At 44.3% G+C, this 72,089-nt stretch overlaps 1 protein-coding gene across 1 annotated transcript; it reads right to left on the reverse strand.

Annotated features, from left to right (window-relative positions):
* Positions 1-856: 856 nt before the first annotated feature.
* acvr2ab (activin A receptor type 2Ab) lies at positions 857-44,707 on the reverse strand. Its single transcript, XM_041965844.1, has 11 exons — positions 43,766-44,707; positions 25,557-25,764; positions 24,094-24,227; positions 22,370-22,524; positions 9,530-9,673; positions 9,111-9,254; positions 6,217-6,362; positions 5,978-6,092; positions 5,296-5,434; positions 5,059-5,189; positions 857-4,924 (listed from the first exon to the last, which is right to left on the reverse strand). The coding sequence occupies exons 1-11, from the start codon at positions 43,818-43,820 to the stop codon at positions 4,730-4,732; spliced, it is 1,566 nt and encodes a 521-aa protein (XP_041821778.1). The 5' UTR covers positions 43,821-44,707; the 3' UTR covers positions 857-4,729.
* Positions 44,708-72,089: the final 27,382 nt, after the last annotated feature.

A 72,089-nucleotide genomic window follows, 5' to 3' on the forward strand; every position in this document is an offset into this window, starting at 1 on the left:
ATGTTCTCATGTCTGTACAGAGCCTAGACTGCTTAAAATAGTGGGGGCAACAAGACACAAATGTTTCACTGGTAGTTTATATGCACAGCAATGTGAGGCGCTGGGCTGGAGGAGGCCGAGACAGAAAGCCGCAAAGCCGGCGCGCTGAGAGAAGCCATTCATACACCTTTGAATCGGCGTTCGGGGCACGCGTGGCCCACGGCTGAGTCCGACCAGGCTCGACCTGAGGGGAAGTACGATTGTGTCGCCGGGATTGTCTCGTTAACCGAGCGTCGAGGCGTTCAAAGACAAACAGGACAAACTGAAGACGGAGGAGCCGGTGTCGAGCGTTGTATTGGAAATTTTCGGCGCTGCATTGAGGTTTGAGGACGGGCCGAAGCAACAGGAAGATAAGGATGACGTTTTTTGTTGGGGCTGTTTAAGGTTCAAATCCTCTTTGGGAGCTTCCCGATTAACCACCAGCCATCATTTCTGTTCTTCTTCCGCGTGGTCCGCCTGCTGATTCACTGCATCTTCAGCAGGCGACCGCAAACACCAAGGTGTATGAATGGCTCTCCGCCGGTTTTACTCGTTTCCACGGCGACAGGGCACAATCACACGAAACCAGCCAAACGCAAAGCCCTCTAAAGGTACACAGGGCCGGGCTCAATCCATCAAAGTACACACAATACTGGAATCCAGGAGTCTGAAGAACATTCATTCTCGGTCGTTTGTCCATAGACTGAATAGAAAGAAGCATGTTACACTTTATATCTTTTCTTTTTGAATTAATGAAAGTATTTCCTGAATTACAACCGAACACCCACCCCAACGCAACCCCCCCCCCCCCTCCCCCAATGACAACCAGAAACCGTGCCAACTCTTACAACTTTATTCCGAGTTGCACCTGAGCTCTGATCCCCGAAACCTCAGGCCTGTAAATTAAAAAATAAATACAACATATATCAATATGCAAGGTCACGGATTAAAAAAAAAAATTAAAATGCTACAAGTTATTTGTGTGTGTGTGTTTTCTGAAAGTCGCTCCTGCAGCTGATCCTACAGAAGCGTAGGGTAGTTTGCGGCACTGGTTGCATATAACTCGCGAGAACTTAGAAAAGCATAGTACTGAATCCCTGAATGGTATCTGTTGGTTTGGGTCGGTTTCTCAGGCGCAGTTTAAACTCAAGCTCCGCCGCGCTCCACCACCATCAACCGGACGCTGGCACGTTACGTCTTTTGTTTTGTGTTTTTGCTGTGGCTGGTAGGTCCGTCGACTCCGCCGGCCACTTTGGCAGGTAACCAACTGACATGAGGCAGTTTTTAAAATTCACTTGGCTGCTGAAATACTGGTACGTTTTGCATTTGAGGGCACAGAGGTGGGGAGAAAAAGGGGCAATACTGCCAGTCAGCACGTGTGGAGGATCCGGTTCCTGTTTCAGCGTTCGTACAATCACGGAAAAGTTCCACAGAACGAGATACTGCATCATGGTAAAGATGAGGAAACTTCTTTTCTCGCCTTATTTTGCCTTTGCCTCTTATCTCAAACTTGAAAACTAGAAACAATCCCTCAAACTGGAACCAGTTCAAGAACTACTCGAAGAATTTGAATCTTTTTCGACTGGAGGAACCTGGTTAGGATTTTGGTTTATTTGCCGTTCTTTCTACCCCGAAGAAATCCCTGCGAGTGAGGTAGTGCTTATTGAAGGGCTGCTGGGGTTTGCAGTACTGATCGTCCCTGACTGTGTGAGCTTCATGAGGACCCTCGATGATGGCTGTTTTTGAATAGCAGTTAAACAGCAGCAGCAAAAGGAAGCGATATCGATGCAAATATCGTACTCGTGCTACAGTGAGGAAATAACAAGATGATGGCTTCTACTTCCGTCAGGGGTTGTTGCAGTGCTCGTATCATGTGCTGAAATAAACCCTCAAACTTGTCGGACTCCTGCTGTCTCTCCCTGATCTTCACTGTTTTAAAGGTGCAGCAGGAGCATTAATACAAACACGCTCGGCGTCTGAACTCTGAAGGTCCTTTTGTTGGTTAATGTGAAGCTAAATTGGCCGTACGAAGAAGAAACGAGTTATAACATGCAGAATGGTCGGGGTACAGATAAGCGCTCACAAGAAATATGGCGCCCAGTTTTAGACCTGATTGCTCGCTGTGCAGAAACGACTGTTTTATTATTTTACTTGGCCCTTATTTCCTTGAGCGCTTAAAATGAAGTATCATCATATATTGCCCTGAATGTGAAATGGTACGGCAGAAAGAAGTTTCTTCATGTTTTTTAGTATTTCCGACCGCAAAGCTCGATCCTGAAACGCCTGATTTTAAACTGCGTCCTGTGAAACCGTCCCAAAGCTTGAGGAGAGACTGCAGGTCTGCCGGCACCAGTGTTCAATGTCCCTCAGAGGAAATAAAGACTCAAAGGTGTCACTGTTGCCTTCACAACAATGACAGATACATCCGTTTTGCCTGACATCTACAAGAGTAACTAACATGGACACGTAGAGATGGCACCAGGATGAAAGAGGAAGAGGGAATCCTCGTCTCCGCTCGTCTAACTGCAGCTAGCCGCGCGACCGTTTGGTTGGTTTCAGCGGGGCGGCAAAACCATCCACGCACCTGACACCTGACACTCGGTTATAACTGAGAGCAGCTCGTGTCTAATTCTGGAGACACGAGACACGCTGCCTGTCCAATCAGCTGTCCAGAACCAGACGGGGCCGGACTCGGACTCAGAGACTGAGGAGCAGAGCCGGCGCTCCTGCATCAGGAGGTGGTCCAGGCACCTGATCAGGGTGCCTTCCTTTGGAGGTTCTCCAGGCAGAAGACCCAGGGGCCCACCCAGAGCTCGCAGGAGGGATTATATATCTCACCAGCCTGGGAAGGCTGCAGGAACCCCCAGGAGGAGCTGGAAATGTTGCTTAGCCTGCTGCTACCCGGCCCACACTGGCAAACTAACTAGCTCTCAAGGTTCAGGCCAGACCAGATGGTTTGGATCTACAGGGACTTAACTGCTAACTTCCTGACCAGGTCTGACCACGGGCTAACCCCTCACAAGCCGAGATGAGGAAAGAGAGAGAGAAGAAGAAGAAGAAGAAGCGTTAAGAATCAGCGAGAGAGGAGGTATTCCAGTCCGAGACAGGTGAGGATGAGGAGGAGGAGGAGGCAGAGGATGTGAGGAGGTGGTGAGTAGCAAAGATTCCTGAGGTGTATCAAAAGAGAGCAGAAAACTCTTGATAGTAATCCAAAAAAGATGTGTGCAATCAAATCAAAAGCAAGCTGGCTCAGCTAAATACAGGTATAATTCCAAAGTAGGGCTGGGTACCCCTCCTCAAAACTTCAAATCCGATCCCCCCACACACCCATGACCCACTTCGCTCGTCTGCTTTTCCTCAATAGAATCAGGCCGCACGTAACTGATGTCACAAAATGATAAGAAGAAGAAGAAGAATCTGCGTTTTCATACCAACGCCAAACATCAGAGGCATCACGAGTCGGTACCCAGCGCTAATCCAGAGAGATAATAACACACAAACTGTATATCCAGATCTCACGGCCAAAATTAGGCTTGTCAGCGACAGATATTATTACACCGGTGACAACTGACACGGCAAACCAAAACGGAAAAATCACTTTAAACGACAACTTCATCATGGGGGTACGCTTTTTTTTTTTTTTCCTACGATCAGAAGAAAATCTCAAAGAGAGAAAAAAATAATCAAACTAACAAAAAGGAGAAAGTCGTTATTCAGTCACAAATCAAAGAGGAGCAGAACTAAACGTGGGAGTGAGAAATGGCAGGAAAGAAGGGGAGAAACACTTGTGTTCACGGCGTGCGCGGCCACGCACGCCGAGGCTCTGCCGACCACGTGAACCCACGAGCGGCGCGGCCGACAGCGGAGCGCCTGAACGTCGAGAGCCGAGCTCGTGGAAAGTGTGAGCGATGACTGTGAGCAGGGAGAGGGACTAATTTAAACTGTGTCCGTCTGAAGTGAGGTATACCTGGTTGAAGGAGGTTTATGGTTTTTATCGTCATAATGCTTGAAAATGGACCCCCCTCCCCCCCTCGCCCCTTTAAAATAAGCTTGATTACCAAGTTGTCTGGGTCCATAATACACTACGTACAGCAGCATTACACTATAAACATTCAGAAGCCGTTGCTTATTGGCAGAACGATAGTCGTTTCTTCAAAAAACGCACACGAGAAAACAGCAAATGTATCCCGAGCCAGGTGCTCGTCTTTTTTCTTTCTTTTTTTTGTTTTTTACACTAAAATGCGCTGAGAGTTCGGTGAAACTCCTCCGCCGGGCCTCCTCTCTCCGTAGAAAACCGAGCGGACCAGGTCGCCCTCCTGTGTGAGTGTATGCGTATAAAAACAACACATGGTAAAAGTGTTCGTCCTGGCGCGTCGGCGCTCTCACGCTCGTCGGCGTCGTTTCGGCGTCGCTCGCTCGGGATGAGAGAGTCTCGGCCGTTGAAGTGTTAAAATCCTCAGGCACGCATATCAAAATGAGGTGGGTATCAACTGATGTGGTGAGGTGGGCGCAGGGTGTTTCCTGAACGCGAGTAGCGGCCCGCACTTAAAACAACAAAACGGAAAAAAAACAACAAACAAACCAAAGAAACGGAAAAAAGAGAAGAAGAAAGAAAAAAAAAACACTACGCCAACCAACCAGGGTCGGCCGCTCATCCCCTCGTGTTGATCCGTGTTTCTGCTAGCTCATCCGCTGTCGGTTGATTGGCCGATCATAAGCTGGACTCCTTGGGCGGGAGGTCCACGTTGGTCACCATGGTGACGACCGTGACGATCTCCTCGGGGCCGATGACGGGGGCCTGGCGCTGCATCTGGCCGATGCGCTCCTCGACGCAGCCGGCGGACAGGCGGGCCTCGGCCTCGTGGTCCCAGCAGTCCTCGACGGTTTCGCACAGCATGGCCAGACCCTGAGAGAGAGCGGCAGGTCAGTGACACCTTCCCCGATGAGTTCAGGGCAACTCACATGGTCTGTAATTTCCAAACACGCTCAAAACTAGAAAAACATTGCAGTTAAAATCAGCTTTAGCTTTCCGCCGCTCACCGTGTGTTTCTGCCAGCAGTCTCGCAGGCAGGGCCTCAGTTTCTTATGAACGACGACCTCCTGCATGTCCTCCAGAGACGGATGCTGACCCACCTCCTCCTCAAAGGGGAGCATGTACTCATCCACCGGCCCTGTTGATGCACGCACACGTCCCGAATTACACTTAACGTGGAGTACGGTAACAGAGAACACGACAAAACGGATTTCAGCGTTCTTGTGTCGGTGCGTCAGACTCACCGTCGGCGGCGGTGCACCGCGCCGCGAGCTCCCAGAGGACGAGGCCGAAGGCGTACATGTCGATACGCAGGAAGGAGTCGCGCTGGAAGTTGATGGCTCCCTCCAGGACTTCGGGAGCCATGTAGCGCCGCGTTCCCACCTACAGGTTCAAAGGGAAAAGCTCAAGAGCATGCAGAAGAGCAGCGAGGAAGAAGAAAGCCGTGACACAGCTGACAGACGGGCTGATGCGGCAAAAAGTGACACGTGTCAACGCTGTTGCCTCGTTGGCAGATACGTCAAAGCAAAACAGCGAATCAGTTCAAATGACGCACGACTTTTCATAACCACTAAAAATATTCAAAGTTGGGCTCCGCTGAAACAAAACAGATGAGATTAAACGTGTCACACCTGTGAACTGATAAAGTGGGAGTGGCCTACATCTGTTATCACCTACAGGTGCTTCAAATTATTTAGCAAGATTTCCAGGACCTTCAGGGTCTGTGCAGGAACAGAACAAGTCCTCATTGCTGAGAGTGTTGGCCCACGCTGCCACCCACAGGCGCTGTCGGGTATTTTCACAAATCAATATTGATAATGGTGACTCAGTAATGTTGCCTAAGTACACAGGTCTCTACGGAGCTCCAGTCAAACCCACTGAAACATTAAAAGCACCACGATTACAACCACTAACGTCTGACTGTACCTGTCCATGTGTGTCCCCTGCTGATTTTCCTGCTTCAAACTGGAGGGCAAGACCAAAGTCAGCTATGCAGGCTGTCAGGTTGTTCTTCAGCAGCACATTCTTACTCTTAATGTCCCTGAAACACAGAAAGAAACGAGGAAAACACCATCAGTCAAACAGAGCGCAGAACTCCTGCAGGTCAACGCGACGCTCCCGTCGCCATAAAAGCGGCTCAATTCGCAGATGTTTTGACAGCGCACCTGTGGGCGATGGAGGGCTTGTGTCCGTCCTTGTGTCCCGGGATGTCTTCGTGGAGGTAGGCCAGGCCGCGGGCGGCCGTCTGAGCGATGTGGCACAGCTCGTTCCACGACACCACGTTGGCCTTCAGGTAGTCTGTCAGCGAGCCCTGTGGGGTGGCGGCGAGAGAAAAGAGGCAGCTGAGACCCAGGCCCATTTTCCTTTGACACATTCTTGTCACACACGTTGCTTATTAGCATATATATTAGTTTATGAGTCATCATAAAGCACTTATTAATGCCTGATACTCTGAGTTAACGGTCTAGTAGTTGTAAAGTATGAACATGCAGAATAAGGCATTAACAAGTGCTTTATAAAGACTAAAAATGCTGCTAGTTAATGGTGAATATGTGTAACTTAATGCAAACCTTGGCAGGTTTTAAACTCAATCAGCCAGATATGAATTTATGGATCCATAGAATAAACAGATTTATGAGCAGAAGCATCCATGTTGGCAAGAAAACCCTGTCTGAATTAAATATGTCTGACATTTTTCTTAAATATACTTAAACATGTGTTTATTTTCAGTGAATTTACCAGATCAACACAATGTAGAAACGAGGGTGACATCGAGGAAGTGACTCCACAATAATAACAGTGCTGGATTTCACAAAAGAAATAAAAGGACTTGGAGAAATCCAACTTTTCTTTTGATTGTATGATTCAGAGTTGAAACCTGGGAGGTGATTCTGGAGCCTGGTGATAAATGAAATTTACTACCGCCCGGGTGTCCTCCTAAAGCCACAGTGCAGTCCTCTGGTCACCCTCTGTCACCGAGCCAACATCCTGCACATTTATTGTTGGTGGTGAATAACACGGCTGATAAATGTTATTCATTTATCTACTCGCTGTTGTGGTGTTTGATCATTGTTCTTTAATCTCCATTTATCAGAGGCAGGTTTGCTGAGCACGCAGGTCCTTTATCAGCACAGACCTGCTTAAATTTCCAGAAAGTTTTTCTGCTATTTTACTTTGCAGAGACGCATCTTTCATCGGCCGACAGCTGCCGAGAAATTCTTTGCATGCGAGGTGAGCATCTTTCTATCCTGGTCACACCTGGAGATGTGCTAAATACTGCAGTACACATAGAACTGCTCCAAAGAATACATTTATAGCAGAGAGTTCAACCCTGATGTTTCGAGCTGCATCTGTTTTTATTCCTTATCCTCAATACATGTCTTTGTTCTTACATAATGAATGTCAATATGATACAAGGTCATTTATGGCAAGAGCAAAGGCAGATGTAGTTAGAGGAGTGACCACTAGAGGGCAGGCAGCTCTAACAGATGCAGAAACCAATTCAATCTGATCAGTTCAGGTGTCCTGTTTTTGGGATTAATGCTTTCTAGCATGTGTGTGTGTGTGTGTGTGGATACCTGGCTTTGTTTAGTGTTTTTTAATGTCGTCTTAATTCCTGTAAAATTGCGCAGTACCTGCTCAAAAGACAGCCATCGACAGCTATTAATATCTATGCATCATCCAAGATGTGAACCAATTCAAATATGGGGAGTTTTGGAGGTGCTCGTATCCTTCACAGCAAGCCACTTCATGCTACAGCCACTGCAAACCTCAGCGCAATAAACTGCTCAGATGCATCAAACATGGAGGCATAAATCAGCTGTCAAGGAGACGCTGAACCCTGCAATCACGGCTCCAGCTGCGTTACGTAAGCTGAGCTTCAGTCCAAACTGACTTTGACACCTGCTCTCAAAAACTGGCAGGAAGGAAGAGATTTTTGTAGGTTAAAGTTTAACTTATGTATCCTCTAAAGGCTTCTGCTTACAAAATAATTACAGTGCGTGCTTGACAGGGCACTAAACTGTGTTTCGGATGTATAACTGGTGGTATGACCTTTCCGGAAACACAAATTCCTTCAGTGTTGTTTCTGCTTGGAGAGCTTCTACAAATCAAGAGCAGCAGAGCTAAGTGTTACCAAGAGTTGTATTGTCGCGTTAAAGCCTCGCCGCCACACCCACAACCTTTAATTTTTCAACCTTTCTACACGCAGGGAAGGTTTCTTGAACACAGTGATTCAAATCCTTCGCTGGGAAATTCAAGCAAGTGGAGCGTATGAGAGTCGCTCCCCACCTCGCTGGTAATGACCCTCTGAACACTGAGGCACTTAAAAGCTCCAAATGCTCCAAAGGCTGTGGCTGAGAGGGTGATTGAAGCACACCGGGGCTCACAAGTCCACCTTCTCTGGGTAAACAAGCCTTAAAACAGAAAAAACCCCAGCATGAAGTATATTCTAATTATGGATTGGCTAAGGCACCAAACAGAATCAATACAATGTGGAGGTTTTTCCGCATGTTTTACCCTTTTTTTCCAGTGTTTAGCTGCCAGTTCTAGAAGCTTTCACAATAAACATGAGACAATATACCACAAAACAACCTGGTTAGCAGGAGAAACCAGGCGGGAAATCAGAGAGTCTGCTCTGCAGTAAACTGGAAAACAGGCGTTTAACATGCAGCTGGTCTGGAATCAGATTCCTCCAGTAGCATTTTTATCATTTTGGACGCGTGAAACTTTATTCTTACGATGTGAATGTGTTAGAATTTTGCAAATAACTGCTGATTTGTTTCAGTCGTGGTCTCAGTTAGACATGACTTCATACTTAGCCTGTCTAACGTCTCTGTCAGCTACAGGAAGCTAAAGCTAAAGCTATCTTACCTTAGTTTAGGTAATCAGGTTTAAAGCAATAACTTCATTTTATCAGAGGATTAGCTTTGCACATGCGCTGTTTAGGTAAGGAGCATGCAAGAGGAGTCAAAAACAATGAGTGCGAGTTATAAAACAAAGAATGAATCAATATATGAAGCAGTTTGCTGGTGGTTTGCGTCCACCGCGGACAGCATACCTTGTCGTGGTAGGCGGTGATGAGCCACAGCTCCAGGTCCAGGTTGTTGTTCCTCTTCTCCACGCCGATAAAGTGGAGGATGTTGTCGTGCTTCATGCCGCTCACGCTGTAGATCTCATACTCGTTCTGCCAGGATAGTTTGTCCTAGATGAGAGCAGAGGGACGGATACAGATGTTATTTCTGTTCTCGAGCCACCCAATTAACAAAAGCATCAAATAACGCTCGTGGAAGAAGTGCAAGGTGGTGACAAGCAGCGTTAGGAATGATGAAATATCACACATAGGTGCAGGAAAAAAGACTGCTTGTGTGTTTTTCAGCTTTCTGTTCGTCTTTGTTTAACTGTTAGAACACTTTAAAACTCATCGACAGGCTTCACGAACAGGGTCACAAGTCAACAAAGCGTCCTGGATTATAATACCTGGATCGGGAAGATCTTAACAGCCACGTATTCGCTGAGCAGCTGGGCCTTCCACACGCAGCCAAAGCGCCCCCTGGCTTTCACCTCGATCAGCTGCAGCGGCTTGTGTCCCAAAACGGGGGACGGGGGCGAGGGCCCGGGATCCTGTGGAGAGAGGGCAGAGGGGGAAAAAAGAGGAAGAAAGAGACAGAGAGGAGGGTGTTATTCTTTATTCTTGGCTTTTACTGAAGGTGACCGGGCTCTTTGGCTCTGCAACAACGTGCCTGAGGAGCTTAGGCCAGCTGAATCACTATCATCTTCACATCTTAAATCACATCTTACAAATTACATTTATAGACTCCAGTTTATGTGATGATGCTCTCCTGTAATTCTTTTTGCCAACATGCTGTTTTTTGCCTCTTTGTTGTGGTGCCTCATTGCCTTTTTTTGACTTGCTTTACTTATTTTATGGGTCTGCTGTCTGCTTTATTTGATTGTTAAAGCACAGTCTGGTCTAGGAAGTGCTGCATGTTTACATTTAGTATTATTATTATTATTATTACTGTGAAGTTTTTCAGGCAATGAGGACACAGCGTAGCATGCCAGGTTTGGATTAATTCATTTTGAATTCAATTAAACCCCTCAGGGCTGCACTTGCTTGGGTTTACAGAAGCGGGACTGTAACTGGAGGGTTGCCAGTTTGAATCCAATGAGCTGCAGGGGAAAAGTGGGCGGGGAAAGATCTAAAAACCCCAAGTGCCACGAATGACATGAATGAATCGGAAGCAGGGCTGATGAAGATGGTTGATGAACATCGCGTCGAACTCTGGCGGGTCAAACCTCATGCGTGCGTCTGCGTGTTCATGCTAATCCCGTATAAACAAAAGCGAAAGGAAGGAAGCCAAGTGTTCCAAATATAAAGTAGGTTAAACACAGCTGGTGATCGGGATTAAGCTGATCACTTTCACATGTGACTTCACAGAGAAGGACAGAGGGCGAGCGAGGATAGAGAGGCACACAGAGAGAGAGGTTAAAAAGAAGCATGCAACGTGGGAGTCACATTTCCAAAAGGATAAAAGGTGGAGGAGAGAGTCTAGCACATGACTGATGGCCTTTGATGAAAGCAGATACGCTGCTGCAAAACCTCGACTTTACTTCTACACCTCTGTGTAGAGGTGTCAGTAAAAAGAAACACCCGCCCGCCCCCCCGCAACACCGCCGATGTTCATGTTTTTACTTGAACTGAAGGCTTACAAGTCGCTCGATAAGCTGGAGCAAGTTTGAAAACCCCCGAGGCCCACAGGATCCACTCAGGCACCATGACAACATATGAAAAGCGCCTGTCAATCCGAGGCTGTTTTTCCAACTTCTCATAAAATCCCTCCTTTTTTTGTTACGAGGTCCGGTGCCGATACGGGCGGCACGACGAGACCACTCGCACCGAGGAGTTCGGTGCACGTCAGCACACACGGGTCGAGGTTTTGGCACCCAACCGCTCTCAAAGACAAATATTGGCGCTCTCCAAGTCTTCCCACTGTGAAAAATGAGCTAAAGCGGCGCTACAGGGCCAAGCCAAAACGCATTTAACTGCACGGGTAGTAAAACAGGGAGAAGTGGCTTCGGCTTTTACCGCCTGTCCTGACAAGATTATTGTAGCTACAGAAGCAAACTGTATATCATTCAGCAGCATTTATGGGGTTGATTTTTATCGATTTGATATGTTGCGCCCGGTCATGAACTTTGGCATTCAGTGCAGGCAGCTCTGTTCGGCTGAGGACGGAGACGTGTCGCAGGTGCAGAGAGGTTTTGTCATTCCTTCCTCAAATCTGTGTTTATCCTTTAGCGTGATTACACTCTACAAAATCAGGTTCAATAAGTTCCTATTTACAGTTGCGTGCAAAAGTTTGGTCAGAATGATCTGTTACTGTGAGAAGTTCAGTGAGTAGAAGATGGACTGATCTCCAAAACTTGTAAAGTTAAAGTTTAATATTTTAAGCAAGATCTGTGTATTATTTTTGCTTGGTACAATTTTTAAGGGGGAAACCACTGAAATCTGACAAGCCTGATGCCTTTTGGAAACAAGTCCCGTGGACTGATGAAGTTACAGCAGAACCTTTTGGCCACAATGATCAGTTATGTTCAGGATTTCATGAGAAAGAACAGCCCTCCAACTGTCAAGCATGGAGGTGGGTGGATCAGGCTTTGGGCTCGTGTTGCAGCCAGTGGACGGGGAGCATTTCACTGGTGGAGGGACGAATGGATTCGGTTTAATATGAACAATTCTGCAATCAATCACATCAATCAACATCTGTAAAAAAAGCTGAAGATGAAAAGAGGATGGCTTCTACAACAGGATCATCATCCTAAACACACCTCAAAATCCACTATGGACTACCTCAAGAGGATCAGGCTGATGGTTTTGCTGTGGTCCTCGCAGTCCCCCGACTTAAATACATAGAAAATCTGTGAACAGACCTCAAAAGGACAGCGCATGCAAGACAGCCCAAGAATTTCACAGAACTAGGAGCCTTTCGCAGGAAGAAAGAGCGAAAAATCCCCCAAACAAAAACTGAAAGGCTCTCAGCTGGCTACAAAAAGCCTTTACAAGCCGTGGTACTTGCCAGAGGGGTTGTAACTGAGTACTGACCATGCAGAATGCCCAAACGCTCGCCTCTGGCCCTTTTTGGTTATTTTCAAAGTGTAAAAGACAGAAAAATTAAAAGGCAATCTTGCTTAAAATATCAAAGAAAGGTATCATCTTTAGCTTTAAGCTGTTTGGATCCAGTCATTGATAACTCGCTTGGCTTTTTACAGGAACAGGAATTTTGACCAACACTTGCCACATGCCACTGAATGCCGTCGAGTATAACACGATTAGCTGCTGTCCCAGAGAGAAAACAACAGGATTTTGATGTAAAAATATGGGAATGTGAAACAAAATGAACCTAGCTTGGCATTTATTCCTGGAGAGGCGCCTTCTCTGACCTTTGCATAAATAACGATGATCAAAATCATCTCAATAAGAATTGAAACTGTCTTGAAATAAATAGGTGAGAGGCAAAATACAGACAAGGCCCAGACTAATTCATGTTAAATAATAACGCAGCCTGTTACAGGTAAGTTGTACAGTAAGTTCTGGTGCAGCAGAGGACGCCCCAGCCGACAAATAATACTCTCCAAACATAAGCTTGTTTGGTACAGACCCCCAGAAAAGATCAGATTAACAGAGTTTTTCTTTATTTTTAGTGAAAATGAAATGCAAAAACTACCATTCAAATGTCACAATATCAATCCAGGAAATCAACGAGTTAAACGTGTTAGACTTCACAAAATGCAATATTTGCATTATGCTGTTGAGTTGGAACCAGTCCTCCTGCAGGTTCACAATGAGATCCATGATGATCCAGGATTCTGGGTATCGTCCACACCGGACCGGAGTTTGGCCGTGCACTTCTGCAGATCTTCGTGAGCCTTCTGGAGCTGCAGAATCAGCTGACAGATATCGCTCTCGTCGGTCTGTGAAGCCTTTGCGCTCTGACTGGCAGCACAAACCGTCCTCACGTTTGCAGCTGCGTTTGTGCTTTGCTTCTTCAGCTTCTGCACTGCCATGTCCATTTTTTATAATCAGAGCTGCAGCTTTGTTCGTCCATCAGGTCATGGCACGCCTTCTCCAGCTGCGTCGTCAGTGTTGTGATCTTCTCCTCTGCAGCTTCGAGTCTGCAGTCAGACATGCACTGCTCCATGTTCGCGTCTTCCAGCTGTTCTCTTAGAGGAGCGTTTTCTCTCCTCAGCTGTGTCAGTTCGTCCTGGACAACAGACTGGACCTGACCACCGAAGTCTTTGCTGTTGCTGTTTGTGGCCTCCAGTTCTTTCTTGTGCTGATCCTCCATATTTCTTCTCTGCTTTGGTTTTTGTTCTGTTTGAAGACCTTTATCTAACGTGGCAGTGAAGCTACTGACCTCGTTCCTCGTGTGTAATCACGCGTTTCATATTTTGCATTGATTATTACATCCAAATATATTATTCTGCTGTACATTTAATTTAACCATCAGTGCCAAATATTTCAGTATAAAAATGATAATCAGATACGAGGCACAGGCTAAGAGCTGTACTAGTGCCAGTGATCTGTTTTTACCTCCTCTGTTTTTACAGTGTATTTGCAGCAAATTGCTCGTTCCAGTTAACGTGCACCAGGCGCAGCCCCTTAATCCTGAGTGAGGTTTCACTGAGGCTTCATCTCGCCAGGTTTCATGTTATGTGCTCGCGGCCCCTTTGGACCAATCAGCGCCCACTGAGGAAGTACTGGCAATTTGGGGCATGGTTTGTGTATGACGACAGCGAGAAGCGACTGTTCATTCCAAAACAATGATGGCAGCTCCTAGAAAGGTTAGCATCGATGCTGCTATAGAATCACTCCCATCAGAAATGGAGAGTGTTTCTTCATTGAAAGAAGTGCAAGTGACACCTTTTCTCAATTTTAGCTTGCTAGCACACTTTCCTAAGATGGGATACACAGTAACCACCATACCTGCTATTAATTAACATTAACACTTTAGCACTATCATTGTGAGCATGCAAAGCATTAGCATTAGCTCAAAGCACAGCTGTCCTTCAGGACTGTACTGCAATTGGTTTGGGTATATCCAGGTAAGCCAATCAGAGGTTGAGCAGGGTGGGTCATGCCTTTGCCATCCTGGGAAAAAAATATCATACTGTACACTGAGCTGCTGGCTTGTTTGTAGACTCTTAGCCTTGTTAATACCTAATTTATATAGTATTATTTGCTCCTGAAATGACCAAATTGCTCCCCAGGGATGATGAAGTTTCATCCGGTCTAATCCGTTACTGAACTGAGGTTGTAGTAGTGCAAAATACTGTAGTACAGCGGCACATGTCTGCCTATTTAACATGAAGCTTTGTAAGAATAAAGTTGTTTTTGGTGAAAATGTCGAGCTGGGTGCCTCTTTCACTCACCGCCTGGTAGTGCAAGGGGTAATAGAGGATTGGAGTGGGAGCTGGTGTGTTTACTTAAAGCTTTTCCCCTCTAACACAGAGCTGCGAGGCAGACCTGCTGTCTCTACACACTGCTTTCTCACTGAATGCCAGCCAAATGACGGGGAAAATTACCCACGATGGTGCTGAGGTTGGATTACAGAGCGGCCCAAACAGTCCCAAGTTGGCACCTCGAAAAACATCTTCAAGAACACATTGTACGAATGCATAGTTTCACAGAAATGTTTCTCTGCATCTGTTTTTCGATGCTCTTTTGTATATATGAGAATGTAGTCTGTGGAGGTTTCAGTGAGGACGATTAGTTGAATTAAAAACCTGCTGGTGCTTATATTTTACTTCTTTTATTTCGTCCTGATATCGTGTTTCAACTAGCGTTTAGGCAGTTAACCATCCACGCAGCAAACAAGTTAGCGCTCTCTTTTCTTTCTTTGTGTCTGCATTGTTTCTGGAAACTCTTGTCTGCCTTCCGGGCTTTCGCCCTGACGAGGCAGCCGGCCCCGGGCCCGGCCTCCCTCGAGAGTCACCGGATCCCTTGTCCGATCGCAGGGCGCCGTGGCCTCAAACGGGGGCGCATTACACTTAGTCAGCAGACCACAGGAAACAGGAAAACAGAATCTGCTGCTTCACGCCGTTCTTCCAACCCTCAACCATCTCCCATGGCCTAATCGGGTTACACCTTCATCTATTACATCAGAACAGATCCTTAAGGTCTGGTTTGGTCTGTCCCTAACCCTGACCCTCGGTTTAGGTGTGGACAAGTACGCATTGACGTACAATGGGCAGTGAGTCTCTAATTAAGCCTCTAAAACGTCTTTGGTCATTCTGGGTCCATCTTAAGGTCATATTTTGCTGCTGATAAGACCAGGAACCTTGTGGTCATATCAAAACCAAAAAGTGGTTGACATGACCCAGAAGCCAGAGTCTGGGTTTTATAAAGTGAGCTACCTCCTCTTTTTTACATGAGGATTTTCAGTGATGTCTGCAGCCATATTTCTATTCCACTGTGATAAATTTTGAGCCAAAGTACATTTGCGAAGGCTTATGCTCCTCTTGTACTTAAGTAATTTACACTCTGACTTGAAAAATGTTCCAGGTAAGTGGCAATTCTCCTACTTATGCAAAATGCATCTGCACTCGTCCTCAGCCTGCTTTCAAGATGGAAAAGCAGGCTGCAGTTTTAGTTTCAAACACGTCTGCTCCGTCTCTCAGCACGGGAATCATGGTGAGCCATAGGTCTAGCAGATACCGTTCTGGAAACTGGGTCACATCACACACAATACGTTACATAAACATTACAGGTGGACATTCATACAAAAAAAAAGGGGCTGCATTCGGAGCCATTTCGGCTACTTTCCACCATGCACAATACATTTTCAGCAGGGAGCACAAAAGAAATCCATCCATGCAATAAAACCCAGGCAAAAAAAAAAAACAACAGACAGAAATGTGCTGCGAACCGAGTAAACAAGACGCTGTCGAAAAAGCAAAGAGAAGAACAAAATGGTGGTCTGGGATTGAGGTGGAGAATTCACACCAAGCTCTGAACCCAAAAAAAAAGGGTGGGGGGTGGGGGGAACTAATAGTGTTTCAACTTCAATTGAACTGCTCTTACCTCCACCATAATGTGAAAGGCGTGCTTGTTGAAAAGGAACATAAGAAGCAAACAGAGAAATTATTTTCTGTCAGTTAGTGGATGAAATAGAGGCAGATAAAAGGTGGAAGATGATGGCTCGTCCTTGAGAAACCTTTTGTTCCCCCTTGTACTCCAGACCAGGGCTTCCAACGCTGTGGTTTGGGACACATGAAGGGCCACAGTTCTGTATGTGGTGTTAATAAGCATGGCAGCAGAGGCAAAATGGCACATTTTAGGAACTTAAATGACGCTCTTCAGCAGAGCTACTGAAAATGGACTGAACAATGTATAGAAGACATAAAAGAAGTGTTCCTCGATCACAGTGGAACCACATAAACGTAAATGCAACAGCGCCCGGACGACAGATGCATGAAACTGCTCCAACGTACCCGCAAAAGACACAGAAATGTCGGGTTAAGAAAGTGAATGCAAGCCCCTCAGGTGAGGAGACTGACAGGTCGAACAGGAGCGGGCTGGGTAACGCTTCGCCTTTCGAGAATTGAGAAGATTTTCTTGACACCAATGCCATTATTGATTCTGCTGATCGGTGCGAGTCTGTATTGATTCCTGCTCAGTTTATCAGTAGGCCTATACAGGTTTTCAGCGTCGATGCAACTTCTCGTCTCGCAGTCTGAACGCAGTGCAGGTACGGAGTAGAAAAAGGCCTGCATGTGCACTCTCAGGTGTGCAAAAGCTCCACTGTTTGATCGCTGCTGGCTGTAACAACATCTGTCTGTCATCGTCTAAAAGGGATGAAACGAGAGAATATTTGCACAGCATTCGCTATCATTTAGGTTTGCTTAGGCAAAGAAAAAAAATCTGCTACGTCTGCCTGTTTAGCACGAATGCTATGATAACACAGGATCTTTACCCTCTGCTCAGTCGGGAAGCGGTGCGTAGAGAGTCAAACACATGGCATTCTGGGAAGTTAAGGCCATGTTGCACAGAAAGATGTTTCAGCATATGGCTGGTGTTTCATGGACAGCACAACGAGCACTGTTGTCATCTTTCTTCTTGAAATGAACTCACACTTTGGAGCGTTTCTTCCTCTCCAGCGTGACTCTGTCCAGCAGCACAGACACACCAGTTTGATGTCGCTGTTCTACAATGGCCAACTGCCGGCCTCGATTAAAGGAACCAATAAACTCTGGACGATTTGGAACTATAACAGAAGACAACAGAAACTCCAATTTTAAAACACAAGGAGCCACACAAGAACTTTGGCTGGATAAAATAATGTAATTAGGAACTTAAGAAGTGGTTCTGGCAAATTTTGGTCAAATTTCATACACACATGGAAGACAAATGAGGAAAGCAAATAAAAATGCCAAAAAAACAACCCCAAACAAAAAAAGAAGGTCTTTCTCAACCTGCTCATTGTTCCTCTATAATGCATAGATTTCAGTTCACACATAAGATAATTATATAATTAATAATGTCTTTAAAATCATTTTGGATCAAAGCACTGGAAAAGGCTTGGTTTTGGGGACTCTTTGGATATCTGGAGTCCACCGAAACCTTCGGACTTCTTAGGAAAGCTGGACCCAGACAAACAAGATGTAAGTAGCTCCATAATAAAGCAACTGATGAGATTTTGGTCAGAATCAATTGCGAGACGGACAGAGATAAGAAAATAAGGTCCGGGTCGAAAAATGGCCAGACTTATGTTTAAGTGCTCCAGGCCTCTCAGTGTGAAAGCTGCAGGTCGGTGTACTCAGACAGAATCAATGCCAGTTTGCCTCCACTTTGCACTGTGGTGTGAATAATGGAGGCTTGGTGGCAAATATGCAGTCCATGATGGACCACAATTATAACATAATGACAGTGTGCAATAAAGCTACTTTGCTGCAAATAATTGTCTGCTTTTTCACACTGGATTTAATCTTTTTAAAAGGGTTGCAGAGTCCATAAGTCTAATTATGTGTGCAAAAAAACATCAAACGTGCATTTTTTTTGAGTGACAAATCCACCTTCTTTTGTACGAACTCCACCCAACACCCCCACCTCCAGCCTGGCCCAGTGTAATGCTGACAACTGTATGTGAAAGTACAGCAGGAGCTGTTTTCGTATAATTAGAGAACAGAGCCGTGATAATGAATCCATTAATGATCATTAAGTGGGAACAATTACTTTTGCATCATGAAGACTGCATGTTTCATTACCTTGCAAAGAAAATAGCAGAAACTTGATGCATTTTCTCATTTAATGACGATAAACTGCTCTGCAGGGAAAGATGTGACCGAATTCGATGGAGAAAATGTGCAGAAATGCATTAAATCAAACACCATGAGAGCGTTTGGGGTGACCGTTTTCTGTGCATATGATTGTCTCTGTGTTTCTAAATCTAAATCTGTGATTATGCACCTATTCATCTTTAAGTTGTTTGAATTTCACAGTCCTTTAGCCTGTGATCCGAATGCTAATTTTCCACGATGTGCAACATTATCTTCAGATGCTGCACCATGAACATGAAAAACAACTAATATTAAGACGTTCAAGGTTCAGTGCCACAGCATCCACAAGAAATGAATAAAAAGTCAAAGTAGAAGCAAAGGAAATGTGAAATGTCACCGTCTATATGTTCGGTCTTTTTCTCTGGCTCTGCTCAGACTGGAGCTGCTTGTTTATGATATAATATAATCAAATTCCAACTCTCTTAATTAGAGATTTAGATTAAATGTGCGCAGTGTGATGCAGCGCTCTGCCCAGTTTAAAAGATGCAGCTCTGTAGTTGGCACATGGATGTTAGGGAACAGGGGAAAAAAAAAGGTGTCTCACTACCAACACCTCTGATGAACAACTATAATGACTCCCCGTACACACAGGGCGCTTTAAAATCTAACTAGCAACAGTTGTGGGCAATTTGTTACTGTCGCATTAAAAATACATGACTAAGTACAGTGCATTATGCTCTGATGAATGCAGTATACTACAGAAACATGATGAAGCACAAAAGAGAGACCAGACTACCGGTGCTTTTTTTGGACTCAATCTATAAAATATCTTCTGTTTTTGAAGTTGCAGAAAGTCGATATGACACATAACGAGAGTTTTTCATGCATCTGATGTAAAAAAAAAAAAAAGAAAAAAAAGAGACAAATTATTCAAATTTCATTAGTTTAAGTGTTCGAGCAGCGTTAACACGGTGAATTACAAATGAAAACAAAAAAAAGCCGTCCACAATTTGTTAAGTGCCTTTGGACAACAGTTGCATAGAGAGTGACTTAAGGAAAAGTCTGCATTTTGTGAAACACGCTAATTTGTTTTCATGCCGAGAGCTGGATGAGGATCGATACCGCTCTCATGTCAGCGCCGTAACGATGGGATTACTTCTGATTTCACGCCACAAGGCATTTTTAAACAGTAGCGTCTTTAGCTCTTTTACACCGAACACAAAAACCCACTGACACCCACCAACATCTGGTGTTCAGTGGGAAAGGGTACAAGTGGCAATCACACCTGGGTCACATGACTCTGCAGGAGTCACAGGTATTTATCCGCTCCAGCTCATGGAAACATGACACCCGGGTGGAAGAATGACGCTCATTTTTTACCCTTTTCCAGTGCCATGCTATGACGCCTGCGATTTGTTCTTTGTATCGTGCAAGACGCAACACTGGCGAGACGGCGACATGAGAGAGCTTCAACTGGTTCGTTCAGTCGCCATTGAGTTTGAAAGAGAGGCTGAAGTAGTAAAAGAATAAAAAAAGCAACCAGCGTAACGTTGTCTCCATGCTGCTCTCTATTGTTGCCCGTTTTCCAGCACAGTCGTCATGCTGAATGTGGAGAAACACAAGGCCGACTTGTCTACCGGCAATGCAAAAAGAGTCAATGGACTATTTTTAGCAGGTTTACCGGCGTTTAAAAAACCCAAATATACACACTAACTTTGGTGTTAAAGTGGTGTTATTGACCAGAAAAAGTCCTTAATTGCCTTCTAAAATCTATGTGATTTCACGAGGCAGGTGTTTGCACAGCCTTATTCAGTCACCTGCGGTGGAAGACACAGGGGTTGGATGTGTTTTTACTCTCGACAGTGCAAGAATCGCTCGGAGCTGTCCTCGACGACTTTGCAGGAGTGAGCTGTTTGAGTGATTGTCGGAGTCACCTCTGCTTTTTTTTTTTTTAACACAGCCTGTGGTGCAACACAAAAACACATTCTTCAACAACAACAACAACAAAAAGAGGAAGAAGATAGAAATAATCCCCTCCCGCTGCACCCATATCTCTCCTCTTGAGTGGCTTCCTCCATCTTCTGTATTGAAAAACCCGGTTTAATCAATTAGAAAACAAGCTATGGACGCCAGAGCAATTTGATGTGTATCAGATTGTGATTGCATCTGCGTCTGTGTTTGTTTTAGCCTCCTTAAAGCAGCAGGCGAGTGGGGCTTGCTGCATCACCTCCTTCCAGAAAAGCATAGGAGCTGACTTTTAAACACATTCCTGCAGGAGTGACCTCGTTTCCTCCTCTTGTCCATGTATATCCACTCATTCATGCATTAATACACTTCTACACACACACATACACATCTGGCATGACTTCCCCTCTCTCTCTATTTTCTGAATATTTTTGCTGTTTGTTTTGTCCCCACTGAGTCATCACTAGTTGCACGATCCACTCGTCTTTGGTCGCGATCTTGTTTTGTTTTATGTTGTTTATTTATTCATTTGTCTGTTTCCAGGTAGGACGTTTCAGAAGCCTCTCAGCAGCGTTGTTTTTCCACGGCACATTAGCGTTCGTCTGCTGATTGTATTGTGTCACTGTCTTTTTATCTCTTCCCTGCTATGCTTTAGCACTGTGCAAATACAATAACTAAGTTGAGAGAATAGCATGTCTCTCTTCACTCCCTCCCCCGCACTCCCCACCCACCCACCACCACCATCACCATCCTCTGAGGCAGAGCTGCAAGCGTCTCTGTGTTTAGTTTTGTTTGCCTATATAAAGCCTCATCAATAATGCAGAGGCCCCTGACTCCTCTTCCATACGGTGGAGGCTCTGCATGGGTTTTCTTTTTCCCCTGCTGCCGAGCAGCAGAGAATATAGCTCTGCTGCTGTCGGGTTAAAACCGCCGCTGAATAATAAAAAAATAAATGAAGAGGAATTTGGAAAAAACAGCCTTATTTTCAGTCCAACAAGAAAGGAAATTTGGAAAATGTTTAAAGGGTTTACAGAGGTGATGAAACTGTCCCATTCAAGTGGAGACATGAAAATGATCAAAAGCGTAGATACGAGCAGCAGTGGAAAACGCATGTCAGAGTAGGGAAAGAAGAAATGACGGTGAATAAGTGAGGAATAATGAAAGGTGAAAGAGTGCGCGATCAAATGTGGGTCAAAACTCTTTTTTGCCAACAATTATTTTAACTGGAGCAGCAGAATATGCACTTAAAACTTAAAGATTTAAGCACTTTTGTATGATTAAAAGCCAATCTGACACGATGTGAACCATCCCAATTAAAGTCATCTTCAGACACTGGTGCATTAAAAGCAAGTCTGAGAACTGTGAGCTCAGAAAGAGACTTGTGGAAAAAGGAAAGGACAGAACCAGGGCTCCTCTTACCCTTCACTACAACTCTGAAAGAAGAAACTGAAAAAGCAATTATCCCAATGTAAACTCTGCGCGCTGTGTGTCTGTTCTGGCTGACCGTAGCTCTGTCCCTCTGCTGCACGGCGGCAGGAAAGGCCAAGGCTGCTTCATCCCACTAGATGAGTGGTGAAGTTGAAGGTTGGTTAAATAGAGAAGGCAGAGCAGAGAGCACAGTGTTTTTACTGTTTCGTGCTGCGGACTTCAGACAATACGACAGCCTTCTTTTTACTGGAGCGACTAATGAGCATCAACCCATGTGAGAAAGAGATCAACAAAATTGACCAGAGAGGAGTCAGATATTTTCTGTAATAAATTATTTAAGATTTTTAAGCAGCCTGCCATACCAGTAGTCTGCATGCTGTGTTTTACTGGGCTAACCTTTAGTTATGAGTGATTTGCCACCCAGGAACTGATGCATTTTACATTTCCCCTTTGTTTGCAATTAACAGATGAAGTGGGACATCATGGCTGAACAGACAAAAAGAGGAACTAACTGCATCAACAGCAACTTCAAAGAAAGAGGACACCGCAGTCTAACAGCCACACGCTTTGATTGACAGGTGACCTCTGGAGATGCACGGCAGTGATAGGCCGAGGAGTTTTCATTTTCTCACCCCGGTGAGGACTTACATGTGTGGGGACGAGGGCAGCTGGGTAGGCCAGTTTGTGATGCCTCCACATCCAGAAAGAGAAGAGGACGACGGCGGCCAGGCCTATGATGGGAACCAGGGAGTACAGCAGAGTGCTGAAGAGCTGGGGCTTCTGGGAAAATGGGTTGGAGGTGGCTGTGGGGAGGGAGAGAGAGAGAGAGAGGATGGTGGAAAGAGGAAGAGAAACAAACAAGATATGGCTTATAATTGGCGCATTTTATCTTCGTAGAATCAACTATAAAGCAATGAAATCAAAAATTATGGACATTGTCAAGGATAAAACAGAAAGAACACAGGATGCCTGATTGGCCTGACATTATGCTACATCATCTCTAAATGCAGCACTAACCCTGCTTACAGCTTACTGCCACTGTGCTTAGGGATCATATCAATGCACGCACATACAAACACCCACACCCACACCCACACGCAGCAGGATTAGCAAATCCATCTCGTGACATAACGTAATCCGCCTGCCAAAAATAACAGAGCTCTGAACTGTGTCCGACCCCTGCGAGAGTCGCCGGGTGACGCCTGCTGGCTCAGCCTGTCCTACCATCACAAGGTGTGACAGCCTGATTCGGCAGCGCTGTCAAAGCGCCGGCGCTCGGACGCAGAACGCCGCTGCCGTCCTCGGGGTGAGGGCGGGGGTTGAAAAGGGAGGAAAGAACGGGCAGGGGCCGGTGGGGCTGCACCAGCTGCATCACGGGACTCTCAGGGCGTTTGTCAAAGAGATTGTGAAAAGTTTTTCTCTACAGGGTGTCTGCAGGTTTCAGAGAGTCAGATTTAATGGAATACGAAGGGACAGACTGGCCTGTTGGACAATTTAGCTTAGCTGAGTGATGAGTGCAAGGACACCAGAATTGCCATTGGTTGGTCAATGAGCACAAACTGGAACGTGCATTTTATCTGAAACAGTCATACCTGCAGATGAGTTTTGCTACTCCCTCTGTAAAACACCCATTATTGTAAATTCTGTGGTAAATGACTCCTTCGCTAATTGTCTCTGCTGTCAGTTTATTTTACTCTTCTCAGTATACTCATCTGTCTTTTAGTGTTGTCTATCTGTTGCTTGATTTTGGGTTCTCCTGCAGCTTTTATGTTCGACAGCAAGCACCTTGATAACTCCTATAGATGCTCTGGGCCTATATTACGCTATCATAAAGCTAACGCATTAGCAAGCATAAATATACTGATATCCAGGGCTTCACCTGACACTTCATAGTGGTTGACAATGAAAAGTCCAGAGGTGAATTTCACTGCTGACATATTTTTTATCTCTCATGAGAGGATTCACTCTTTCTAACTGCGACATTTAGCTCATTTTGTTCAGGTGAGAACGTTTCAACTCTGGCTGCACCAAGTGAAGCGCATGTTTTCTCATGTCTCGTGTGACTTTTATTATCCTCAAATATTTTTAAAAGGCCGCAACACCTGGAAAGTCAGTCGCTGGCAAATATCCAGAGCACGAGTACCTTACATCACACACTTGGTGGAGGACTATCTCTCCAAAGTAAAAGCCTGGATTATATGTCAGTGTTACATGTGTGTATACATCTAACTTCAGAAATATCTAATTTTTAGTGTTTTTGTTCGTAACTCCTGGTTCACCTGTGCTTGAGGCGTGGTTGCAACACAAATAAAGCAACAACTGACTGTCATTTTCAGTGCAATATAGCTGTGTGTACGCTGGACTGTACATACTGTAGGCGGTTGAATGGTGCTGGTCGCTCTGCGGGGGCGCCTCAGGGGCGTACAGGAACCTCTCGTTGCACATGTTGCCCTCACAGCAGCAGAAGAAAACGTCGGGACTCTCCTTCCTCTCCACACACTCATTACTGCAGAGGACACGGAGGTGGGAATTAGAAACACGAAACACAAATCTCTCCTCTCTTTGCACACCGCAGAGGACATGCGAGCGATTGAATTTTCATGTGCGACTGACGGCGCGCGCACAAACATCATCTGCATGCGCTCACACACTCGCACTCGCTGCAGAAGACATGATGTTTTCTAAAAAGCATTAACACACTTGGACCGTGCACGCACTCGCGAACACACACTCCTCTCCCTTCCTCTCTGCTGCAGAAGATGTGAAAGAAAAACATTTATAAAATAGCTCCTACGCACGCCAATACACTCGCATGCAAACAAACACGCATGTACGCTCACAATCACACACACACACACACTCACTCTCTCTTTCACACTCGCACAGTCATCAGATAAAAGCCAAAGGAAGTGGCAGCCGCCCTCGACTTGCTCTGGCCTCTCCAGGGAGGCGAGGCGGCGCCGTCTGAGCAGAGGTACCCAAACTGTGCGGGCTGCAGAATCTACAGCAACTTTATCGCTCGGGAATCAAAGGAAAACACAAGCAGAACTGGCTCAAACCAGCATCTGATGCCAGGCTGATGTTCCAGCAAGGAAGAAACTATAATAACACCATCTATTAATATCTGTTTACTGTTCTGGGCTTGGACGCGTACATCAGGCTGAGTTCATTTTCAGCGGAGATTCACAGCGTTGTTTACATTTCCGTGGCCTGTGGTAATTAAAAATGTAGCCTTATGCAGGTCATTCAGAAGGGGGAAGAGCACAGAGGGACAAAAAACTGTGCTCCAGGTATTTTTAAGTTCAAGCCTTTGTCCTGTTTGAGAAGTGTGCTGCTGTTTTCTGTCAAATGAATGCACAGCCTTTTAGGAAGGACTTGAACCATAATTAAAACTTTAGTGCAAAAATGTTAATTTGCTTGTGCTCGAGGACTGGATGAATACGCTGGTGAAGGCTGCCTTTTAAATCACACATTCTCCACAAGGGTTATTCAGCTGGCTTTTAATCACAATTTTCTACCTACAGTATGTGAAAAGGAGGTCACAAATGTCCCATGAAATCAAGATTTGATATGCTTTCATCGTCACTGAGGGCCAAATGTAAGACTTTTCAGGGACTTTTACATGCTGCCTGGAATTTAATGTAAAAAGCAACTGAAAAATATACATAAAAACAATGAAACAAGGCAAAGAAGGCTTTAAACTGCAAGGAAGCAGCAAATAGGATGCAGCATTTTTTGGGCTGCATTGAGAACCCCATTGATAGCCTGACTCTGGTGGGCTTTATTTCCAGCTGTTATTTGCTAAAGCCTGTATTTTCTGCCGCTTCCTGCCTACCTGTCGTAGCAGTTGACGTCGTCCAACCAGCAGCCTTGCTTGACGACCTCCACGGTGCCGGAGACGTTCTTCCACGTGGCGAAGCAGTGCCGGCGTTTGTCTTTCTCGCCATAGCAGGGCTCGATGCCGCTGCGGTTGGTGCGCTCCTTCTCCCAGCTGGAGTTGTAGTAGGCGCACTCCTGCGTCTCCGAGCGTCCCAGGATGGCGCCTGGAGAGGACGAGGAAGACATTATTTAATTTTTCTTTGAATGTGAAGGAGCGTCATTGTTCAGACATGGCTGGCTTTTCCTGGGGGAGACAAGGGTTAGAAATAACAATTACTCTATCACACATTTTGGCAGCTAAACCCTCAAAAGTGCATGAAAGCAGCTTTTGAATTGTGGGGTTTACAAGCCTCTGTGGCTGCGAGATGACAAAGTGATTTTGCTCCACTGTCATTGACAAAGAATATAATTTAGTTTAGTATCAATAGCTGGTGGAAGGACATGTCTTTACAGCCTCAAAATATGAAATACTGTGACGTCGTAAAACATTTAGAAATAATAAAATTCACTCGTGTGGTACTTTTGTCAAGTTCCTGAGTGCTTTAGGGTCAATACACCAATGAAGAATGAAATCTTTTCTCAGATGAACAATAAAAACCAGCCAGCCATGACAGAAAATGAGGTTATAGAGCAAAGCAGAGAAACCGAACCCCTGCTCAGAAAGCACAAGCGAAGTGAACCAATTGACTTCCCTCCCCCGCCAAAATAAAGGCGACTCTGATTTCCTGCGGATGAACGCAGGCAGCAGCTTTTCGCAAACCGATATCCAGGGGAAAATACTGCATGACAGCTTGTCAGTTTAGCGTTGCTGCTGCCGCCTCTCATCACCTGTCAGGGAGTTAGTCCAGTTTAGACTGCTGACAAGACTGAAGATAGTCAGCCTCTGTTTGCTGGCTTCCTGGCGCTGCGGTTCAGACACACAGGAAACCAGGATTGCTTCCTATGAATCATTGTGCTCCTGCTCCTCAAGGTGCAATAAGTAGGTTTTTACTGTTCTAACATGTCAATGTTGACTCTCAGCCATCTGGATGCATTGTCTAGTGAAACCGCATCTCAAACCTCTTTTATTCTAGCATTCATCAAAGTGTTACTTTTCCCTTTTCACTTTTCTGCAGGAAATCACACTAAAAAGACGTCTCACTCCTCGTTATTGTGAATATACTTAGCTTGACTTAGCTTGCTTGTGTGAGAAACAGATGTGCGTGTGCATGTGTGTCAAATGGTTATGAACTTCCTCAGGCAGCAGATATTATCATGCATCCTGTCTGCTTTACGTAAAGTGAATATGTAAATGGGACAGGATGCCTTTTTCTTTGAGTCCAGAGGGGTTTGTGCTCTGTAATGTGTGTCCATTGGGATCTTTTTGGGGTCTGAAGTGCTAAAATTTGTTTTTTTGCTGGAGCTCAATGCTGTATTTTGAGCTATAATGTGTGATTACTGAGGTTTAGGGCCTGTCAGATTAAAATACTTGAACAAACCCTCTTGAGCAGAGGTATCAGGACTGTTAACAGAACTTTTTATTGTTGTTTACTCTAAACTCCCTTTTTTTTAATTCTTCCAGCCATCAAGGATTTGTACTCTTGACCTTCACTGCTTTTATTTATTGTCGCCTTTATTGTCTCATAAACGCTGCAGGACAAATCAAGAATAATGCTCCAATCTGTGTGATCATTATCCACTCTCCTCTGCCAAAGAAATAACGTCACAGTGGAGACATGTCCTGTCTCTTTTGACCGTGTCTCCAGTCACAGCAGCTCCAGAAATTAGGGCTTAGCTTCTGTAATGGAGGTTACCTTTGGGAAGATCATGTATTTTTCAATAAAACGGCAGCTTTAGTAAAGCCAGTTAATGCCAACCCTGGACCTGGACGCACCGCATGTCTCTTTTCAACAGCGCTAACAGCTGCAGATGGAGGAGAGAGGACAGTGGCGACTTCGCGGAGAGGCGAGGTCACCCGGCCTCTTAGCGCCGCTGACGGCATTTTCTCTCGTCAAATCCATTTCCCACGAAGCCCTCAACTATTTCACAGCAACAGGTGCAACTGCGAGCTGTTGCCTGTGTGATTGAGAGCAAATGGCCGAAGCGAAAAGAGAGAGAAGAGAAAAACAGCCTTGGCTGATGAATGAGTGGCGCCCCAGCAAGCGTACAGCATGTTGAAAATGTAGGAATTATCGGTGCATTTGTGTATTTACACAGAAACACGTGTATGTAGGGAAAAAAAAAAAACAATGTATGGACTAAATTGCATGTAGACACGGAAGCAAAGATAAACAGAAATAAATACACACAAGGGTGTATGATATCTGCATGTGGAAAAAATGTGAGTTTGCCCAAACGTGCATATGAGCATATATAACACCGGAGGGGAGATGAGATGTGGTTTGTGTGGTTTTAAATTCGCTCCCTCCTACAGACTCCTTTAAAACGCCTTTAATGCAAACAAATCACTTCCTTGTTTCTTAATCATACACTTAATAAAACACATATTAAACTGCACCGACGGCACCAAATTAAGGCAAAAAGAGTGTGAAAGAGAAATTTGTGAGTTCAATTCGCTGCTTGAGCTGGCAAGGAAAAGGAAAATTAACTCTTTTTTTTTTTTCATTACAAACTCCTGCCAAGACACCTTTGAGCAAGACGCTCAAATCTGCAGCAGGGATTAGGTGTGAAGAGGAGTCGTGGTGGTCCACATGAAATGCAACTAACAAATAAAACACCCAGAAGAAAATAAGGAAATATCCCATATCCCATCATGCCTTTGGGGTGCTGTTCCTCTTCGGTACAGCTCCAACCACATCTGGAGCTTTAGAAAACAAAGATATTTTGCTGTGACTGGTGACAAATGATAATATTTCCCAGCCACAGATCACCTTACGGCAACAAAAGATAAGAAACAGGCTTTTTCCTTGGAAGACCCCGTCCTCATCTAACCTACTCATCGTGCTACACCGCGATGTGTGCTACGACTTTGTCTAAAAGTGGCGAGCAAAAAAGCCTGGCTGTGTTTGCTAAGTTTATCCACTCCATCTCCATCAGGCCCTCCAGCAGTTTGAGCAGCCATTGTACGGCGCCTGGTTTCTCGTCTTCCTGGATGGGGATGAATGCATCGTTCCCTTCGCTGGCACTCGCGGGAGCTAAAGGCGATAATTATGGAGAGGTATGCGGAGGTAAAGCGGAAGGTTAGCTCATTAGCCACTTCTGGTGTAACAGCATTAGCCATGCTAGTGCTGATCCCCGTGGACGTTCCTTCGAGGCGCTTGGCATACGCATTTCCATTTTACTCCGAGTGATTTACAATGAGTGCGGCAGAAGGATGAGCCCGACTTCCTGTATCAACTTCATTACAAGCAACTCATAATAACGAGTGTACAGGAGCAGGTGGAACAAACACTGTATATTTGTGTTGTTAGAGATAAAGCTGAAAAAAAAAATATCGGGACATAAGTATTCAATAATCTCAATTTTTCAGAATTTAGTTGGTGTCTATAACGTTAAAAAACTTTTTATGAGATTTCAGGTTATTGAAGGTCACTATAAAAGTGACCAAGCCATGCATTCAAAGTAATATTTGACAAAAAATAAGCATCAAATACTCACATCTGAGAAGCCGAAACCAGCAAATGTTTTGTATTTTTGCTTGAAAAATAACTAAAATCAATGAATTTTTGGTTCAAATAGCGTGACAGATCATTGCAGCTCTAGTTACAGACTTGCGTGGCTGCGCTAACAGTAAAGATGACTTGGTTTCTACCACCACATTTATGATGCCACCATCCCTTGAGCAAAGCACTGAATTAGCCTGTTGTTTTAAGCTCTGCAGAGGCCAAAACTGAGCTCCTCCCTCTTAAGTCAAAGGCTTGTAAATTACATGCACCGAGATGAACTTAACCTTGTATAAACCGACAGTAAAATGATGCACTCCTAAATATAACAGTCCTCAAATTTAAAAGGCAAGACAAAAAGCCTGCGGTGTTTTGTTCTTCTTGCCAATGCAAGCTGCGACACTTCGACAGCTCCATTGATAACGCCTCCATTCAGGTATTACGCTGCGTGAGAAGGAGCTGCAAGCCATGTGAACTGCAAATACAGTGCTCTGTAAAATACAGCCGTTAAGAGCTCAAATCAATCACGTCTCTGAAATGAGGTGACAGCACGGGCCGGCCGCCTATAGGGCCAGGGTGCCAAAGGTGGGCAAGAGCTGCCCGGCAGTATGGCGGATATAAAGGATATAAAGCAGAGAAATCAATCTTCTGACTAACTCGCAGCTCAGAGTTCACCAAAGCGGATAATGTCACCGAGTGCAGAGCCTACACGAGCGATTGTGCGAGGACATACAATAGGGCTTCCACCCACAAGCACACATCCAGGCAATAAAGAGAGAAGCCTCTTTGTCTCCGAAAGATATTTCACGCATGGAAATGTCAAACATGAGCGGCACAGGCTCACTTTGTTTGCCGTAATAAGGTCTGACAGGGAGAAATATCGAGAAAGAAATACAGCCGTGTTCGACTGTGCGCACATTCTCTTAATGCAAGGTCGTTTTCTTGGTAATGATGCGAGGAACATATATTCAATTCATTGTCCGCTACAGGAAAACGCTGCAGTGTCAAAATAAAACAATAAGACAAAGAAGGAAAAGGGCTAAGAGCAGTGGGTGCTATTCAATCTTAATCAACATGTCTATGTGGTAAATGGATAATAATGGCTGATTGAGAGACCACAAGGTCAGCTCATGTGGGGGTAAATAGGCAAAGAAAAACATCTATCTCGCCTTCATGCAGACCTGCGTCTGTATGAGGGTACTTGTGAGAACAATAATCCAAAGAATTTTGTGGCATTTAATTGCTCGGCTGCCTCAAAAGCAAAGATTTGTCTGTCCTTTACATCATCAAGATGAATATTTGCTCTCCCAACACAAGTACAATCAGTCAAATCACTGCAGCACCTTCCAGCATGTTTCTCCCCCCACAGTTTCCTTTCTTCTCGTGAAAAGAAATGACCACACAGCATTATATAGAGGCTCCTTTCTCTTTTACAGTCCGACAAGAGATTTATCAAGGTTAACCGCGACCTACTTTAGCCGCGGACATTTCAGCGATGCCTCCCCTGCACGGCGTCTAAACACCCGACCCACTTCTCAATCCACTGGGGCTTTTTTGAAAAACTGCTTCTCACCCCTCGCTAGCTGCCCGGTGGCTCTGAAAATTCACTCTGACATTTTGAATTTTACATTTCGGGCATTTAGCCGATGCTCTTTTCCACAGTGGCTCCAGCCTAACTCGCAAGAAATAAACTGCAAGGGTGCAAGACATCGCTGCAACCACGGAACGATGAGACAAGGCAATTAGACGGGATTTTTAAAGAACAATTAGACTGCAAACAGGGGACGTGACTCACCAGAGATAGTGTAATATGAAGATGAAAAAGATCCTTAACTTGGCAGAGATGCTGCGACTGAAAGGAAATGACTGATTATCTGCAGCCTGCTCTGAAAATTCAATCTTTTGTACGGTGGCCAAGAGGTCACGTAAGGTAGAGGCAATTCGGAGAACCTGAATCTGAGAAAAGAGCGCAGAGGTCCATGCTTTCCTCTTTGATAGCGAGATGCGCAAAACTTGCTGCTGGCCCCAGTACACCGAAAGCTTTTAAAGGACCCTTAAAACCGATTCAAGCCATGAGAGCTTAAATGTTCCATCGTGAGAGTAAATTCACAGCAATGACAGATAATTAACCAAATCATATTTAGGAAACGAGCTACACAGGTTGCTTATTGATTAGCAGGATTTAACTTTTCATGCTTTTCTATTTCAGACCATGAGAGGAAGAAATACAATGCTGAAAAGTCTGTGACACTGAAAGCTTATTACCAGTTCATAATACTGTGAGGGAGGGAATGCTATCATGTCAACAATCATCTTATTCTCCATCTCAACAAGTTCAAGTTCAAAGGCAGAATTGGTGCTATTGTTGGTCTGCACATGGCCTCAGTCCTGACAGTTGAAAATGATTTAATACAGCAAGAGATGGAGTTTCAAAGAGCATGTTAGCCCCTCGTGTCCCTCAAAGAGCCGAAAACTTTCCTTCCTGAAAGACTGCTTCCAAATCTCAAGATACAAAGTTTGGGTTTCAGAAGTCCACCGTGTTCCTTGTTGTTTCTATTTTCCATTATTTCTCTCCAATTCTCCCTTCAATTGTGAAATATGACCACAAGCAATTTCTCCTCTAAGCATTTCCTTCCATGACTAGAGCTGAGTAACAGCACAAATTCACTTTCTTACTCAAATGACATGCATCCTCTCAACCGCCGCTTCCATCCGAAGCACGAGCCAGACTTCCAAAGAGGAAACAAAAATCACAAGGGAGGGCTACATCAGATCCTGTCAACTGGCACATGTCTCTTTATTAGCAAAGCGAGAGGGCTACAAGGTAGGAGCCACGCAGCAGAGACAGTTCTGGTCTGATCCGTGGCCAGGCGAGTCAGGTGCATGCTGGGTGGGAAATGACCACCAACCACCTGCCAAACGTTGGAGAAATTTCGATGCAGACGCTTTGGAAGGTAGCCAGAGAACGCCCGGGGGTTTTGTTCTCTCTACTCCCAAAGTAAAGCTGGTGAAACAGATAAAATGTCTGATTAATTTAGGAATCCTTGAGCTTGCGTGGCAGGAAGGGAAAAACACTTACTGTAAGGAGAGAAATAATAACACCTGCCAACGAGGCTCCATTTTAGCCTCACAGTTTTGAACACAAATCATATCTTTGTATAAATAAATGTATACTTGGCTTGTCTCCATTGCCAGTTGTATTAACACCACTATGATTCAACCTATACCACGTTCAAGAAAGCTTTTCAATTTGCTGTTCAGAACACACTGATAGCTTTTTCCTTAGGAAGCGATGGCGTCGCGTTTCTGGTTTCACTGACAGGCGATCTCTGGGTCGCGTGCCGCCGAAACACAGCGCCAATAAATGCCGAGCCCTAAAGACGAAGAGAATTAAAAAAGACAGAAAAATGGCACCGGTGAGTTTATTATCAGCCCCTAATTGCATTTAAATGTGACATTTCAGACTCAAGAAGTGTCCGTCAGGCATTTTTTTGCCTGACTGCTGAGGAATACAGGAACTAATATCCAATTTCCCCTCTGCGGCTGGTCACATGGGGCAGGCCGTGCTGCACTCTGCTCTGTAGCCTCATAATGAAGTGGCATTTTGGCGGGCCGGGCCTGCACTCGGCGCTGCATGCACCGAAGTAGGTAAACAACTCATTCATCAAGGCTTTTTTTGTGTGCCTGCCAGGAGCGGGGATTGTTCGTTATGATGGAATTCGTTCTAAGGATCAACTTATCATCCGCGTCCGGGCAGAGATGAAATAGATTTGAGGTGATGTATGGTTGTTTGGGGCGCTGGTTTGTGTGGGAATTTGTGTGACCAGCACTAAAAACAAACGTGAGGAATGATTTTTGAATAGTGTTGAATAAAGAAGTTAGGCTGAGGCCAGAGGTCAAAATGCTTGCCAGCAATGCCGCTTGTTGCTACTGATGCAATTTGACACTCCTTCCCCACACAACTGACTCAAGACACAACTAAATACAGCTTCTGCACGCACGAATAACCACATGCATTTAGTAGAAAACTGCTAATCATCGTCGTGGTAACACCTTACTGCACCCATTGAATCAAAGCAATGGTGATGTCTGGGGAAAAAAATCTTCCGTATATGCTGCAAGTATTCTGCACTAGTTCTATCATGTTGTGCAGTCGAGCAGCAGAGGAAGCAGTCAAGTTTACACTGTGTGTGTGAATCAGAGTGTGATGAAGGGGGGGGGGAATTGAAAGATTTGAAATGGCTTCAGGGTCAAGTTGGGTTCAGGCAATGACATTTCATAAGCCATCGGGACCGGATCGGGCCGCATCCCTCAATGAATCGAGCTGGTTCTGGCTGAAATATAAGGCCTACGCTACGTATCTGTCTATATTTCCCTGCAGGAAGGTGCGAACTGAGGTTTTAACCGGTAACAGCGCTGGGGGCAAAGAGCGATGGAAAACTTGCATCTTGATCTTGCAAGACCAAGAAATAATTTTGAAAATCCTGAGGGAGCGGGTGGCGATCCGCGCAATAACTGGGAGATTATGTCGAAAGAAGTCATTATTTTAACAAACTAAATGTAGTTGCACTTTTCCATCACACCTCTCCTCCTGCACCGCCGGCGTCAAGCCTTTCTCCCCGACTCGAAAATGTGGGCGCTGCCGATAGATATGCATCCCACCACTTGCCTTTAGGGCAGCTCCTGGCCGGCTTGGATGAAGATTTTTTTTTTTCACCGTTTATAGTTGTTTGACTATCACAGGCATTAGGCACCAAGGCCAGCATGGGAGACCACTGGCCCACGGCAAGATTACCACCTAAATGTATGTTGCATACGACCGTATTTTCCGCACTATAGGGCGCACCGCATTATAAGGCGCATAGACAGCACAGTACTGTGGTGTCTGGGGTTGCGTTATGCATCCCTCTGATGCGGCTCCTGACAATAATTAATGAGCATTTATTTAAAATGTATTTTATTTTAGTTTGTTCGTTTTGAAACAAACACTGCACGCGCTCACAGATGACAGTTTATCCTGCGTAAAGATGCAGGTGACGGCGCACAGCGCTGATGTGCAGACGCTGTGCTCTGAGGTTCAGGAGCAGAAATCACATTAACCACGTTTGATTAATATTTTAATTGCCTATTATTTAGCATATATTCATATTGACAGCTGACTGAGAGTGGAATACCGCTGTTACTTCGGCCACGCCCCCTGACTACGTTAGCCATAATTAACCAATATTGATCCATATAAAAGGCGCATCGGATTATAAGGCGCACTGTCGGTTTTTGAGAAAATTAAAGGCTTTTAGGTGCGCCTCATCGTGCGGAAAATACGGTATTTCAGAGCAGGTGGTGGATTCTCAAGTCCCATTGCACAAAGTTTGGTTGGAAGATTGCCTTGGTGCTTAATCAATGTTTCTGTGGCATGAAGTATCTGATGGTCATTATCAAAACAATGATTATAGAGGAGATAAAGGGAAAAGACGAGAGTACTGACGGCCCCAGAGACAGATGAGTTCTGTTCTATGGCTGAAATGATGTACTTTAGTGGAAAATGTGGCACGGTTTAATTACATTAATTCCATATTTTCTCCAGCAGGAGTGGTAATCTTGTTGCTGTGGCTGAATGAATAGAGGCAACACTCTAGTCTGTGCATAGAGACGCTCAACAGGCAGACACTATTTTACAGTAGACAGCAATTTCACAGAGCAGCCCGGGTCTCGCCGGAGTCCTCCGTTAATGCTCAATCAGATGGTGTCGTGACATGGCAGGGGTGGTCGGGGTGGCTCGAATGAGCTGGTCACAAAGACTGCACTCTTTCCACGGGCAGGAGGAGGGCACATGGTGGTGAGGCGGGGGTGGGCATTAAAAACCACAGCACTCAGCAACTGAATCCAATCCCTTTAATCCCCGCTGGTATGCCGGAGCGACAAACGCCCATTGGTCTCCGCCTCAATTAGCGCTGATGGAGCCGGTTGCCGGACGGGGCGGGAGAGCGCCTGGGTCTCTCGCCGTGAATCGCAGCTGATTGTACAGTTTGCACAAGGAGCACATACCAGCGTAGCCCCGTGCCCCCCCTGCGTAACGGGCTGCAGTCGGCCGCCGCATACCATACATTCTTTACAGGACGAGCAACTTAAAACTCCTCTTTATCTCTCACAGGCTCCTGCAGAAGGATCTGCAAAACCCCCTCTGCATCACCCCCAATCCCCTCTGTGCTTGAATTGTTTGGATTTATCTGAAGGGTGTGTTAAGTGCCACTTGGGTTTAAGGCTGAACTGTGTATTTAGTTTGCAGTGATACTGCAATATCACCAAAGCCTGCAGCATGGGCATTCAATTCATTTTTATAAAACAAGCAATCAATGAGTGGAGAATTGAGGGGGAGTGAGGGAGGCACAGAGACAAGGAGACTGGCAGACAAGCTATTATATTTATATGAGGAGATTGGTCCTTTGTGAGTCCAGTCCAGTTCAGTCAGCGAGATTTCCCATAATCCACTGCTGCAGAGCTATTGAATGTGCTTCAAGCACCCAACACAAGGTAATGCAGACTTACAATAAAGCCTTTAAAAACAGTACATCATAGATCACATTGCAAATACCATTACTGTCGGCGTAATCAAAACGCGATATTGCGTCCACCTTCTGCAGCTTTGCTTTCACGACACACCAAAAGAGGAGAAAGTCTGGAAGTGGACAGAAATACACCCTGTGGTCAAGGGTAGCCCGCACTAGATCACAGGCTGCTGCAGATGTGTGGGACTAATGCGCCGCCCCATTCCGAGTCATTTCACGTGGCCCTCCAAGACATGTTGTCTGCCGTTCAATTATGTCCACTGTTTGCACTCGCCGGCTTCGCATTTGTACAAGACAAGCCAATAAAGGTTGGGAGTCAATAAATCCGCCTCTTTCATCCATCCAGCCATCAGATGACCTCGCTGACTCCTGGCTCGTCTTTATATTTAGTGTAAACTAATGACGAAGAGCGGTCACGAGGCCCCTCAAGGCCAAAATAAAACACCAACACTTGTGTATTTTTAATTGGGATTATATTTCAGGTGCAGTAAGTGAAGAATGCGCCTCCGCTGACGCAGAGAATAACACAACATATCTGCAGGCTTTATAGATGTGTTTATCAATACCAAAGATGACTCAGTGATTACCAGGCGCTGCTGAGATTTCAAAACTCTCCTCCCCGTCAATACTGCTTGGGTAGAAAAACTTGTCAACCATTAAGAGTTTCAAGACTGAACAGATCCCCTCTTCACCTCACTGGCAATTCAGATGGCGGTTTGAGCAACAAGTCAGCAACAATTCAGCAACAACAGCTAAAAAGCCCAGTGTGCCGAGGCAGAAAACAAGCAACTTCATGATTCCTGTTGGAGTTTTTATCACTTTCCTCTTTCAGTTTCTGGAAATATGTCATTCGTGTTGATTACAGGACAAAACATGTTGATGTTTTGCAGCTCACATGGCTGCTGCATCCTAAATGACATTTGAGGTTTATTAGACGGTCACACACAGTGACAGCAACAATAACGGCAGGATGATGAACACACAATATCACAACCAAACACCCCCTGTTCACCCTGGCCCGCCGAGTCCCCGAGACACCATTACCCTTTAGTGGTTTTCGTGATAAGAGGTTAGAGCGACCTTCACGACAGTGAGGAATCTTGGCAAGGGATGGACGAAGACGAAGAGGAGGAGGAGGAGGGAGGAAGGAGGGAGCGTAAAGCAGGCGAGGACCCTTGAGAGAGCCTGAAACAAGAGCATGATGAATGTACAGCTCGCAGTTTTTAATCAAGGATCAAAGCAGGGCCTCTCCGTCTGAGCAGCCAGCCTGTCTAGACTGAAACTCTCCCAAGCACATAAAGCAACATCTGCAGGATGCATTAATTACAGTAAAGGACCGTTCTGGACTGTTCTCTGGAGTACCGACACATCAAGTGGTCCAAACTAAGATAAAATAGTCCTGTATATATGAATAGTTTTATCCAAAAAGCGATTTCAGTAAATCTACATTTTGAGACTCCCAATAGCTGTAGTTTACTGCCAAATATTTTAAAAAATACACACAAGATGATGATGCTTTTTCAACCCTGAACTTACCATCTTCCCGATCATTTGTTTTAATTTGAGTCAGTAATGGTTACAGGGGCAATTCATCGACTTCCCATTATAGCGGTGCGCTCGGTCCACATTTACATTTTAGGCTTTTAGCTGACGCTCCTCTCCGGCATGACTTCAATAAGCTGAGCAGGTAGCGTTCTGCTCAAGGACGCGCTGACAGGACGAATGCCTGTAGCCGATGTCCAACATTTGACCTTTTGGTTGCAGCGTGGACTCCGTGGCCTCTCGTCGGCCCCGCTGACCCAACTGCCTCCTACGACTACACAATTAATCAGGTACAGTCATGGATCACGGTCGAGTGCACCATTACTGGACACGGGAACTGATTATTTTGTTCCATTAAAGCGCAGCGTTCTTTTCATTTACATCATTTGAACTATTATTATGCAAAAAGAATTATGCTCTAAAAATAATGGCGCCTGATTATCATGTGATTAATAACTGATTACAATATTTCACGGAGCAATCAGAATCATAATTTTAGCCACGGCAGTGCAGCTCAAACCCTCTTCCTCTGCCTTCTTCCAAGCCTACACCTCTGCTTCCTCAAAGGAGGTGAAAGCTGAATTAAATATGTATGTTATTTTAGTCCCTTCACTGCCTCTACACTGCTGTTATAAAAAGACACAGAGCCTTACAGCATTTGCAAATAATCCTTTGCATTTGCTTTGACCTGTCTGGAGTATCTAAGATTTACTACATCAGAGAGTGTCCTCCAATTACTTAACCTCTGTGCTGCTTTTCCAAGGTGGTGTCCTGTGTGGAAACACTCAGTGAAACCAGGAGCAGGTTGTAACAAATCACAGCTGCTGAAGAAAATCCCCTAAATAGCAATTATGGTGTTTTGATGATTCTTAATTGTAGTGAAAGTTTAGATAGTCACTTATGTGGTGAGTGTGTTTTAAGAGGCCTTGGGCTTTCGAAACCTGATCAAACATCATTGTGTAATTCTAAAAAGGTCCCTCTTTCGCATGATAAACACGATCAATTAAGTCAGTAGAAGTCTATTTCTATTCAATAGAGTTCAGAGACCAACACGTAACCAAGCAGAGAAAAAGTGACTGTGACAAAGCTTTCCTTCCCTTTCCAGTGTTATTTAGTTTCATGAACGCCTGCAGTCTGGAGTTCATTGAAATTTACCAGGTCACCACAACCTCGAGAGAAAGTTTTGGCCCGTTGTTGGGGTCGACGGTCGGCTCCAAAGTCCCTTTTGATAGATGCACCTTAAAAACACACTGAAAAGGTAATTTCCTCAAAGTAAATGTCAAAGCTGCGCGCACACACGCACATGCAAAATGTATCTTCCAAAACCATCCTCGTCGCCTGTGTGCAGAGAGCACAACACACCTGGCCACGGTCTAAATTTAACCAGAGCTCTGACCGGTGGAGGGTCATAACTTCCTCTGCCGAAACCAGCAGCATGCTGTTTCTGGTCACCGTTTTACCTGCGCCAACACGAACTGCTGCTTGTTTTTATGATGTTAAAGCACAGAATGATACACGGCCCTGGAAGGAAGGAGTCTGACTAGTTGGGCCCGACGGGAAATCGAGGCTACATCTGGCCTTAACAAATACACCTGTGCTTTTGGAGCTTAATGCATAATGCAAGAGAACATATTAGATATAGATAGGGGGGGAAAATGGGACAGAGCTGGTAGTCGGCCTCTGGCCACTCTAGGAAACACCCAAAACACTGCAGCAGAAGGGCAAAGGATGGTTAGGAGGAGAAGTTGACTCACAGTCAAAATACTTTAAATGTAGTGACCAATAACAAACCCTGTGTGCATTAGATAACCTTGTTTTATTGAATTCAGGCCACATTACCTACAGCTTTTACACTTGTGAAAGTAGTCGCATGTATTTATATGTTTTAAAGCCGTGTATAGAAATCCACTCCACAAAAAAAGGCAATTTTAAAAATGTTCAGTCGTGCTGGCAAAAGCTAACTCTCCATTCAGTGCGCTCTTAAGTAAATAAATAATAAAGCAAATAATCCACTCAGGCAGCCAGAGTAAACATCAGCGTTAGTCAGCTATTAGGACTGTTTGCTACAGCAAAGTTTGTCTTTACGTTTCAGATTCTTAACACTGAATTTAGTTTTTCCTTCATAATTAAACAGCAAAAAAGACTTCTAATGCTCAGCTGTGTCTGGGAGGGCCGTCATTTTTTCTTTTTGTTGCATTTGTTCTTATTTAAACATGCACAAGATAATAAAGGGTTTGAGGTGAGTCTTCCCAAGCCGAGCCAATATTGTGTGTGTAAGTGGTACAACACAATCTCGGGAAAATAATCTGATAATTAGCTGAATGCTGGAGGAAAAAAGCCTCTCTGTTTCTTTCAATCCTCTGCAGGGAGGTCAGAGGTCATGGTCAACTGTAAAACAGCGAGCTTGGAGCTGAGAGATATTCAGCATCTCGCCCAAAAACACTTTTGTGGAGGGGAGCGCTCGGTGACAGAGGGGCTTAATCTGGCTGCAGGGAAGTCAACCAATTCGCTCAATTTAATGCAGCTGGTCAACGTTAGCTTTCCCCAGCTCAGCGGGACAGAACGCAGAGACCCCTCGGTCTGATGATCCACTGAGTCCAGATACCGTTTCAAGTCGAGTTTGACGTGAAGCAGAGCTGAAACTGAATCATCGGCTCTGTTGTGCTGCAGAGGATGTACACAAAAAGAAAAACAGAGCTGCTTCATCCTCGCCATATTGATGTAACCTTACACTGGCGTGCAAGAGGATCAATGTCTGTGTGAAGTTGCTGCAGTGTACAAAAAAGGAGGCCAAATGTGAAGGCAGGGCGCAAGACTGGACTTATACATCCATCAGCCTCTGCGCTGCATTCACAGATATCTAAACAGCCATTTGCTCAAATTACCAGCAAAACATGACTTTTACACCGGAGAATGACCTCGAGCGCCGGTGGCTTTTTGCTTGAGTTACATTCACATCATGCCAGAAGAAGAGGAGACACGGGACAGGAGCTTGCTGCTTTAACTTAGACCTGTTTCTACTCATTAATTGACTGTTTACTCATCACTGGGTTTGCTGACATGTGTCGACACACTTCTGCAATATCTGACACAGAATTGAGCTAAAAAAAAATTACATCACATATGATTTTTAATCACCACCAAGCTTCCCTCGGCCTTCAGCTCATATTCACATCAAATCTGACATGTGGATCTGAATGCGCCATAAGGCAGCACAGTAAATATTTACCCATTTGCAGTTCAAGTTCACATGAGATCCGAGGTCGCCTTTCAAGCAGACGACCTGAGTTTAACATCCGCCTGCTGCAGAGTCACATTATCACTCCTTGGGAGGAAAATGTCACTTTGCAGTTCAGCAGAGCGGCGTTTTCAAACTGAACCCAAAGTCGCAAAACTTACACAAGAAGCCCATTAACTGTCCCGTCACATCAACACTCTGGCAGACAACCTTGACCCACCATGTGTTACGGCAGCGTTTAGACATGCCAGCACGGATCAAAACACTGGGCAGCTGCTGAACGCAACTTTAAAGCAGGTCAAATATCACATTTCTGCCTCTCATGTGAACACTCTTCCAAAATAATAGCATGTTACAAGTGCAAGTTACGCCTGATTTAAAGGTTGAAGTCGGCAACTTTGAATATTTTGAAACATCCAGAAAATAACATAAAGTGAATCCCATAATCTGCATATAGCGGATGCTGCACTAATAACAGAACACTGAACATTTGCTGGACACAGTTTCTGAAAACATTACATTCAGGGCTGCAAGTTACAATTTGTTATTGATTAATCTGGCAAATACTTTGTCAATTAACTGATTGTTTGGGCTCCAAAATGCCAGAAAATAGTTAAAAACCTTCTGCTTGTTTTGTCCGAACAACAGTTCAAAATGCAATGATACGTAACGTTTAAAAGCCATTTAACATGAACTAAAGCAGGAAATCTTCAGGTTTAAGGGACTGAAACCAGTAATGTTTTTAGCAATTTAGCATGCACAATTAAATCGATCACAGATGTTGCAGGTGATTTTTGTATCAATCGACTTGTTGTCTAAGCTTGCTTGCATACTGGTTGTTGGACAAAGCACTAAATCATTGTTGTTAAGCCGCATCGCCTCATCACTTCCTGTCCGGTGAAACGTACGCGACCCGACAGCCGAATTCATTTTGAAGAAAATACAAAGGTGGTGCTGCGTAGGTTGCTAGTTGCCAAACAAAGTGCAGTTTTTTCCAGACAGGGACCTCTGCAATTGGTAGTCTCTGAATGAAAATGTCAATGTTATCATGGGTTTTTTTTGCATGTCGCAACAGACCTCATCAAATAAAACCACTCGGGGCTAAGTGCCCTGCCCTTATCAGAGGCTTCTTGGTGTTGTCTTGAGCTGTGCCAATTCAACTTGGATTTCATAAAGGATGATTATTCCACCTCAAGTAGGAACCATTCATTTTCCCACTTCAGACAGTAATGAGTAAGCGGAATAATCATCTGCTGCACTGTGCAATACAGAGAGCACCTGCCGTACACTCGAACCAACACTAACTATTACTGTATTTGACAAGCCTTTTCATTTCCACTCAAATCGCTCAAAGACACCCCAGGGCTCACCGTGAAAGGACAATGCCAGGACAATTTCAGATTTTATTTTACCTTTCTATTTCGTAATCGGAACAGCTTTTATACAGGTGAACAGTGAATGTTTCACAAGCCACTCGCTTCCAAACAGCACAGAAAACAAAAGGCACAAGCATGCTAACGGAACATTTTTAATTCTGATAGAAACTTAATTGTCTGCTTAATATTAATGCACTTATCCAATAATCCAATTTCTGCTTATACACAACAATAAAGAACTAAAAAAAACCTGCCTCCAGATCCGATTTTTGCCTCCTTTTACAAACGAGTCTTGCAACATTTACAATCTCTGTGGTTATCTCAGGCTCTGCCTGCTGTCAATCACAATCCGGTCAAACCACCAGGTCGTGCTCGCCGGCAGCAGTGGCATGTTGAGTGAGAGAAAAATGAAAGTTGAAAGCACCGGTTTATCATTTATCACCTTTCTGTCATGTGACGACATAAACATGACAACAGCTTCAGGTATTAAGGCTCCTACTGGGACTCAGACTTTGTGGGTCCGGTGCAGGAAAACCGGCTGCTCACACACAGCAGCACTCCACAACACTGTGGTGTCATGTGAGGCTGCACTGCCTCTTTGGACCAGGTTCACTGAGGCCTTAAGGTCCCCTAATGCTCTCATTTCGACGGGCTGCATCCACTGGAACATCAAGCCTTCACATTTGTAAAATTAAACCAAAAACAAAGAGTGATTTTAACATTGCAAGCTCCTAATCGGTTCCCTTTCTTCACACTCGTGTTGAGGTAGCATCTCTTCCACTGAAACTGAGCTCAATGCCCACTGGTACGGTTTGAAATCAGGAGAAGATCAACCAATCCCACAAAAGTGCACCTGCATCCACATAACCAACGCGCTCCGCATGAAAAAAAACACCTTTTCTCCCTGCCGTCACCTCACTGACCCCGCCGGCATCCACTGTGCACCCACCGCTGAGGATACATATAGAATGTTCACCAGCACGAGGGCTGAAAATTGCTTTGTTGCCTTGAAGTTTGGCCATTTCAATGTTATAACACAGGCTGGATGAGCCATAAGAAGGCTGAAACCCATCTGCATCTTGTTTTTCCTTTTTATTATCAACTATTTTGATGGAAATGAATGGAAGTAACTGCAAGTTGCAGCCTCAATTCCTCCATCTCATAAACTTGCTGTGTCCTTTCGAGCCCATACACTTGTGGATCACTGATCTACATTTTAGTAATGATAATATGAATGAATATAAAAGCTTTTAAAGCGCCTCTTATGGCAGACTTCTAATTTTTTGTTTATTAAATGGTGGCCATTTGTCTCCTGGTGCTCCCAGCTTGGGATTCACACATTAACTGCTTTTTATTTGCAGCCCACATGTGCTCGTCTTCATATCAGCTTCATCTAATGTTAGATTTGACTTTATTAATTACATAACTGTCTTTTCTGCAAACTGGGAGGTAACAGATGACATAACAGTCATCTTCATGCAACTCAGTACTATCCTTTGTATCCTCCAAATGCAATAAAGCAAAAACCCAAATTTGAACAGGTCTGTCCCACGAGGAGCTTCTCAAGGACCACTGGAGGTCCCCTGGCCCCATCTTTTGCTCACTACTGACATCTGCAACATGTGCATGCACATCCACACACGGAGGACGCACAGAAAGGGCACCAATAATGAGGTGGAATGGCAGAGTGGGACCCCCCCCCCTTCCCACAGGGCAGCCTTGCACTGCATTTTCCACATATAACAAGAAGCTATGCATTGCACTCTGCAGAGGTAACAATGAGCACAGCACTGGATCATCCACGGCTGACAATAAAGCATGCATCCCCCCTCCACACCCACCTGAAGAGCAGGAGATGAGGAAAACGGCGAAGGCCAGTTTGGTGGCGTCTCCCATTTTCCATCCGAATCTGATCCTCTGACTAGAAAGAGAATAAAAAAACAAACAAAAAAGCCCAAAATCTCAAAATGACTGAGTCAAATTAAATGTCCCGCTGCTCCAGGGAGCACTGTCTCTGCAAAAAGGACATTTTTTAAATGTCTGGATCGAAGCTAAATCCAAAATATCCCAGGTAATGCCAGCCTTACTAGTCCAAAAAAAGAAGGGAGGAAGAGGAGGGGGATGATGAAGAAGAGGAGGGGATGGTTGGTGGTATTTCCAGGTTTACAGACAAGCAATGGAGGGCGACTTGTTGGCATTCAAGCCGGGGCTGTCATGGACTGGCCAGGTCTGCAGCATTGTTATGAACAGACGTGTTCACCTGTGCCTGTTGGTGTTTAACCTGTTATTTTCAGAGCAGCGGAGCACAGAGCCGAGCCACAGCCGGGCAGGGCTAACATCCATCGGACTGGAAATCAAGCGCACTCCGCTCTCCAATCAAACTTCTCCTCGACGGGCTCCGTCGCATAGCTTTAAAACATCAAAACGAAGTTGAAATTGACATTTCCAGTCTCCTACCGCGGAAACAGAGGTTTCAAAACGCGTACTGCTGTTGTTATATTCCGTGTGGAAGGCTCAGTTTCGTCCGACTGTCCGGCGGGGCGGCCCGGCCACAACCAGAGCTCCGTCCGCTCCGAGAGGGAAACAACCGATTACGAGGCTCCCTCCTGTGTTTCAGTCCGCTCCAAAGTGTGCCAAACAGCCTTCTTCCGTCGAAATGTCTTGAACGAACAAGTGGAAACACTATCATATGACAGCAATAACCTCTAAAGCTGCCGTTAATCCGTGTGGCTAATGCAGCTATCGAGTTTAGGACGAGCTGGTTTTCCCAAGTCCGTCTCCTCCTCGCCTCCTCTGGTCGGGACGATTTCAAGATGGCGTCACCGACCCGCGTCAAGGCAGCCAAACTCATCGGCCTTCATAAGGCTTCCGGTGAAGCATTTCAAATTAAAATGTTACAATGGCACGCGTGGTTGGGCTGCATAGATGTTGATAAAATGTAACAGACGATGTTAATGTTATATAATGTGATAGTGATCACAGTCCGCTATTAAAGCAAACTAATGAATATGCAAAATCATCCATGTAAGGTGAGGCCCTGGACGCTTGGTAAGTAGGTTTGGCCTGTGTTGGAATTGAATTTATGACCTTCATTATGTTAGTTTACAGTAAACTGACTGTAATAGGTGCTAAACAGCAAACTTTGGGAAATCCTGACACGGTGAAACGGTCACTTACAGGTTGATCTGCCCATATGGGAATCTTGTTTGCATCTAATTATGGGTTTTTCATAAGATAGGGTAAAATTAACCACCCCACTAGTCTTTTTTCAGGGTAAAAAAAAAACATCACAACAACATATTACCTTAACAAATATGCTATACTTCGTATTTCCAGTTAACTGTTTCCAATGTTTTGTGACTTTTTTTTTTGTTTGTGATACTTTTGAAGGCAGAATCGTCTGTTTCCGGTATTGGTCTAGCTCACTCAATCCAACTTGATGAAAGTGCTTTAAGAGCAGGGGATTGTTTTTAATTCGGGAAGGCTGCTTGTTTTGGCATCCCGTGTGTGCCGTTTCAAGAGAAGAGGGGCGGTGAGAGTACGCCAGTCATCTCCTCAAAATAAAAAACATTATTTACAAATCAAAGCTGATTGTAGACTACAATCTGAGGATTTGTATGTACAGTATATCTTGTTTTATGAAGCATATGTCCATTTTTCTGTCCAAAATAGACAGTAAATGTAAAGAAAAGCTATATAGGAGATTTTAAACAGCACACATAGCCAATTATACTGATGTTTCATGAAGTTAAAACCATAATTTATATTCTATTTTAAGTCAATAGGTTCATAATGGCTGTCACTCTGTGCAGGCTGACACATATTGCACCTACATATAGCCTCATGCTGCAGTGTGAGCGACTATATGGTCACGTATCAGATTTCAACATGGGTTGGGTGCTCAGTAATAAATGCTGAGAATACCATGAAGTACAGATATAGGCTTGGCCCATTCCCAAATCTGCGTGACACTAATCTCTCTAATAGCCTGGAGCAGATCTCCAACCATAAGCGCTGCTAAACGATTAGGAGGTCAAAGGTCTCAGAGGATTTCTCTGCCAAGCTGGAAGCTGAGTCACCTGTTCTATATTGGAGCGTTGGCTTTCATCTTCAGCGAAACACACGGACCTGTACATAGCTTAATGGTTAGAGCTTGAGGCACCAACGCAGGCTCCGGTGAGGAGTTCAGTTCCTGACGATGTTTTTCCCCTGGCAACGATTTTGAACTTTCTGAACCGTCTCTGCAAGGAGCAAGTTCAGCAGCTCTGGCCTGGAGATGTGGGGGATGTTTAGCATTTCGCAGATTGTTCGCTGAAAAAAATGGTGTCTGATTACATATCAGGACTTACATGGTCACCAAATCATTGCATAATTAGATTAGACTTCATTGTTCGTTTCCTTTGCCTTGCGTCACAAATAATTCAATTACAGGAATTTAGGGTGACTCTTGCGTTAGCTGCACGCTCACATACTAAAGCTAAAAACTTCAGCCTTTAACCAGCTGCAACTTTCCTGACACACATCTGAAACACGCGCTCATGCACTGCTGCGCTTCTTTTAAAGCCCTCCTCCCAAAAAAACAGGAGGAGAGAGCACATTAGTCCAGTTTCAGCTGCTCTGCACTGGCTTCCTGTGACATTTACAGGTGATTTTAAGGCCCTCCTCCTTGTACACAAAGCCCTTAATGGCAAGCTATGTTGCTAACTCCCTTGTTCACGATTTGCCTCTACTGCTGGTTTATTGGAGGTTTCCACAAACAGCTGAAATAAATCAGGGATGCAGCCTTTGTCCATGAGACAATGTTCCTGCAGACATCAGGGAAGCAGCTCGCTGATTTTTTTTTCCAAATAAAGCTAAAAACTCATCTGTTCACTGTAGCCTTTAACTCGCTATGAATTTCTGGTTTATTTGGAATAAATAGAAAAACTGGGCATGATTATTAATTCCAACTTGGTCTGAAACACACAAACATGAGAGAACTGATAATTAAACAATAAAATCTTAAAAAAACATCCATCTTTTTATTTGTATTTTTAATTTTATTATTTTTATTTATGTATTTATTTATTATTATTATTATTATTATTATTATTATTATTATTATTATTATTATTATTTATTTTCTCTCTGATTGTCCTTGTGCTGTTTTGTCCTGTTTCTTGTTGGGTTGCTTTTGTCTTATTGTTGCTTTTTTTTTGTTATATACTAGAGCACAAACACTGTACAGTATTTGCTTACTTTTTATATCCAATTCTCAACATTGCTGTATTGTCGCCATTTACAATATGTATACACGTATACCTGTTTTGTGTGAAAAACCAATAAATTGTGAATCATAAAAAAAAACATGCAACGCAAGTTAAATACAAGTAAATCGTCATGTGTAATATATAATTTTACTGAAAAAACAAGCTGTGAAAGTCTCTCGTTTTTAACAACTTCAATAAGATTAAGATTTTTTCCAATTCCAATATAACGTACAAATCATAAACTGGTAAATATATGCAAACTCACATCATCATATCATATAAATCATATCCTATTACATCAGCTAAAATGTTTTACAGATGTGAAAATAAACCTCACACAGCAGTTTATTAGTTTTTAATTACAGTTTGCTTGAAAAGCTTGGAGAAAGTCTTGTCTCTGCACCATGTAGCATGTAGCATGTCCCCTCTGTCAGCGAGCGAAGGTGACACTGTTAGAGCCGCTGAAAGCCAACACGAGCTTCACTCCGGGGCCGCGTTATCACAGCAGACATACGATGCATTCACACTGTCAGCACACACACTTCTGTCTTCCTGCGGCCTTGCTGAGCCTCCGCGATGCGTTTTTTCGTGTCGTCATTCGCTTCTCTTTGTAAATTTGCATCAAGGTCGCTGAGAGCCTTCAGCTGCGCCGATGCAGGTTAATATAGCTGCTGGCATCGAGACAGAACTGTATGGTTTTACTGAAATGATGAATTCTGGCGGTTTTTTTTTTACAGAGAAACCCAACAATAAGGAACTAAAGCCAGTGTCAACAGGGAACATGAAGGATACGTTTCTATGCACTGACACTTGATGATGTGTGCAACATGTCAGGGAGTGTTTTAGGCAATGTGTAAGCACAAAGGGGGCCTGCAAACATCAAAGGAAGGGTGATACTATTAAGACGTGCAACAGTATTTGTCTAAAACATCCTAAAAGTTTCGCCAAAGTGCTTCCACTCAGCGGTTCTCAGAGTGTGGGCATGGAGCTGAGTCCTAAAACCAAAGAAAGGCGTTAGCATTGTTCCATTTCTGGGTCCCTCGTCTCTAAATCAGGCTGTTTTTTAAAATGGTTTTTGGTGAGATGCCTGAAATGAGCTTTGTCTTTAAGCTGAAGAGTTTTGCACAGTAAATATATCTCTCATGCATTTTGAAGCTTAAGGTGGTTGCTAACGAGCGGCTAAATGTGACCGCAGAGGTCGTCGGGGACATTAAACGTCATCACGGAGAGAACAAGGAAGCTCCTCGACAGCCTCCTTCTGTTTCGACTCCTCTCACTCATGCTGGACTCAGCTTGGAGATTCATTTAAAGTGAAGCGTAGCTCAGTGGAAAAACCTGGAGTGGAGGGAACCAGGGGGATGCTCACGTCCGGGCTGACCTATAGAAATACATCATCTCTGCAGCGTTCATTAAAGGGGACAGTATGATCCATCAGAGGTGATTGTATGGTGGTCGCCTCCCTCCACACCTTTGATACGTCAGATTTGGAGGATCTGCAGCTGACCGTTTCTCTAACTTTCTGATGATCCAGCGATCACTTTTCTCTCCACCTCTGTTTTCTCCTCCTTGGCATTTGTGTCACTGTTCGTGTGAACAACCGTGTAAAACACCAACATTGGTCTGCATTCAGCCATGATAAAAGGATGACTTGCATTACGCTCATGTGGAAAAGGCAGGCTGGCCTGTGTGTCTATCTGTCTTCCTTTGAGTGGGGAAGACCTGCAGTTCTGGTCCTGGAGATTTACCGCCCAGCAAATCCCATTACTCAACTATCAGATGCCAAATCCCCTCTAATGGCATTACACGTGCCAGAATTACGTATGATGATGCTTGCTAATGAGAGCTCAGCAGATATACCTTACTGGAACCAGTGGCCCTTGCGTACAGAGTAGCCCCATGGCTCTGCCGCTTAATGGACTCAGTATTGAGTGTCGAGGGAAGTCAAATTTATTGACAAAGTGCTTTTAACAAAAAGCAGGTTGCTCGCAAAGTGCATTGCAGGGCAACAAAGGATGTAAATACAGCGAAAACTGCAAGCATACGCAGCGAAATGTTAACACTTGAGGGTGCACACGTGTGCGTTAGTTTGCGAGCCTACACTTTAAGATGAGTGATGAATGGAAGGATGGAGTTTCTCATGCAAACCTCAGATCAGGCTGTTGCTGCCACCTCCTCTGCGACTGGAGCAGCTGACAAAAGGCCGTTTCCACAAGCTGATATGTGCACTTTCATGACCCTTCAGGTTCATCTTGTGACCCTTTGGAGGGCCCGACCCCCGCGTTTGTATGCAGAAAGTAGCTCAAACTGGCAGCTGCAACAGCAAAATACTACTTCCACATTAATACATCATTATCAGCAATGTAATAATGTCATACAGAGTCTACGTCAGTCACATTTTCCTGCACAATGATACTTTAAGTACATTTAGCTGGTACTACTACTAGGATTGAATGAAGGACTTTTACTTGTAATGGAGTACCTTTACATAGTGGTATTGGTACTTTTACTAACGTCAGATCTCTATAGTATTTATATTTACAGTGTGGCTATTATTGCCTGTTAATGCCTCGCTAACATCGACTTTTTGAAAATTTAATCGTCTTGATTCGCAAAGAGTGGCATCACTGCCTTTCAAACTACACTACATGGCCAAAAGTATGTGGACACCAAACCATTACAAGCATATTTGTTTGCTAAAAAGAGCAACTTCGCAGCTGAAAATGTCCTTAAGTTTAACTCACGAACCTTGCAGCAGTGATGTAGGAGTGTACTCCTCCTGATTCCACAGCAGCCCTCTGCTGTTCCACTCTTGGAAGCGGACTACAGGGATTTGCTGCCACTCAGACACAAGAACATGAGTGAAGTCCAGCAGTGAGACTGGGCGTGAAGGTCTGGCTCACAGTAGGTGGGATGAGACTGAAGTCCAGACTTGGAGAGCCTTTTTTTTCTTTCTTTCTTTCTGAACCTTTTCCAAACTGTTGATACAAAGTCGGAAGCACACTGTCGTCTAAATATCCTCGCATGAGACTTATGTGTCTTAAATCATGACAGTACGTGCTTTAAGATTCAGCTTTCACAAGCCAGTTTCAAGCCTTTTTCGTCAGTTATTATCTTAATGAGATCTCATAACTTTGGTTTCTGAGTAACTTAATACTTGAAGCTAGAATCTGCAGACCCTGACAGTCAGAATGTCTTTGTTTCCAGACAAAAGTACTCGTTTTCAGTGTGGCTGCACTACTTTTAAGATAAGATTTTAAGATGGTGGGTTGATCATTTTAAGTAATATTTCTCTCATTTTCTTGCTTTCTTCTTGTTATTGAGAGCTGAGTTTTTGCAGTGAGGAAAAACAGAGCAGGAAGAGTATGTGGACAGAAGTCTGCACAGATTTTTGGCCATACAGTGTATATATATCCTCCACTTCCTGCTCTCTCTCACTGTTATGATGCCAAAAGCTTAAACTTCACTTTCTGGATATTCCTCCAGTTTTTTGTTATGATAATAAATACTTAACCGCCGAGATTAAGACGTTTTGCAAACATTAAAAAAACTGCAGCAAAAAGATGCAGCCGAGCAGAGGAGCAAAAATAGAACCGAAGTCGCATTAAAGAGTGAGTGAAGTAACATTTCTTTCTGTGCTTTCCACCAGGCAGCGGTCCAATATCGAACCGGCAGAATCCCTGTGAGCCAAAACTGTTTCAAATCCGTCTTCAGCATCGCTTTAAAACTCAGCGAGGAAGCGACTGCACACAAATCCTGCAGGAGAGAGCGCCACGAGAAGCCCCTCTTGTCTAATTGAAGACGCGTGATTCAAGACAATGCTACGTGCAGGTAGCTCAGCGGCCGGGCAGCGTGTCAGGTGTCGGCTCTATCTATACACAGGTTCTGCAGCTAAAATCAAAGCCTCCCCTTTTGCTCTTAAAGCACCCAGGAAAATGATTTATACGCCTGCTTTGGGCTTGTCGCGATGCCACTCAGAGCGATTTATCTTGTCTTGGCTCTGGCTCTCTGGAGCAGGAGCCAGCCAACCTCCCCCTCCCTCCTTTCTGTTGTTTCAGCATGAATGATCTTTTCCATTGACAGCTTTGTTCATCCCCGCAGGCAGATCTGCACCTGTAACCAAAGCCCGGTGGATACCGGCCTAATTACCGTTCTCATCTGGCACCCAGCTGCCTTCCTCGTCCTCTCACGAACCTGTACAGCAAAACCACAGAAGAGGAGGCATTAGCCAGTTAAAAATGAGCGTGTCTCCAAAGCCTGCGCGGACGAAGCCGAGGAGAGAGGCTTTTTGAGGGTTTCAAGGTCAGGAAGACGCGTCGGAATCAGCCGAAGAAGGAAAGAACGCACTAAATCTACAGTTACATCGTCAATCGTTTGACGACAGCTCACGCTTATGTCACCCAGGCAGGTACGGTATCGCTGTCTTCTTAATCCCCCAGTGTGCCTGCCGTGATCTGCAACACCTACTGTTTTTACACCGAGACATGCAAGAGCTGTCAGCGGCGGAGCCTGCAAACGTCACGCTGCGAAGGCCGACCGGAGGGGGACGTGAGCTGCCTCTGAGCCAAGAGGTCGACGGGTTCGATCTCAGAACAGAAAATCAGCGGAGGCAGAGGAAACCAGTTCCACGACCAGTATGACTGCATGCAACTGTATGTGAGGCGCGTGGGTGTTGAAAAATGAGCATGAAACCTTCTCTGCTCGAGTAAAGGTCAAATAAACAATATATCCTGTGATATATCCTGTGTCGCAGGGAGTTTTCGACCCTGGATCGACTGATTGAAACGGGCCGGATGGTGCACGCTGCGAGATGCATGTTGTATATTAGAAACTCGACTCAAGGACAAACTTATTGTGAGGCTTAAAGCTCTGCCATCAAATGATTTTCATTAATTCTGTTCAGAGCTCAGAGCAGGATGCGCTCATATCAAGGCCTGCCGCCGCAGCATTTATATGCAAATCTTGACCTTTGCCAAGCTGTTAGATGAATACTGTACATCTCCTTGTTTTTCCTCCCATCCTCATGCGCTAAACACTTGTTTGCAGTCAGATTTGCTGAATTTCCTTCTGGATCCTGTTTCAGTGTAGTCATGCAACGTCTCCTCCGAGCCGTGATCAGTAGCTCGCAAAACGAAGTTTGATGCTTTGAGGCTGATCAGTCGCCAAGCAGTGAAACACTGTCGAGCTGAAGTGCCTCTCCTGAAATGCGACTTGTTCTCCTCTTTATTTTCCTCTCTGGGGGGAGTCGACGGGTGACGCGCGCTGACAGCTCTAAATTTAATACGCGGCGGCCCAAAAATATGCGTCGGCATGACCAGGCTAGTTTGAAAATAACACCACGTTAAAGCTGAGGCGGCCCATGCTCCGAGCATGACGTGACTCTTATGCAATCACACAATGAGAGCGCGATATTTGGGGAATGTAACTCAATACCCTAAAACCTTTATAGACAAGTTGTTGCCAGCGTTTAGAGAGGCGACTGTGCAGGAAACATGCATGCACGAAGGGCCACGTCCAAAACAACAGCAGCCCAAGCGCCTGTGAGGGTGAAATCACCACTTTAAACAGATTTCATGCCACTGGAATCCATCAAAACGCACTTTTTGAGACTGAATCAATATTTATACCACTTTATTTTAATGATACCTAGACTATCATAAAATAATCACAACATTAAAAAGGTTTCAGGCTTTTCTGAGAGCCAACAGCATGTTAATGAAGAGATACGTGCAGCCATGATTCAGCTGTAAAAGTAAAGGTGATCCCGGCTTCCAGCGGTTTTCTAATCCGTCATGATGCTAATAAAGGACCTCAGGTCAGATTGAGTTTATATCTGGCTGAATTACAATAAAGCAGGCTGAGTTCCACTGAAATAATATTGTTATCTTTTTATTCTGACATAAATCATCACATAGATGTTGTTTTTTTAACCAAATACCTGCAAAACTAATGACATTCCCATCAGCCTCCGCTGTACTTTATATATCAGCTAATCCGCAAATGTTAGCATGCTAACAAGCTAAACTGAGATGGCGAGCATGGTTAACATCCTACATGCTGAACATGAGCATGTTAGCATGCTGATGTTAGCGTTTAGCTCGAACCACCACTATGCACACTGCAGTGGTGAATATGAATAAACCCTCATACACAGTTACAGGAGGCCACCTCGTATTTAACTCGTTCACAAGGTCACAGGAGGTCAGAGCGGATCACGTATGAACTCGGTACGAGGACGCGGGACCCGGCCGGTCCAGCTGAAACCCTTCTTCGCTTATTTTCGCTCTCTGCCGCAGCAGCGTTTTCTAAAAGTGGATGATGTGACGTGATGCTGCCACCATTAGAGTCACACTGGGTTTCCTTCCAGGCGTCAACATGTTGACACTCTACAAGTGTTTTCCAGACTACTTGTCCCTCATTGTTTTACACGTAGGAACCAGATCCAGCTCCACCAGCGTCGTGCTGGACTTTTTATTGAATGCATGTTGGATGACTGGATGCTGGAGTCGGTGGATGCTGGGACAAAGGCCCCCCATACACAGCAAGAGCTCGCTGCACCTGCTGAATGATGCAGTTCAGGTGATGGAAGGTAAGTAAATACAAGCTCAAACTGTATTTAAGTATACATTTGAGGTACTTGTACTTTGATTATTTCTTTTTATCCCACTTTCCACTTCTTCTCCACCACATGTCAGAGGGACACCTTGTAGTTTTTACTCCACTGAAAGTAACGGTTGACTTTTGCAGACATATTATAACTTTCAATCAATTAAAGTACCCAACATACACAAAGCCAACTGAAGCAATCTGTCAGTTAATCAATTTGACTGATGGAAAGTTAATTAGCAGCTATTTTGATAACAGTTTTAACTGATTTTTCATCCATTAAGCATGAAAAAACAATATTTGCTGCTTTTCCTTTTAATTATTTTAATCGTTTCTAATCACTCGTAAGGTTTGGACAAACATCGCGAGGGTGTCACACTGTTTTCTCTATTATCAGGACTCTCACAAACCAAACAATCAATCAATTAACAGAGAAATTAATCAGCAGTTCAACTGAGTACAACAATAAAACCCTGCTTTTCCATGAATGCATGAGTCACAATAATCAGTCACAGGGGACATTTTTCTGCTTTGAGTAATTGTACATGTTCCCGATACTTACATACTGTTACTAAAGTAACATTTACAGCACTTTTACTTGTAATGGAGTACTTTTACAGTGTGGTTTGAGTACTTTTATTTTAGTAAAGGATCTAAGTGGACCTCTGAGCTTCGATTGTTTTATTCCAGAGCTCATCAGTCAACATCAGCATCTGACCGCCACAAATGAACGCATCTGAGTGCGTGTGATGGCGTCCGTGTACTTTTGGCCATGTATGTGTGAAAACCTGTGTGTGTGTGTGTGTCGCTGGAAGGGAGCTGGTCATCAGTCTGGACTTCACACCCGCATGTCATGAGAAACTCAGTGAACACGTGTTTACACGACTAAAAGAGGGTGAATTACTGCCTCCCGTTTGTGTCCAATCAGACGGCGCGGAGGTCTATTCGAAGTGTCGTCGCTGGTTTAATCCCTGCAGTGTGTGTGTGTGTGCAGCCACAGATAATAGTTCTGGCCTTTCTGAACACAGTGACAGCACTCAACAGCTGTACGAGGCTCTGCCAACAGCCTCCTCTGTCACTCTCTCTCTCTCTCTGTTGTGTATTTATGTCTCTCGCCCTCGTTCTGCCTCTCTTTCTTTTTTTATTTATCTTCTGAAATGTGACAAACAGCATGAAAAGGTCTTCAGTGTGTCTCCATCAGCTACTTTAACCTGCAGCCCTGATGTTGGGGGGTAAGATGCGTGTTACACCGTTATGTTAAGATTACAAGATCATTGTGCAACACTGCATATTTTTTACCATGCTGTGTATTTTCTTGTACTGTGCAATCGTAAAAACTCTGTTTATTATCTGATTACCTGAAGGCAACAGTATTTTTATACTCTTGTACATAATGTCCATATATAGTTGATTTTTTCTTCACTCTTTTGAGCTTCCTGTGTCTCTCTCTTCTTATTTGTTGTGTGGAACAATATTTATTTCAGAGTTGCAGCGATTCCAGTTAGTTGATAACTTTCAGACCAGCAACTTTTTTTTTCCAGGTTGCAATCTGTCTCTTTCCGTTTCTCGCTCACTTCCTCCTTCTCTGTCTCCCTCCATCTTTCACTCTTTCTCTCCCGAGATAAAACATCGCCGTTATCCCGCAGCAGATGGCTGCGCTCTGCCACCCCCACTCCCACAATGCACCCGGGCCCAATGTGGGAGTTAAACACGAGCAATAACATGGCCTCTGCACACGCACACGCCTCACCTATACCAATATATACAGTGACATCAGGAATCGTAGAGAACTACATTTGCTTTCCGGCGCTTTCTTCCAGCAGCATCCGAACACAACACATGACTGCATGCTGGGAATGTCAGTATCAACTTACTTGAACTCTGCTGTGAACACAAACACAGTCAAGGTGTGACTCAAATAACAGAAAATAACATTAATTTCCATTTCGACTTGTTGCATCATTAATCCCCCTCAATGCTCAGTACAGTCTTTATCGTCCTGTGCTCTGACCTGGTTTTCATATTTTCTATGCAAATACGTCATTTTCGTGCAGATTTCACTTCAGAGGCAAAAGGTTCCCATGAATGATGGCTTGACATTTTAAAAAATATATAATAACTACAAAGGCCGAGACTTTACACTCATGCTAACAGCTCTGTTATTGCGCAGTGATGCTGGGGGCGACAGTAACTGATGACAATTCTTAGTGTAGCTCGTTAGCATGCTAACATTTGATTGTAATGTTGTTAGTTTTGCAAGTATGTGGTCACAAATTGAAACGTTAGTGACTCAAGCAAGTGATTAGCCTGTTCAGAAGTTAGCCTCGCTAAGTTTTAAACTAGCTTCACATTACTTTAGCACATATAGTGACAAATTATGACACTGCATGCACTGTCGTAGCATCCTATGAGTCCTTACTACAGTCAAGACAATGCATGATAATTGATCATGAATGCCTCCATAATGCACACAAGATGTGATCTTCATAGAAAGTGCTATTGAATATTTTTAATAATTTAACTTATCAATTTATAAAGTCTTATCTTAACTTGCAGAAATATATTCATCCAGTTAATCCTCTTGACCCCTGAGATTCTTCTGCAGACCCACAGTTAATCAAAGAATGATCATTTAACTTGTTTATTAACAAAAATTTTTGCATTTTCACGATGTACAGACTGAAGGATTAATTGATTAATCTGAGAAACAATCATGGGATTAACAGACGATGAGCATTAGAGTGTGATCAGGCATTTTTATGTGTTTTATGAGGCTTTAAAATCAAGAGTGAGCAGCATTTCAGGTGTAAACAGTAAAACACGGCTCTTTCTGCAGCTTCGCACTTCCACGAGCGTTTATTTGTGTTGGGGCAGCTTCACCTTGTTGCAGAAGCAAACTCCCCGCTTGGCATTTTGCAGCGAGAGGAGGAGGAGGAGGAGGAGGCGAAGGGGGAGAGCGAGGGTTCGCGGTCTGGAGACAGTGACATCAGCGGTGCCTTTGGCGCCACTTATCTCCACAGGATCTCCCAGCTGCCCCGGCATTTCCTGAAACGGGTCACACACTATCAAGCTAAAAAGATTCAGGGAACCTCTGTGGAGATTTTTCACCTTTCTGGGAGTGAAGAAATGAATAAATATGATGCTCACATATGATTCGTGCATGTATGATGTCCATGAATGCTCCTGTTTTTAGACAGAACCATAAAGTTTGTCCTTCAGTCTGTTTGCATGCCTGGAGATCCATAGTTTTCTGAGTGTGGCTGCTGGCTCTGGTTCATTTAGTCCTGAACTTCCAGCGTTATATGTGGTGCATGTTGTTGTGGTCGGGTGAAAACGTGTTATCTCAAACATCGACAGTGTTTTCTATTTGTTTTTACCACTTTGTGTTTTTATGTCGAGACAGTTTCGCAGGTTTGAGAAGGTTTAATAAACCCGAAGGTCTTTTATCCGATAGAACAACAGAGTGCAGTTTATACATGTGATATATGTGATGAGATGTCGTGACATGTTTGCACTCCTGTCATTAAGCATTAAGTTAAAATAAGGGGACTTTTGGCTGCCAGTCAATAAACGTATGGGTCATATTTAGCTGCCTGCACCGACCATGTGCAGCCATGTTTCTGTGCAGAATGGTCTGGAAGTTAAATCCTTATTTATCACTGATGGTGTTCATGCATCTATACGGTGCAGCAGGTTCAGCTTGTTCCTCCTTTAGTTAAAAAGTTGCATGACGTTTACTTTACTGTGTTTGTTTCCAGACAGAGGAGAATGGTGCCACCATGAAATTCAGGATTAAGGTGATTTACAACATAGCGAGCATCGCTGTTGATGCCTGTCCTGTCTGTCACATCTGCTTGTCTCTGAAATGTATTTTCATGTTCAGATGTTGCGTCTATATAAATGCTTTCAAAAGGAATTATCCATCAAGTTTGCAGCTGTTGACAATTCACTCTGTGTTGTCATTAGCAGAACAGTTGCTGCAGCCTCTGAGGGCTTAAATCAGGAAGGAACAACATGTTCTCACGTCTGAAAGTATTTCTTATCAGCCTCATCTTCGCCTAAGGTCTGTTGGTAAATTTAGGCACCGCGGCTGCTTTGTTATGGTAAAAGATCATGTTGGAAATTATCTTCAGTGTGAAAAGCAAAGCTGTTGTAAGCACAAACATCCACCCTGACATGCTCTCTGAGAGGTTTTTGCAGCAGCAGTAATGTCACAGTCGTTCCTCGCATGATCATCAATCACAAAATGTAAACGCTTGTCTTTTTATGCGTTTAAAAACATGCCAGATGTTTGCTGTGTTTTCTGAGGACAGTCACGAAAAGAAACGCTTGAATTTAATCAGCTGCAACCGTAACGCCGGGATCAGACTCCACCAAACTTATGTTTTCCAAGATGGTCAAGAGATTAGACAATTAGGGCGCCTTCAAATTAGCTGACAGAGCATGTTTACTCTCTAGAACGGCAGTTGGAAGTGATTTCTGATTGAGAAATGAATCTGTTTTATGATGCAACAAAAATGGGCAAAGAGGTGGAGCGTGGGTAGAGCTGAATGAAGCATGGTTGCTGAAACCTAGTGGGTCAAAACCACCAACTTTAAGCCTTAATATAATTTAAATGGCTTTTTTTAACTAGACTGCACACATTTGCTGTTTTAATATGGGGGTCTATGGGGATTGACTCAGTTCTAGAGCCAGCCTCAAGTGGCCATATGCGGAACTGCAGTTTCTGGCACTTCTCCAAGTTTCAGCCTCAGCAGCCTTGCTGCTTGGTTTATGCACAAATGTCACTGTGTGTAGTTCAGGGAATGATCATGGCAGCACTTAACAGACCACCCCATCCGAGTAGCTGCCTTATCTGAGGAGCACATGTGCTGCGGCCAGGAGCTGGAACACCTGAACAACAGGTAAGTTTGTTCCAAGCACTCAGATTGACAATGACGCCCATCCATCCTCCTTAGCCTGCTTGAACACATTTATCGCTCTTGAATAACATCACCTGACTTCCTCCTTTGCTCCTGTCATAACTCATATGGCCACTAGAGGGCTTTGATGGATCCACTTGGCAGGACAGCCTCGAAATTCCTGACGTGCAGGACGAGTTGAACCCCGGCCAATCACAGCTCGCTTATCACAACTTTGCTTAACGGGCAAAGGTGATCGGACGATCGTGGCCAAAAGCACATCCGCGATCAGGAATGTCAACAGTAGATATCGTCGAAGTAGTTTGACAAAACAATCTTAGCAGCTTTTTCCACTGCTTCCAACCATATCGTGCCAAACTGAATGACATTCCTGCCTGAGGCTGATGAAGCATCTGTAATAATGTTGAGCTTTGGACTAAACAAACGTTGTGAAGGCGTCACTTTGGGCTCATTGTCACCACATGTCCTCGAACAATCAGTCGATTAATGGAAAAAATCATCAGCAGATTGATCCAGAATGAAAAATCATCATTAGTTGCAGTTAAAACAGTTGAAAATGAGCTCCTACAACAGGCAACTCCAACAGTGACATCCTGCTTTGACATGAATGACTGAGTCTAATGAGATCAGATAGAACAGCACAACAGTCACAGGAGACATTTTACTGCACTTTTCATACTTTAAGCACATTTTCCTGATTATACTTTAACTTAAGTAACATCTTCATGTATGTTTGCATGTAGAGAAGTATTTTTACCGTGTGTTATTAGTACTTTAACTTGTGCAAAGGCTCTGAATCCTCCCTCCACCCCTGTCTGCTGCATTGAGCCATTATCCAGCTGATACGCTCTGATGACGCTCTGGTTGGGAAAACGGAGGGTTTGCTCTTCCAAAAATTGATCGCTGGCCCTGTTTTGATGATCGCGTCACCCCAGCTGAACCCGTGTGTTTTTAGAGTGCGGCGGTGGGCTCCACGCTCGCACAGAGACGAGCGAGGCGGAGCAGGCGGGGAGGGGTGGATGCGTGCCTCGAATTGGCTCTACTGAAGCGAGTTACACATCACAGGAGGAGAATTTAACAGCGACACACAGACGACCTCTTCATGTCTCTCGTCCACTTCTTCACTTCCTGTGGCTCGTTTACCGTCACACACGCTGACGCTTTAAATGCTCATTCTGGGATCCACCAAATTCTGATTCATGCACCGTTTAGCTTCTTTAGCTCTTGATTTTTGAATGGGCTCGCAGAAATCATGACACTTTAGCTCCCTGTTTGTCTCTCCATTAGAGGCACAATCAGAAGCAAACTTCTGAAAGCTTTATAGTCACATAGTGAAAGTTGACTCACACACACACACGACTCTGAGCTTCACACATGTGCGCACACGTACAGTAATGAACTTTAGCGAGCAAGCTATGCACAGCGAGACAATTCCAACCCCTCACACTCACACCGCGCTGCCAGCACAGCTTGCCATTAGCCCAGGGTTGTCCGACTCCAGACGATGTTTCCAATCTCTCGCACCATCTGCTCCTCGCCTCGAAAGGAGGAAGAGTGCAGCTTCCTCTTCCTCCTCCTCGTCCTCCCTACGAGGCTGGCCATCTTGTGTGGAGGTGTGAAGGCTCTGGGATACGATACCCCTGAAAATGTTAGCGATGGTCGCGTGCGTAAACGTCGTTGCCGCGTGCGCTGTTGTTCCCCAAAGACTTGTCATCAATTTCTCATTTCCAGTTTGTTTTAAAATTAGTTTTTATTCTTTGGTTCTTCGGATCTTACACACAAATTCAGCAGTCATTGTCACAACAACCTTCTGAAAGCAGACGACTCGCACAATCAATAAAACACAGACAGGACACTGAACACAGAGCCCCATTAACATAATAGATATTTGCAGGTAATAACATCAATAACATTTGCCATTAATTTCCTGGAAACGATGACTGTGATGGATTTTATTCCTCTTGCAGGAATGTTAAGAATAGCTTTCAAACTGTCAATACTCACCTGTCACCTGTTGGCAAAAGCAGGTTTTAAACGGTGCACATGCACACGACGCTGCAGAGCCGCGACAGGCAGTAAGTGGTTTGTAGATCTGAATAAATCTGCAGTATTTATTTTCTGTTCAGATGCACGTGAAGGCAGCGGAAGGCCTCGGCATCGAATCCTCTCCTCCTTCAAGGTTGAGTAGTGAGAAACGAGATGGGTGCCTTCTGCGGAATATAAAGCAGGGGGTGCATCACGCCAAGAGCCGACAGAAATACTACATGAATCACATGTGGTTACACAATGTACTCCAGCTCCCTTTCTTTCCGGGTGCAGCTCGTTCTCACGCGGCCTCGCTGACGCACGTCCGCTTTCATGTTGCTTCATCACTTTCTCCTGCTTTCAGATTTAGGGATGATTATTTCTCTCATAATGTGCAGTGATTTGGAATAATTGTGGGGGATTGCTGGAGGTTTACGTGGAAAAGCGAGCGCTGATGCTGCTCAAAATCCAGCTGTCTGCAGCGTAAGAAGTCGTTTGTTTTCATTCTTCGTCCGTTCGTTTGATTGATTTCTGTCATCCTGCGTCGAGAAATGAAGGCAGCAGAAAAAGCTACAGAAAGCACATTTAACACAAACTTCAAGGACAATCTCCTTTGTTATATATTATCAGTGTGTGATGTTCACAATGAACTCCTGCAGTGAAGTGTGATCTATTCTCCTCACCTTCCTGAAACTTTTAATTCACCGTCAGTGATTTCCTATATTTCCCAGAATGCATCTAAACTATCCATCCATCCTGCCCACATGTCCTCACCCCTCCAACAACTTCCTCCACCTCCTGCTTGGGGATAACCGGTCGCTCTCAGGCCAGCTGGGTCCCGGCTGTGCCCTGGACTCTGGGTCCTGCCAGCCGGTCGGGACCAGAACAGGCAGCCAGGAGGCACAGAGACCACTCGTTTACAAGCTTAGCCACTGAAAAGCTGCCAGCAGTGAGATAATGTCACCATGTACCTGTCAGTGCTAATGGGGGCTTGTCTTGCAGATGCATAGAATTAGAGGCCAGTTTCATAAAGATACAGTATGTTATATTATAAATTGGTTAGTCCACCTTTGCACTCAGACTGGACTTTTGCCAGTTTGTGCAGGTTTCTCACACCAAAGTGCTGCAACAATAAAAGATTGAATTAATGGGATGTTCCAAAGATTCAGTGTTGCACTTTCATAAAGTTCGGAAAACAGATTAAAAGACGAGCAGTTATAATGGATGCAGCGGCTGGCTTCGCCCCTCATAGATCAAGGTACACTTCCAGTGAAATAACAAGCATCTTTCATAGTGTTGTGAAGCGTGTGGAGCAGCTAGATAGGAAATATTTTCCCATTGGCTGGATTAAAACGCCTGGACACAAGAGCTGTGAGTCAGCTTTCCTGGTGGCCAATCGCGGTACTGCAACAACAACAACAACAACAATAACAACAACAACAAAAGTCACGTTTTGCACTATAAGTTTGGCGGTGGCTGTAAATACTGCAATACCCATGAGCCTTGCTGTGGACAAGGCATGGATCAGAGGTGGCGTTGGGAAACATAATCTCTAAAAAGTGATTTATCTGCAGATTTTGTTTCATGCCCGATCGGAAAATGCATTTTCCTTGTCGAAGTGTCTTCATCACGTCTTCCAGCCGGCTGTGAGGCTGCAAAAGTCTTGATTGTCAACACAATGAAGGAGACTTCTTGGCGTGAAACTCCGAGCTGCAGACAAAGTCTCTCAGTCTGTGGATGAAGTGTGATTCTGCCGGTTCAGAACATTCGGTCTCATTCCCAGATGGACGTTTTGTCACAGCCCTCAGTGTCTCGGACAGAAGCACAAGGTAAGCTTTAGTGTCCGTGCGAGACGGCTTTCAGCTAACACCAATATAAGCCCATCTGCAGAGCAAGGAGACGCAGTGAAGAGTGAGAAAGAGGTCGGCTCGAGGTGCGTGGCAGCGTTGGTATGTGGCTACCTGTGAAAGGAAAGTCCACAATTAACGAGAGCTTTACAACAAGAATGCAAGCAGAAAGCAAAGAACACGCTGATGATGTTTGAGCTGCAATGCCACAAACTCCAGCCACTCTGCAGAATGAGACTTTGAATGATTTCCTCAATGAAAAGTCCTTGAAGGAACAGCAGATGACTTTTGAGTGACGTGAAATGCTCTGAAACCATGTTCAGCATCTGGAGAGATGTTTGAGGCGCTTCTTTTCTCAACAGGCCTCTTTAATTCTTACGTTTTTTTTTCTTTCCCAGCTGCAATCTCCCGCCTAAACTTCCACCACGTTTACTCTGAAGCCTGAAATTTAGCTCTTTGATTTCATGTATTCTGGCTTTCATTCATGTTTTAGGACCTTTTCATCAAGATGATTCATCAGAGTTCGGCCCTGACCTTCCAAACAGAGCTTCACAGAGCAGACATCCCCCTTTTCCATCCTCTCATCCTGCATTCTGACGCCTTCTTCTTCTTTTCTCTTTCTTCTCCCTGTTAGCGTCTGTATTCTGCATGCAGGGCGTCTCTTTTCTCTCTTTCTCCCCAGCGACTCGTCCATTTTCGTTTCCGTTGGATGCAAACTTGCTCCCTTTCCCTCTCTTTAAGTATTTACCTGTGTCTTAAAGCCATCCATCAGCCACACACATCCGTCTCTGTGAATAATTTATAAATGTGGACCTCTCTTTCTCTTTGCTCTTTCAGTCTCTTTTTTTTTAACGAATGCCGACCTTTCTGCCCTTTTCTTGCTCTCCTCTCATTTCCAGTTAATTATGGCTCTTTGTTCGTGGATCCGTCGCTCACGTTTCTGCCGCTTTCGTCGACTTCATTTTTCTCCTTTCTTGACGGATGCAAGCTGACGTCTCATTTCATTTTCTGTGCAAACCTGCCTCATTTTTCCCTCTTTCAGGCTGACTCTTCATGGATGTGCGCCTCTCTCTCATCTTCACGCTTTCTCTTAATACAATACAATGTTTATTTCCCTCTCCTGAAATCCTATTTACTTTTATTTGCTTCCTGATGCTTCTCCTTTCATTTTTGTCTATGTCCAACATGTTCTTCCTTTTTCTAGCTAGACACAGATCTCTCTGCTTATTTTATGCTTTTATAACTTGAGTTTTTTCTCAGACAACAAATGCAGCTGAGCATGAACATCTGTCACAGAGACGTTTTCCTCTTTCTGCATGAAGACAGACCTTCATCAGTCTTTCCTCTATTAAATGATAAAGCTGCCGATATTCTTTTATATCTTTGTTACTGTGAAGAAACTCTCATGACAAGAGAAAAAGGAGGAAATGGATTTGTTGGGGACTACTTTCAGCGGCGGATTAATCCGCATTAGTTGCTGTAGTGAGTGTTTGGTGTGTGTGGCACTGAATCAGAATAAACTACAGCGTGTGTGTTCGTGGCAGTGAAGGAACATGTCAGCCAGAGCAACAGCGAGGCTCATTGATGTGTCTTTAATAGATTTTGGACAACAATGGAGCTCTTTGGCACAGAGGAAGAAGATCTATCAGGCTTTGGATACGCAGACAATACTTCACGCTTGCATACATTCATTGTTGTTTTTTTCTTTTCATGAGAAAAATGTAGAATACAGCAAACTGTCCTTTGCAGGGCTGCGCATGTATCTGAATAAGTTGTATAATATCTCAGCTCAGATGGAACAGTCTGTCCTGGCCAGACTCACCGCCGTCGTACAGTACATTCAACAGCACACTGATAGCGTTAAAAGCGCGTGTGTGTGTGTGTGTGTGTGTGTTTGGGTAACTGCTTGTGTAAATGTGCGTTTGCATCAGTTTCTCCTCCCACAGTTGCCCCACAGACTCTAGAAGGTGCTGCAGAGTTGTCTCCTGGGCGTAAAACGCGACAAAAGAATCCGGGTGCAGAAAGCGGATCGACAAAATCCAACGAGCCTGCCTTCAACAACTTACGAATTATATAATCAGAGAAAATATCACCAAACAATTAACTTCTGAACGTCTCTTTCAGCTCACAGCAAGCCCAGAATGTGTGACTCTCTTGTGAAGCGGAGACTGCCAAAATTTCAGCTTGTGTAATTGCAAACTTGCTTGGTGGTACGAAGACATTTTTGGTGATCAGACCTACTTTACGCCGCCTGCAGTTAAAGCTGAAATCTGCCTCTTTCTGCACTTTGTCGCCCTTTAAAGGACCGAAATGTATTTGAGATGACACGTGAGAAAGGCCCGCTGTTTGTTGCAGTCAGTCAAACCTGCACAGGTGTGATACTACAGGGCTTCTGCTGCTGATTTCAGCGCGTGAAGGTACAAACACTGTGTAAAACGTCCAGCGTGCTGGCTCTGCTCTGAGCACATTTCACCAGGACAGGTGCCAACACACATGCTGGTCAACATTTCTCAGCAGCGCTTCCAACCACAGTTAATGTGACAGTCTCTGTGTTTTATAATACTCCAACAACAAGATGATGTATTCATTATCAAACACTGTAGCGACTCGCTTCAAAGTTGTCTTTCACTTTTCTGTTTCGTGTTTTTTTAACAGGGTTTTAGTGCAAGCCAAGAAGGAAGCATCTAAAGTTGCAGACAAAACAATATAAACTCCTAAAGAACGGCAACAAATACTAGAAATGCTAAAATACCTATTTAGTAATTGTGATTTGATTGTTTTACTTACTAAATGTCGACACAGCTGCTGCGGTGCGCCTGTCTCGGGCACTCTAACAGTCATACATGGCGTTCTGGTTTCGGTGTGAGGAAGTGTGCCTCACCACCTCCCTCCTGTGTTTTCGTGGACCTTGCCAGGCGCCATCCATGCACACCTGTCCCTCATCACCCCGGCAGCCTCACAGGACACACAGCAGCCTGATTACTCCAGTCACTTGCCAGATTCAGTTGCTGCTTTGTTGCCACAACTTGCCTTCCATTCCTGTCTTTCACTGCCCTGCTGGATCCAGAACCTGTTCCTTCCTGCCTGCTGCTTACCTGTTTCTGACCTGTTGCCTGCCTCTGGATTTGTTTGCCTCTTTGGCCTCAACACTCCACGAACTTTGCCATTACGGGAACTTCACGATCCGTAACTTGGGTGTGATTTGGGCGCACCGGCGCTGAAGGATGGTGCTAAATCCAAGCTTCAGGTTGAGGCAGGTAAAACGTGATCCGCTATTTCAACTGAATAAGCAACTTTCAGAGATATTCTGCATCATCTGACAAACACAAAAACAAAATCTCCCTCACCATCAGACATGCTCTCATCCATCCATCCATCCACCCATCCACCCATCCATCCATCCTTGGCTGCTTCTCCGCAGTAATTGCTGCACAGGCTGGTTCGGCAGGAGGCTTTTGCCTCTCCTGACTGGGATCGAGGATGAGAGGCGCCAGCCAGCCTTTAGGGCTTTAAGGCTTCCACAAATCTTTCTCCTCTCCGCCTTTTGAAATAAGACACCCTCCCTCGGCTGACTACAGACCACCAGCAGTCGCTCGGCGAGGTGTCAGAGACCCCTGTCGAGCAGACCGAGGGGGCCGCGGACCTCCCTGGCGTCAGTTTTGAATGAAATGCTTGTGATGGATGGTGTGAGGGATGTAAAGGGATGCTGCTTTAAAAAAAAAGCTTTTCATTCTCAGGTTGGTGAGGAAGGTCGGAGCATGTGGCGTCCACCTGATGAAACGCGCCGAGGACAGCGCCTGAACGAACAGATGAAAATAAGTGGAAAGAAACCTGCGACACATCACGGAGAGTGTTCTCCTCGATGCTGTCGTCCAATCAGAATGAAGCTGTTGTACAGATGCAGCCTGATGCAAATGATGTGTCTCATATAGAGCTGCTGGTGCTCAGGATGCGGCTGCTGCCCCCCCCTGAGATGCTGCTTTCTTTGCAGGATCAGGTGAAGCACTGACAGGTGTGTATGTGTGCATTTCCATCGAGCTCCCACCCACGCACACACCCACACCCACCCACACAAGCCACCACTTTTGTCTCGGCTGTCTCTGGGGGAGGTAATCCCAGCTGTCGTCTCGTACGTTACTGTAGCTTCACAGCAGATCTGCTTTAATTCAACTGGGTGATGCTGAAAATAGACCTGACGTAGCTTAAATATAGAATTTATAACCTTTAGATTTTCCACTTTAGACATTCATGAGTAAGATCCTCCTGTTCATCACTCGGCGTCTGTTTTTAAAGGATCACGTCACAAAAATAAGAAAAAATAAATCACTTTTCATCACTTTGCTTCAGTTTTATTTGGGGAAGTTTTGAGGTAAAGACCTCCATCACCTCCCAATACAATAATGCAGAAGAAGAAGACTTTCAGTACATTTGTGGTGCTGATGGAGTCAAAAAATTCCACTTGAACACAACATGTGTTTTCATGAATGATTATCAGTCACTGTGAACAGTTTCTATTGGATCTGTTTTCTTTAGATGTTAGAAAAGGCTGAAAATCCTCCACAGGAAGAAACTGCAGCACTGCTGTTATCCATCTTTATGACTGCTGCTTGTTCTCAGACTCAGAAGCGACTGTAAATGCTTCTTTATTTACTTCATGACATTAAATGCTCTGCTTTTTGAATTCAAACATTCTTCAAGTATCTAAGAGGAGTCTGATAATGAGCGTAAACAGTCACGACCTGAACAAACTGAACAAAGACACTGTGCGGCTATAAATCTAATCATTTCACACCAAGAGATAGTCGTTCAGAACAGTGTGCTCTTGGTATTAACTTAAACTGTCTGAATCTAAACTCTCATATGAAAGGCTCACATAAATTCATTTGCTGTCAAACTGTTCGTTTTCCCATCTTTGTGAACTTGTTGCAAATGGAGACCGTGCACATTGAAATGAGCTGACGTTAAAAGAAAACAGAGGACACAAATCTTGAAGTTTTGGGAAAAATCCAAACTTATTTGTGAATGAGAAAATGAAAACTGCTGAAGATGTCTTTTTTAGCTTTAGTGAAGAATTAACAGCAGAATGGTATAAAAAAAATGTCTAAAAAGTAAAAGCTGTTCTTCAAAGAACCGTCAGAGCTTATCAGGGCTCCAAGACGGTTCCTTGGGGAACTCCTTCATGCTCCTCCATGAACCTCTGGGCTCAGCAAAGAACCTTTGAACAAACCCTGAAGTCTTAAGAAGCCATCTTCACGTCCTGGAGGACAGACTGTTGGCTTCAGGAGGGGGACAATTCCACCAAATACAAACTCCTCAAAGGGAAAATCTATTCTCAACCTTCTGCTTCAGCTTTGTCTGGAGACTTTTTTTTTTTGTACTGCAGCAAAAACACAAAGCGAGTTTGGGAGGTGCTGCAGTGATAATCAATTTGGGCTCTATAGTGGAGCAGAGACTAATGAAGACCACATCTGCAGCACCGTAGGGATCGTTTTTATTAATACTGTTGTGTCTGCAGCCTCTCCAGAACACACAGCCCGGCCGTGCATCAACACTTACTCAGGTAAAGTTGTTGGAAACAGCTACAGAGATCATTCGACTCCCTCTTTGCATTGCAGCTCTCTGTTTCAGCCTCTTTTTCTTCCAGCTGCATTGTCGAGACACCTCGCCGAGGATCTCAGCCTTGTTGTCATCAATGCACAGCAGGACAATGGAAGCTGCAGTTGTTCAGACATGAATTAGATTTTTAATTAAAATATTAAATGATGAAAAAGTGAAGTGTTATCTCACCACCCTGTGGGAAAATGTTTCATTTAAAATGCACTTGACATTTTGATTTTTCTTTCATCTTCTTTGCTGCTCCGTCTTTCTCATTTTCGTGGCTGCTTTGTCTTTCATTATCACGTCTGCTCCGTTTGCTTTCTCACACCTCAATGTCTTTCCTCACCTAATTTCCTCCCTCTCTCCTCATTCAAACTGCTCTTTCTCCATCACTCTACTGTAAACCCTTTAAGCCATGAGCTATTTTCGTATTTTCGTCTTTTCTGTGTGTAAATCAGCAGATGCAAAGAGCATGTGCATGATTTTAAACTGGGCTCTGCGCTAAAATCTAACATCAGCATGCACACATGCTGCCAATTACAATGCTAACATGTTGATGTTTCGCAGGTGTAATGTTTACACACAGTTTGTGAGTGTGTTAGCATGCTAATGTTTGTGAATTAGCCTTAAATGCTAAGTAGAGCTGAGGCTGATGGGAGTATAAAGAAAGGTTTTGCACAAGCTGGTGATGATGGTCCAGGAAAAGATCAGAAAAAGTATTAAATTCATCCAGTTTCATGACAAACCATCCAATTGTTACAGAGATATTTCACTCAAAACCACAGAGGTGAAGCTTATGGTGGTGCTGGAGTGAAAAGTTAATAATGGTAATAATGATAATAATACACATTACTTCGTTCAAGAAATGCAGCTCGAAGTGCGTACAGCAAAGAAAATCACATGCACCAAGTGCTTCACATAAGAAAGACACAGCATGAACAGAAAAACTGAAAATGTATGTAAAATAAGATGATGATGGAGATTAAAACCCAGTTGTTGATACGACCAAAAACAAGATGCATGTTGTAAAATGCAAAATAAAATAATGGCAATAAGATCATGTTAAAAATACTGTACAGAGAGGGCACAACATCGAGAAAAGAAGTGCATCAGTGCAGAAGTCATGGTTGGTTAAAGGAAAGGACGAGATCAGCTGCTGCCCTGATGTCTGCAGGTAGTTTGTTCCAGAGCTTCGAGGCGTCATTGAAGTCTCTCATTGGCCAGTTATAGTCATCGAGTCAGCTTGAAGTAAAAGCATGAATCAGTTTTTCAGCATCAAAAGTTTGGACTCTTGTTGCCTCTGTCTCCCCTCCCTCTTTACTTCCTGTTTGCATTTTGCCTTTCTTTCTTCCTTTCAGCTGCTACACTCACGTTCTTCCTCCCTCCTCGCTCTTTGTTTATCGCCCTCTTTTCCGCTCTCTCTCTTTCTTTCACCTTTAAGTGTCTCATTAACAATGCCTCTGCTCTCCTTCTCCCAGAGCGTTCATTATCTCAGCGGCTGCAACACCTACTTCACTGTAATCAATCCAAATTAAAAACTCAAAGTCGACCTAAAATAGAAAGAGCCGGGCGTCGGACGAGTACGGGGGGATTTGCTTTCCTCAGCGGCCTTTGGAGGAAAAACGCTGGCTGTGTTTTGTTTTTTTTGTTGTTGTTTTCATCTATTTCTCACTTGGCACATCCAAAAGAAGGCACCAGTAATTGAAATTAATGTCAGTGTTTGCATCAAACGGGCAGGGGCGTGTCTGGGTGGGTGTGTTGTGGTGCTGTGGGTCACATAGCAAACACAGAGGGATGCACACACTCATCTGGAGATCACGCTCACATATGCATCAATAGGTAGCACACGCACACGTGCACGGACGACTCCTGCTCTGACAGTGATGAAGTGCGTCGCAGCCAGGCAGAGAAGCGATGAAGACCGGAGGAAGCCACCTGGGGGAAGTGTGAGTGTGTTTAAAGCAGAATCAGGAGAGGTAGTGTGTGCATGGAGGACGCCAGAGTCTGTAGCGTGTGCAAGCGGTTTGTTTTTGCTTCTAAATAATTCAGGCGTGTTTATTTGTCATGAATATTAAAAGTGAGGAGGAAATGAGATTTAAAATGAGCAAACATAAAACAGAAGTTCAGGTTAAACACAGTCGAGGTTTTGAAGCTTATTCTGTGCTGCACTCACCACAGGAGAAACTCAATCACACAAAAATCTAAAAACTACATGAAACTATGAATGGTTTTGTGAGGATAGCATGACAACCCTTTGAGATTGTAGATGATTCCTGCCTTAAATCAGATTTCTCAGCAGCACCCTCAGGGCAGACACACATGAGCTCACAAACAATACAACATAAAAGCAGCGCACATCATTATTAAACAAGTGACACTGATGTCATGAGAGGAGCAGAGAAACTCTGTATATTGTGGAATTGGACGACAAAAAACAGACGAAAAAAGAAGCAGGGGCATCATCTAAACAATACCTGCAATATACTCACCTGGAGAGAAAGAACCAGACTCCCTTCAAAAACCTTACAGTTCTATGAGTTGCTGAGTTAGGGGATTCTTTGTAAAACTCTGTCTAAGACACTACATCTAATTCTTAATCATTTGTCCCCTCTTGTAAATTCGGCAAGGTAACACATGAAGTTGTTTATTTGTTTGTGCAAAAATATCATCTCACTTTATACTGATTTATAGCTGTAACGGTGTGTCGGCCCCCTCTGTGTCGAAGCTATGCTTTAATTACCTGCCAAGCTGAGCAGTGCACAGACCGTTTACACACTATTTTCTGAAAGAAGTCAAATTTTGAATGATGTTGAAATTGTCAGATTGGACAAAAACAGTTCATGCACTGACAGCTAACAAGAAAGACCCCAGACTCCCTTAAAAAATTGCAGCTTTTTATGAGTTGTTGAATTTGGGGAAACTTTAGCAACTTTGTAAAACGCTGTCTATGACAACATTTGAATTATTTGTCCCCCCTTGTAAATACGGCAAAAACCCGAATCCCCACTTTTGCTCTCTGTCTTTGTTTTCTTCATTTCAGTTGAAATGAACTGTGTTTGTTCCGTAATTATGCTGATATGAGTCAGTCCCTAAAACCTCCCCGACTGTTAATCCTGCGTGGACAGCTGTGCCTGTTTCATGGAGCTTCCATGTCAATGAACGCTGTCAGTAAAATGCTGTCAGACTGAAAGGACGGTGACGGGAAAACCCTGAATTTTACTTTAGGACTATGATGTCAAGTACAAGGAAAACAAAGAGATTAAGTGAATGAATGCACCATTTCTAAAAAATGTGTGTGTGTGAGCGAGACAGACCAGGCAAAGGGGAGTGAATGCATTATACTCGTATGTGTGTGCATGCGTGTGTGAGCAAATCCTTCCAGGAAAAGGCAGATTGAATGCAGTATGTACTCTGTGTGTGTGTGTGTGTGTTCCTGCAGACAGGATAATGTATTTGAGAAGTCCAGTCGTCTTTCTGACTGGCTGCAGCTCTCAGCGTGGAGCCAACTGATGGAGGAAGTACCAGTAACTCTGTACTTTTACTCTTCTTTATTGTCATTTTTGCATGTTTATATTTTTTAGAATTTAATTCAGAATATTTTTCCCCTTATGTGTTTCAGTGTGAATGATACTTCTAGTCAGCTGCAACTTATTATTTATTGATCCTGCTGCAAAAAGATCTGCTTTTGGGCTTCTACCTCCATCCCGCTGTAAAAAATGTCCATCTTGAACAGACATTGAGTGTGCATTGAGTCTTAAAACTGTAATTTGTTTAAAAAGTAGATCATTTTTATGACGGTGACAGGAGTCCATCCAAAAAAACTTAACCTGGGTCAAACTGATGAGAGTGCAGAGACAGGTGTGTTCTCAGTAATGTCCAGTGGATGGCTTTAAACGGATGCAAATATTAATGGGTCACTGC

Source organism: Chelmon rostratus, chromosome 24, assembly GCF_017976325.1.
Source record: "Chelmon rostratus isolate fCheRos1 chromosome 24, fCheRos1.pri, whole genome shotgun sequence".
NCBI classification, from domain to species: Eukaryota; Metazoa; Chordata; class Actinopteri; order Chaetodontiformes; family Chaetodontidae; genus Chelmon; species Chelmon rostratus.

Coding starts and splice junctions, on each gene's coding strand:
- acvr2ab (XM_041965844.1), bottom strand. CDS start 43,820: ATGGGAGACGCCACCAAACTGGCCTTCGCCGTTTTCCTCATCTCCTGC. Junction 24,228..25,556: donor GACGTCAACTGCTACGACAG/GTAGGCAGGAAG, acceptor TGTCCTCTGCAG/TAATGAGTGTGTGGAGAGGA. Junction 6,363..9,110: donor TCACCGCCTACCACGACAAG/GTATGCTGTCCG, acceptor GCCACCCCACAG/GGCTCGCTGACAGACTACCT.